General features: G+C 50.5%; 2 protein-coding genes across 2 annotated transcripts; both read left to right on the top strand.

Annotated features, from left to right (window-relative positions):
- The first annotated feature begins 509 nt into the window (after nucleotides 1-509).
- Nucleotides 510-35,856, top strand: LOC144730109 (EF-hand and coiled-coil domain-containing protein 1-like). The gene is made up of 9 exons (XM_078610674.1): nucleotides 510-1,737; nucleotides 4,010-4,226; nucleotides 6,266-6,490; nucleotides 20,222-20,322; nucleotides 20,918-21,029; nucleotides 21,462-21,603; nucleotides 28,436-28,702; nucleotides 29,296-29,365; nucleotides 31,325-35,856. The coding sequence occupies exons 1-9, from the start codon at nucleotides 666-668 to the stop codon at nucleotides 31,450-31,452; spliced, it is 2,334 nt and encodes a 777-aa protein (XP_078466800.1). The 5' UTR covers nucleotides 510-665; the 3' UTR covers nucleotides 31,453-35,856.
- A 2,807-nt stretch (nucleotides 35,857-38,663) lies between these two features.
- Nucleotides 38,664-46,483, top strand: LOC144730108 (platelet glycoprotein IX-like). The gene is made up of 4 exons (XM_078610673.1): nucleotides 38,664-38,901; nucleotides 41,341-41,514; nucleotides 44,439-44,621; nucleotides 45,980-46,483. Exons 2-4 carry the CDS (start codon nucleotides 41,350-41,352, stop codon nucleotides 46,277-46,279), a joined length of 648 nt encoding a protein of 215 aa, XP_078466799.1. The 5' UTR covers nucleotides 38,664-38,901; nucleotides 41,341-41,349; the 3' UTR covers nucleotides 46,280-46,483.
- The last annotated feature ends 14,465 nt before the right edge of the window (nucleotides 46,484-60,948 follow it).

Raw genomic sequence — 60,948 nt, 5'->3', positions numbered from 1 at the left:
GCTGTTCGATGCAATTACAGTTATGATTAAAATATCGTCAACATGCACCCACTTATCAGGACGCTATGCAGAAACGAATGGCGCATTTCTTTTAGAGAGGGAGATGCAGTCAGTGACAGGTCGAGCGAAAGCACGGTCTTGTGATGCCACGTGCGATGCGAGTGATGATAGAGGAAGTGGTGAGTTAGGTCGGTGGTGGATGCGTGGGTGTGATGGTGGTCTTGGGGATGGTGCGTGGTGGGGATGGTCGGTGTGGTGGTGGGGGTTGTGGGGATGGGGGATCGTGGATGTGGTGGGTGCGGTGGTGGGGATGGTGGGTGGTGGATGTGGGGGGTAGTGGTAGGGATGACCGGTGTGGTGGGGGTGACGGGGACGGTGGGTGTGGTGGTGGCAGCGGGGATGGTCGGTGTGGGTGTGGTGGTGGGGGTTGGTGGGTGTGGTAGTGGGGGTGGTGAGGGATGGTTGGTGGGTGGGCATGTTGGCGGGAGGCAGAGTTATTAATTCCGTCCCGTACGCACGCCGCTGTGCAAGACAGAGACCCGCACGGCAAAGTCAGCGATGCGCGACCCACGTCACGGCCACACTCAGTCACCGCGCGTCTCGTAGCCTCCGCCGCACACGGGCGGCGCCTCCACCAGCCGGGCCACCACCTCCGCCACGGGACGATGAGATCGCTGCCGGGCGCTGGGCCCATCGTGGCCAGCGACCCAGCGCGCCGGGAGGTCGCGGCGGGCCGGACTCAGTGGCTGGCGGGGGCTCTGGCGCTGCGCTTTGGCTTGGACCGAGGCGTGGAGAACGAGGTGGCCGTGCTCTCCACGGGACTGGACCAGTACCTGCAGGAGACCTTCCACCACCTGGACTACCGCGGCCGGGGCACGGTGGAGGCGCAGGACTTCAGGGCACTATGCGAGCTGCTCGGGGTCGGTGGATCGCGCGGGATGAAGGGCGAGAAACGGCAGCAGCAGCAGGAGCAGCACGAGATGCGTGATGGAGATGCCGAGGGGAAGGAGCGCGGGGAGCAGGATGGAGATGCCGAGGAGAAGACGAAAGAGGAAGAGGAGGAGGCGCGAGGGGTCTTGGAGGAGCTGCCCGATGAAGTGTCCTTCGAGGAGTTCCACGCGCGCCTCTGTGGCTTTTTTAGCGAGAAGGGGGGCACGGTGCGGGATTGGGGGTGCTTCACTCTTGCGCCCACAGGAGAGGAGCGCGTGCACGTGGAGGCGCGCGTGACCAGAACCGGACCGTTGCGACGTAGGATGACCAACACCACCGCCGGCATCACCAGCAGCAGCACCCCCACCTTGAGCATGAGCACCAGCGGGAGTAGCAGCAGCAGCAACAGGCGCATCAACGGTAGCAGCAGCAGCAGCAAGGTTGTGTCATTCGACCTCGAAAACAGCGGGAGATTCGCAAAAGCGCTCACCTTCCCTGCTCCGCACCGCGCCACGAACTCCTCCTTCGCCTCCTCCTCCGCGTTCTCCTCCTCCGCGTTCTCCTCGCCGTCCAATTGCGACGGAGGCCGCTGCTGCGAGCTCGTGGTGTCGTTGGAGGAGTTGGAGGACGAGGCAGAGGCGCTGCGCGACGAGAACGAGGCGCTCCGGGAGATCGCAGAGGGGATGCGCTGCGCCCTCCAGCGCTCGGACGCGCGCTGCCTGGCGCTGCACGTGGCGCTGGCGCGGAGCCACGGCGCGCACGACGGTTGCTTCCTAGCGCGGCGGCACGCCGAGGGCGAGAGCCTGGGTGAGACTCTGGGTGAGACCCAGGGTGAGACTCTGGGTGAGATTCTGGGTGAGACCCTGGGTGAGACGCTGGGTGAGACGCTGGGTGAGACTCCGACACCGAGGCGTGCCGTCTGCAGGGAGCGGAACGAGCGCGGGGGCAGGGGGCACCTCCCGCACTCACCACGTTACTGATAATGTAGTTACTACGCCACTGATAATGTAGTTACTACGCCACTGATAATGTAGTTACTACGCCACTGAAAATGTAGTTACTACGTCACTGTCTCTCTGTGGTCAGTCTTCTCCGTCATCATCATCGTCATCATCGTCACCGTCGTCATCGCCATTTCCATGGTCAGGGCTCGGCAACCTCGCGTTTTTAGAACCGCCTTTTGTGTTTCGTTTGTTGTACATCCCCCGCACCTCCGATTAGCACGGTTGGCTACGTACGGTGCGAAAGAAGTTCTAAGTGCGTACATATAACCTGCGACTCCGGAACCTCGTGCGGCTCTTTAAGGACTGCTTTGTGACGTCACTTATTAAGTATGTGCCACGTGCATTGCGGCTCTTGAAATATAGATTTTATTTTTTATTTGACCGAATTCTATACAAAAAAAAATCGCCCTTCTTGTTATGTTGGTTGCCGATCGCTGGTCATGGTCGTCGCAACTGGTATTGGACACAATCGTCACGGTCACTCTGATCGTTGTATAAGCAGTGCAGTGCCACCGTCATAACCTCGAGATCACTGCTCCGACATCGGCATCGTCAACACTGCTGTTGGCAGGCATTCACGCCTCACTCACGGTGCCGTTGATGCAATTCGACGTGAGGCAGCCTGCGTTGTTTGGTGATCACAACACTCGCACATTCGCTTCAGTCTCTCGCTCGCCGGAGTCCTTATCGCTTTGCTATCGCTACTACAATGGCTACTATACTCTTTGGTTCTTTCGGTAATGTCACGGAGGTAGAAAAATAACAAATTACGACATTTCGATCGCAACACAAGCGATCGTCATCAGGTGGGACAACCACAGCAAGAAAAATACTTGCTGTGGTTGCGATCGAAACGTCGTGATCTATTGTTTTTTTTTTACCTACGTGACTTTACCGAAAGAACCAAATAGTATGGATTCCTGCAGTCACGAAAGCTTCAAATCAAGACGCCATGGTCACTGTTTTCCGTGTTTTTCACTCAGTGGCTCAAAGGGGGCTCAGTAGCTTCCTCGTGGCTCTGCTATCGCTACTACCTTGGTCACTGTTTTTCACTCGCGGACTCACTCCGGTCACTCGCTATCAGGCGGGCCAGTCGCCTCCCTATCAGCGTCTTGAGATGCGGCCACATTGACGCACGTGCGGTATGCACATACCAGCTGTCATCGTCACTGGCATCGTCATCATCATCGTCGTTGTTGTTGTTGTCCTCGTCACGTGGTCGTCATCAATGTCCATCGGCATCCTGGTCACCGACTTCACCGTCGAGCGTCAAGCAAAGTTGCCGTGGTCACCACAATCGTCATTGTTACCAACATCACGGCCACTGTTACCATCGTCAGCAGCAGCAGCAGCGTCACCATCGTAATCCTAAGAAGATCAATTAATCGTCGCTGTCGGAATATTCACAACGACATCACGAGCACCAATATCATACTCGAGCGCACTCATTCAAGCCACAAATGGGCTCACCCGACTCACGACTCCTGCCCCCCCCCCCAACATCCCCAATCCAATTAAAATCCACCACCGACCCTGTCGTGTGAGCTGTGCAAGTCGGGGTGGGTGGGTGGGAGCTGCACCACACAATGTTCAACAAACTCTAAACAAATGATTCTCGCTAAACGGAATGAATAATGAATGACGCGGTCTGTTATTGTCAATCGTGCATTCTGCTCGCGCTCCCACCCCCCCAATGCATTTGAACACAGGCCGCAACGCTAACCGATTTCCACCTACCTGACTTTACCGAAAGAACCAAAGAGTATGGATTCCTGCAGTCACGAAAGCTTCAAATCAATGTTAGGGGCAGTGCCATGAACGAACGGCTGAGCGCGCGCGACGAAACTGATGACTCTGGGGGAAACATTTGGAGGAAACCAACGCGTTTGAAGGGACGACGCTCTACACTTTGTACAGATACGCTCAAGCAGTCGCTGCATTGCCACCTCTTGGTAAAAACCTTGACAGGCGACGTTGACGATGCAGGTGCTGTTCGATGCCGCCGCTGCTGTTGTTGTTGTTGACGGGGATTCTTTCTCACGCATCTCTCCCTCCTACTCCCGCGCGACCGTCAGCAGCCGGCAACGGGACGAGCGAGGAGGCTCCCATGGGTGCCACGGCGAGGTGGCCCGAGAGGAGCATGGTCCTGAGGGAGCTGGAGCTCTTGCGGGGCTCCAGGGACCGCCAAGTGGCCGAGGCAGCGAGATTCTGCCGGGCCCTGGAGTCGGAGCTGCGTGCCGCTCGCATTGCGATGAGCCACGTGCAGGAGAGGCACTGCGCTCAGCTGGCCAGGTCTGGGCTCTCGAAACCCACTCACTCACCTCTCTCTCAAACACACCAACAACAATCGCCGCCATTCACCACGAAGTGATGGTGACGTCACCACAGCGCCCGTGCCAGGCCAGGTGCACTTTGAGGACAAACCCACAGAACGCGTGCAGCTGACCCTTTTGCCAATCCACTGCTGGATGAGGGTCTCCCCACACTGTACGGGTCGTGCGGGTGGTTACTTGATCGCAGGTCATCGCGTTGATCGGTGTGTGCTTTGCTGAAGGTAATGGAGAGAAAAATGTTGGAGCACGGTACAGTACAACAACCGATTTTGCTGCACTGGATCAGAATCAGAATATTTATTTAGACTGCAGGAGGAATCCGATGAGCTGTGAAGCGCTTTTTCAAAGATGTCCAATTGGGTCAGAAAGTTACAAGAACAATCAATACAAAAAAACGATAGGTGTGCAAAATGTAGAAAAGGCAACCCCTTATCAGTGGCTACCTTATTACAGACCAATGCAGACCTTATTGGTCACCCCGTGCCCTTATACATCTCAACGTTCATCCCATTACAAGGGAGAAACACAAACAAATAGACACATTTCTTTTGCCCGTATAGAAACGGCTGTACACTGTATGGACCTGGAAACTCAATTTCCCTGTACAAGAATACAGGTAAACCGTATGGGTTGACAGATATGGGTAAAGGGAATAACGTAAAAAAACAACTATTTAAGGACAAATTACTTTAGTACATACATTCCTGCCGATTTGTCAACGTTAAATGCAAGCCAGGACAAGGCGGATACACAACAACAAAAACAGTCCCAGACCACACCAACACAACACAGTCCCTCCATTAAATTGCACATTTAGATCATTTTAAGACATTAGAATGTGCGGCAATGCCCTCTGCTGACAACGTAACAACATCATATGACGCCTGCTGTGCATGGTGGTTGCCCAAGCAATGCCTTCTTTTATTTGAAGTATTTATTTCAAATTCTGATATTGGTCTTGGAGGTCGTAACTCTCAGTTTGGGAAACTCAGAGTGTTTGACACTCAGTGTGTTTGACACGTTAATGTTGCTTCTGCTGCTGCTGAAAATGACCTTTGTCAATCGACTGCTGTACTGAACGAGGGCCTCCCACCCTGTCACGTGGGCCGTGCGGGATTGACCATACTTCACCACCCATGTCAGTGCAGGTTAGTGAAGGCAAGGAGCTAAAGATAGAAAAAGCCTCGCTGAGTCTCAAGACTCCTTTTTTCAAGAGGATCCTGCATTGGGGATGTTGGGATAGTTCCATTCATGAGTGGCTGTGTGTGGCATGAAACGGGTGAAACCGGTAAGCACGGTTGGCTGCGTACGGTACGAAAGAAGTTCAACATAGATGGAGGGAACCAACACGTGTGAAGGGATGATGCTCGACCCTCCGGACAGATACATTTAATCCGTTGCTCTACTGCCATCATTCGACCACCTTGATGGTGCTGGTGATGATGCTTTTGATGCTGCCAATGATGCAGTTGGCCTTGACCTCTGTTTAAACACGTGACTCCCTCACACTAAAATCATATTTTGCCAGGTCAGTGAGTTGGGTGCGTGCGAGGATGATGGCTATGAGAATGCGTTTGACAATAAAATGTCCACGTGCATTTACATGACACCCCCAGTGCCAACTGTCCCTGTGTGTGGTACAAGGAGGCATCAAGTACGTAATACTTATTTGTATTATTTGGCAAATGTGAACGATGATGCTGGTACACAATGGCCTACTCCTGTGATGGCCTACTCGTTAACGTCCACTGCCAGGCAGAAAGCACGTAGATAACATAAGGCCAACATTCCCGCGGTAAGAACCAGTGCGGCCTTATGGATCCCAAAACCACGAATCTCTAAAAACCAGCGACAGACGCTGGGCCACGTTACCGGCCCCACTGCCCTGGCATTTAAACCGCACGACGCCCCCCCAACGCTAAAATCGTCCGCAGGGTCCGCGAATTCCGCGGCGATGACGGTGACGTTCGCCGTTTGTCCGCCGGTGCGGATGCGCAGGTTGCAGCAGGAGGCGGCGGTGGCCCACGGCCGCTGGGCGCGCGAGCGGGCCGAGACGCTGCGGCGGGCCGAGGAGGCGCGCCGCCACCTACTAGCGGCGCTGGCGCTGCCCGGGGGCGAGCGAAGGGCACCCGTGGGCTCCGCGGGCTCCGCGGGCAGCAGCGAGTGGAGGAGCGGCAGTGGCGGTGGCGGGCAGCGGCGACGGGAGGGGGTCCTCGGTGCCAGGTGCTCGGTCGCTCACGATACGCACGCAAAGGCAAAGGTCCCCCGTGTTGGTGCGCGCACTGCTAGGCCAAGTACTCTTAGCGAACACTCTATGCATATAAGCAGGGAACGGTTATTGTTGTGGTTCGAATCCCGTGGGAATTGTTTTTTATTTACACCGACAACCCGAGTTTGTATCCGGGCCACTGCTAACACCAGTGGTGAGTCATATCGGAACGAGTCCTAAACTATTGAAACTGAACTATACATTTTTTTAATTATACCAGGTACAGCCCACTGAGCTATATACAGTAGCTCATTTTCAGAAGCGACCTGGCCACAAATGATATCTCAACGAAGTTTTCTTATCGCGTTGACATTTATAACAACCAGATACTCTAAACGCGTGTTTCTAAATGTGGAGGACCCAGAGAAAAATCCATGCTACCACGGGGAAAACATGAAAACTCCAAATATACAGGCGTCAAAGGTCAGGATCGTACCCACGACCTCCTCCTGCATACCAGGCGAGGTAGTTAACATCTCGTTTACCACGGCACCCCCAGTTCACCAGCCTACACTAATCAGCATGGTGAAGTATGGGGAAAACACTTGGTGGATCCAAGATGAGGGTGATGAAGGCAATTGCCTCCCCCAACTCCCTCACCCTCGAGACTACGAAACCTGCTATTTTTTTAATATTTACCAGAAAAAAATAGATGGAATGGGTATGTTTTAATGTAATGCCCCCCCACATTTTGCAAGTTTCTCAATCCGTCTCTGGTCAAACAATCCCATGACCAACACAGGGCGCCACAGTGGCTAAAATATGTTAACTACCTCGCCTCGTACGCAGGAGGGCATGGGTTCGATCCCGAACCTGACGCCTGTATATTTTAAGTCTGCATGTTCTCCCCGTGGTTTGCATGGATTGTTCTCCGGGTTTTCCCTCCGCGATCAGGAACGTGCCTTTCAAGTAGTTGTCTGCTGTGCATTTCCACACGATAAGACACTTTGTTGAAGCTGTCATTTGTGGCCAGGTCACTTCTGAAAAAGAGCTACATAGTTCAATGGGCCCTTACTTTGTAAAATAATAATAGTACAAAAAATAGCTTGGCAAGGCCTTCACCCAGCGCTGGATGGACAAAGGGCTATACATTGTTGCTATAATTCTTAATATTATTATACGCACGTACGTGTGATACATGTAACTCTCGATTCCCTCTTTGCTATTCACCCTCCTTGAGCCAGCGCTCGCTGTGGCACGCCGGCCACGCCGCGTAACGCCGCACGCGCGGCTATAGTGTTTAGACACCCCGTGCCAATCATTTGCAAGGGCTCCACCTGCCCCGGCCAAACCCTCGGCACCCGTGGGGTGTTGCTTCTTAGAGACTCCCAGATGGTCGCACTCGCGGGAACAATGGGGACATTAAAACGTGGGCAATGGTGGGCCAAGAGAAGGCCCTATCTCCCATCTGGCCTCTTTCGCTTTTTATGTTTTCCGGTCTTAGACTCTTCATTCGCTTCATTCTCTCGCTTCCCCCCCCCGCTACCACCCCCACCTCCCCTACCAGAAGCTCACGTGCGTGTGTGGAGTTTCCCCTTCTGTCTATCGTTTGCCTTTTACGCCTGGGACATCGACAGCTCTGATTTGAAACGAGCACAGATGCTGGGCGTGAGGGCACGCACAGACGAATTGCTTCGCTGGCTACAATCGACTCGTACGGTCTAGGCACTTGCGAGATGCAATGGTTTACACTTTTATTTAAATTTCGGATGGTGACATTGGATAACGGATGATAAACGTTGCTTCTCTGTGATAATGTACCCGCAGAAATTAATCTACGAGTTGCCTCCCGCCAGAGGTTATGCCGAATCTCGCTTGGGTGCGATTACTGTTGTTAGAGCGACGCAGGTGGGGCCTTGCCGTGGCCACGTTCAGAAGTCAACTGAATCACAGGGCCGTTAGCCAGGTAGGGTCTTGCCTTGAGCACATTGTGAAGATAACTGAATCACAGGGCCGTTAGCCAGGTAGGGTCTTGCCTTGACCACGCTGAGAAGTCAACTGAATCACAGGGCTGTTAGCCAGGCAGGGCCTTGCCTTGGCCACGCTAAGAAGTCAACTGAATCACAGGGCCGTTAGCCAGGCAGGGCCTTGCCTTGACCACGCTGAGAAGTCAACTGAATCACAGGGCTGTTAGCCAGGCAGGGCCTTGCCTTGGCCACGCTAAGAAGTCAACTGAATCACAGAGCCGTTAGCCAGGCAGGGCCTTGCCTTGACCACGCTGAGAAGTCAACTGAATCACAGGGCTGTTAGCCAGGCAGGGCCTTGCCTTGACCACGCTAAGAAGTCAACTGAATCACAGGGCTGTTAGCCAGGCAGGGCCTTGCCTTGACCACGCTGAGAAGTCAACTGAATCACAGAGCCGTTAGCCAGGCAGGGCCTTGCCTTGACCACGCTGAGAAGTCAACTGAATCACAGGGCTGTTAGCCAGGCAAGTAGTGCCAAGCAAGAGCGACAGAACACGATTTGCTGCAGGGTTACATCAACAAAGAATTATTCGGATAATTTTACAAATGTGTATCCCTTTCTTTTTTGTTTGCTCTTCGGATGGAATAGTTGAGGGATTATTTAGAGCTGGATTTTAGATTCAGGTTTCGATTTAAATTTTGCGTGAATCAGGTGAGAACTCGAGATGCGCAAGAGTTGCCAACTTGACGAAGGGAAATCGAAAAAAGTAGAGCTGTGATATAAACAGAAGAACAAAAATAAACCGTGTCACATGCGAAAGTGGAAATATCGCGATGAATGAAATAGTTATGCAGATGTGTATGCTAATGCTACATGTGGTCACTGGAAACAGTGACCACAAAGAGCACCTGGCCTGTGCAGGTGCTACGAACCTGGCGACCCGGGTTCGAGTCCTGCTCAGGGGCCAACACCATTGACGATTATTTGAACCGGCCCTGGGCCTCCCCTAGGTCGACTCAGCCTCAAATGAGTACCTGGTGCAGTGTGTAAACATCGCCACTGGGGAGACAAAGGCGGCCGGGCGTGGTGCTGGCCCACCCATCCCCTCGTGTGCCGTGCTGGCCTTCATAGGTGCTTGCTAACAGCACTTGCCCCAACAGTCTGTTGTTAAGGCTATACGGGGGATTTTGTCTGGTGGTCAGGGCAAGTGCAATGATCTTTTCAGAAGCAGCAGCAGCAGCTGTCCTCTCTGGCCTTACAGAGACAACACCACCGGACTCGGATGGGTCCCTTGTGCTCACAAAGAACACAATGAGGAGCAAGTGTTCTATTGTTTATTAATGACGGGTTCGTCACACTGGGACATTGGTTCACATGGTTGGTTGTGTCCGTACGGCTCTCCGATGTGTATTTGCCGAGTCGCGCCGCGTGCCGTTCGGCAACGACGTCCGACGTTTCGCGCCTCCGTCTTTGAGGAACTGAATTTCAAATCCTGAAGAAGCTGCCCAGCACGTGGGGCGCGAAACGTCGGACAATATCCGAAACAACGCGCGGTACGATCTGGAAGCATATCGGAGGGTTCGTCACTGTGTGAAGGTGAGGGTTGAGATATTTACATCCCCGTTTGTAAATATGTTTTAGTTTAATTTCATTTGTAATGCATTTGTGCTCTTGATTTAACTTCATCATGAGATGAAGGAATGTCCGCAAGTCTCACGGTTGTGAGCAGTGCACCACCTACTGCCCGATAATTACCCTGGAAAAAGATGTTACAGAACCACTTCTGACGTGACTTCAAGAGACCACTAGACACCTGTGAAAAAGAGCTTCATAGCTCATCGGATTCCTCCAGTATAAATACATCTTCTGATTCTGATTGGATGTCATCTGCGATCAAGAGTGTTTTCCCGCAAGTTTATTAAAAGTAATCATACTTAGTTCTCACAACTGCAACTTTGAGCGCATTTAGAGAACGATCGATTTGAACGTGACTGGCATTTGTTGTTGTTGCGTGCGCAGACATCGGTGAGTAAAACTGAGACCATCGACTGACACTACACGCGAGACTGTGACCTGGTGATGTGGTCGGCATGGGCTCTGGGACAAGGAATGAAACGGGCCCCCCCCCACCACCACCGCTTTCTATCCGATCCCCCCCCGCCCCCCCCCCCCTCTTCATAGCCCGGCACCCGCTCCGCGCAGTGTACATGGCGCAGTTGCACAGCCTGCACGCCCAACAGCTGTTTACGCCGCTGGGTTGGGAACCCGACGGCTAAAACTCGAGGTTCAAATCCCGTTTTTTTGTTATTCGAACGGATTTTTACGCGTCCCGGGGATGGAGTTTAGCCGGATCTAAGTTAATAACTGATTCATCGCGATGGATTATGCGTGCGAACATCAGGGAGTGGGCCGAGACCGTCGACTTACCCACGCTCGGAAGGCCACGTTAATAATCACATGTGGTTGTGAATAAAACCCAGGATCTCAGCGCTAGCAACTGGCATTAAGTTCGCAAAATATTTGGTGATGTTGCTGCTGTGTTGGCAGTGGTGCACACTGCACAATTAACAAAAACACTCAACGCGTTCCTCAACAACGTTTGTGGCCTTATAAGAAAAAAACATATTTAATTGTTGACGTTTCAGACAATGGGCCGTCTTCATAGGACAAACTGCGAAAAACCTCCACGTGCCACGAGGAAGGGCCATGCCCAAAACGTCGCATACTATATTATACATGTGCTTTATTTTAAGGCTACACACAGTGTTACTGCAGAACGGACGTGTTGAATGTTTTTTTTCATTGAGCCAGCAGCTATTTAAAATAAGCAACTCTCCAGTGTGCGACTGTGATCATCCAGAACAGACCGTGCAACGTAGAACGACGCAACTCCCGATTCACAAATACGATACTTCTTTCGCACCGTACGTAGCCGACCGTGCTAATCTCAGCGCTACACTCCCGCTGCTACCTGGCGCTTTTGTCCGGCTTGACCTCCCGAATGTCGTCGCTTTGCATCTACATCATCAGCCATACAACAAGAATAAGAAAAATCAGCAGCAGCTCGCTTTGCGTGCGACCCATGGGCCACCCAGCACCACCCAACCCCCCCTCCCCGCTCCCTGGCCTGCCTGCCTGCCTTGCTACCCTCCCTCCCCACCTCGAATTCCAAAACAATCCCTGCGCCGCCGACAGAGAGAGAGACAGAGAGTCGAGAGCGCGCGCGCGTAAAGAGGCCGAGACACCGGTGGCGTCACATTGAGCATCAGCAGTAGCAGCAGCAGCCGCTGTGGCGGGTGCGGCGGAAGCCGGCGTCGCGCGAATGGCGTGGCCGTGTCGGTCGCGTGCGATCGCTATCGTCAACTCCGTCGGCACAAAGGGGCTTTTGTCGCCAGGAGCCACGCGGGGCTGGTGGGGGGGGGCGCCGATGATGCGCCGTGGCTCTCAATGCAAAAGGGGGGGAGAGTTGCAACTCGCGTGGATTTAGGCGGGGTGGGTAACGTGAGCGCGACTTGTTTACCAAAATTGCCCATTGATGGACACGGCACAATGGGACCTCGTAAAACATTCAGAAGCCTCGAGCAAAGACAACATTATTGGCAGCGGCGCTCTTGAAAGGGCGGAGCGTTGACGCACGTTCGTGTGTGTTTGGACGGCCCTTTTGTCAATCCGCTGCCCGAATGAAGGCCTCCATCCTTACGTCAGGGTCGCTTTGACCATACTTCACCAATGCCGCTCTTGCGCGGATTCGGTGGGTTGCGGTCTCTCGCCGCCGATGTAAGTCGTGGCGGGTGCGAATTAACTCAGGCTGCCGGATTCGTAGCGCGGTGCGGCTTGCTCAGCGAGCCTACGGGGTCGTTGCTTGATCGACACTGCCGAGTACCTCATTGGAAGGACTGTCGGTGTATTATTGTCATCGTCGGTAGTGAGGAGCGGTGGTGCCGCCGTTAGCGCGCCGCGCTACGGGCCCGTCGACCCGAGTTCGATTCCCGCTCATGGCCAACACCCAGTGATGATTTATTTTAACCGGTCCTAGGCCCTCCCCTAGGTCGACTCAGCCTCAAATGAGTATACATTGTCACTGGAGATACAAAGGCGGCCGGGTGTGGTGCTGGCCACCCACCCCCTCGTGTGCAGCTCTGGGCTTCCAAGATGTTCATTAACAGCCTCAAAAGGTATGTCCAGGAGTCTCAAACACGAGGTTTTGCTTCGTCTCAAAATTATTCGGTAATTTACCCAGGACTTGTGCCGGTTGGGGTTTTTGTTGTTGTCTCTTTCACGTGCCAAGTTTTTTTTTCTTTCCGGATGAAGAATGTATTTTGTCACAACAGCTCCGAGATGGAAATGAAAAAAATAGGCGCGGCGTTCAAAATAGTTGCGTGACTTCTGAGCCTAAACGTGCATTACAACCGATAATTTGTAAGCACCGTCACAGTAAACATGCCGGCGTTGGCCCAACATCGCGCCCGACGTTTCCATGTTTACTTGGGGGATGTTGTTTTAGTTTTCGCGGTCGGAATTGTACACTGACGGGCGAACGATAGGGCCGTCTATTTTCACTCCCAGGATGTGCGGCGACGCTTCCTCTTTCTGCCCCCTTAAGGCACGGCGGACAGCGAGGGAGCAATCCCACACAATAGCGCGCTTGTTGCTGGCAGATTTGAAAGCTTTTTAGTGGGCGATACCAAGACGCAGACGTGATGCAGTGCAGGGGGGAGGGATTCAAAAGGAAAACACTCCCGTAACAAGTAGACCGTTCCATATCAGATATCCGCATGTCTGCGCTACCAGTAGGACTGCGGGTGCCGTGGCTGTCCACTTCGTATCATTGAGTGGGGAGGAGTGGGGGGCAGACGTCTTGACCTCCCGTGCTAAGAATCGCCGTGGGCAGGGAAGAAGTAAGAGTCACTGTTACTCAATGTTAGACTTCAAAATGTACTTGAAGGTGGCCCAGGAGATGGCAGTACTGTTAGTGGATTCACGAATCGATCTGTGCAGATTTTTTTGAGTGATTCCACGGGGTGATCCAGTTTTCTCCCACTTGTCAAACACTCTTCTTGTAGAACATCTTACGCGGCTCCCCCAAGCTCCCAAAAGCCTCCCTCCATACCCCCACTCCCACCCACCCGTAAGCCTCAAACAAATGAAGCCCTGCATCCTGAACAAGTCTTGATGTTCAGTGAGATTTTCCTGGGTGAATAAAATACTTAATTATTATTATTGCTGCTGCTGATTTCAAGAGCCTCCCCTCCATCCTGGCCATTTTATCGCTCCCAACGTTATGCTTTTGCAACGCTTCCAAAATCCCCACGTGGATTTATCGCTCCTACGCCACGAATATCCCCCCGTGGACGAGGAGTGCACACGGTGGGTTCACTTAATCCCGACGACCTTTACGAGCAGGAAGTTTCTTTTTCTAATCTCTCTCTCTCCCGTCTTCAATTCGAGCACGCGGCTTCACGTGTTGATACACTAACCTTAATCACCGACTACAATACGATCGCTACTCACAATTACAATACAAAGCCGCGCGTTGTAGGGGAAGTCACGCGTGGGCAAACTTTCCTTCTCGCGAGGACAAAGGCCGCGCGCAGTTGCAAGGATCACGCTCCATCCCTGGGAGTGGGCAATCACGGGGGGAAGCCCAGTGACTAAAGCTGCTAAGGGGCATTGGCGATACACTCGAGGAACAGCGACGATTTGCCGATGGCAAAGAGGGCTGGGGAAGTGAAACGTTGACACGGGCGGTGCTGGCGCACGTCTGGGATCCAGCATGGTGGAGGCGGGGGTTAGTGGATCGGTTTTTTTATGTTGTCTTTACCAAACGTCGCGAAACTTCATTCCTTTGGGTATCGATGTACGATACCCTAGCTTGACAGCAGAACATACACAGAGAGATAGACGCGGTGTAGCATAGACAAACGGGCGGCCGAAACAGATACAAATACACATAGGCAAAGAAACATAGACTCAGATAGCCAGACCGACATAAACTAACAGACACAGAAAGACCAGCACCGCCTTGCTCGTTACCTCTGTGGCAACGATAATTTGTGTCTGTGCAAGGTTCCACGTGTGTGTGTGTGGTGCAGCCTTGGCCACGATAAAATGATACAGCTGTCTGTGGCTGCGCGCAAGTAGACCGGAGATCAATCCTGTTCCAGAGCGTCTGGCCAACTTCGTCGAGACACACTTCCCCGATCCGACAACCGGCAGCGCTGCTTCGTGTCATCGCGCCTGGACGAGGCTGTCAGACAGCGTGAGCTGCAGGGTGGGCAGAGCCGCCGAGACAGGCTCAGACAAGATCAAGAGTTGGAGGGGTGGGGTAGAGAGAGAGAGAGAGCTGAGAGTCGGGCTGCTGCGTGGACGATGAGCGGTGATGCACACACGGGGTGATTTTTTTGTTCACTCTCCGGGTCTCCGTTGAAAAATTAAAGCTCAGAGGTCAGAGCGCTGAGTTGGCATTGCCGAGAACCTGCTTTGAATTTGTGGTAGCCTCCTGCAATCAAACCGGGGGCTTCATCTGTCATGAGTTGATGGTCTCAGTGTGGTCACCAATGACTGCACGTAAAATGTAAGATTTAATTTACAATATGTACTAATTTAATTAAATTCCAGCTCTGAGAAGTAGAGTTAATTTGTGGTTTAATGCAATTAGACGAACATCTTTACCACGCTGGGTTTGGTGCAGGTTTGGTGCAAAGGTGTGTGTGTAACACGTGGAGGGATATCTCTGCTGTCATAGAGCCATCATCTCAACGTGTCCTCGTCTACTTTCGGCTTTCCTCACCAACCCGCACTGGACAAGCGTGGTGCAGTACGAGTCAGAAGGCTCACAGGAGCGACACCAACGGAGGGGGCATCCAGCAGTGGATTGAAAAAAGCACTGCAAGTCACGACAAGCCGCTTGTCCAGATATCGTACACACTCTACGGAACGTCTGGCAAAAACATTTAAAAACATTACCATGCTGCGGGGTGGACAAAAATGATCTGGCACGTGTCGTGACGGGGGTACTGCAAGATCCGACCGTGTCCGTTCAGTGGCTCGCTGAGCTGCATTGGCATCCGGTTGCCGAACGAGTACATTGCAAAGTCGCGCTCATTACACACTCACAACGTGCTAGCCGCAAATGAACCACACTACCTTGCTGATCTCGTCAAGGGCTATAAACAATCACGCGATCTCCGGTCATCCTCGCAGCGGCTTTTGGCTAGCCATGGGACAAAGAGGGTCAGCCCTTCTGCGGGCGTCTCGAACGCTCTTCCTCCCGATCTCAGGAAGCCACTGGAGCTATGGCACTTTTACATCTAGATTGAAAACTCACTTCTCGATAGCTGCTTTTTTTCGTGTTCAGTTTGTCGTCCGTCGCCCAGCACGGTCTGCGACGTACGGCGCGAAAGAAGTTCAACACACAGTCCATGCACACCAGCCATCCCACGGCCCGCGCGCCGACGGACGACGCGCACGACACGACGCGCACGATCGTCGCCCACACGGGCATCGCTTGACCTCCCTAAGACACGGTAGGCTGAGTTTGCGCCCTGCTCCTTGATCAGCGATGACGTGAGCCCCATCTCTCTCTCTGTCGTCTGGCCCCCAGCTCTCGGTGGGTGGCGCGCGCGCCTGGGGTAAACATTGACGGGCGTTCGGTAAATAAAGCCCCCCCCACCACCCCATACGGGGCCTGACCAGACACGCGGCAATTGCTGTTGTCTGGAGAACGTAATCGTCAATACGCGTCAAGGTGAAAGGTCTGGAAGCCACGAGGCATCGTGAGGGACTAGCCCCCCCCCCCTTTCTTTCTCCACCAGCAATACTTTTCAAGCAACGTCAGAATGCATAAACACCAGCTTGTACTGGTAGGAACCTCCTGGTTACACCAGCCCACAGGGGATTATTGTGTCCGTCTGTCCGTCGTGCACCCAAAAATGGGAGGATTGGGGCTGGGTGGAGAGGGGAGGGTGGGGAGGGGCTGGGTGGGGAGGGTGGGGAGGGGCTGGGTGGGGAGGGTGGGGCTGGGTGGGGGGTGGGAGGGGTTGGGCTGGGTGGGGAGGGGCTGGTCACCCCATGGTGCCCTTATAAAACTCAACGTTTAACCTACTCACGCCGGCTTGGGCCCGCCCTCACAGTCGGCCATATTTGCGGAATACACCACGCCGCCGTTGACCCTGGCCATTGACCGAGCAACCCAACGTTCCTACCAGCTCCCTCTGCAGGAATGTGTTAAATGTGCAAGTGTACACATCCTCCCCCCCACCACTTCCGTTTGCCAATCCACTGCTGGATGACGGCCACCCCACGCCGTCGCGGCTCGTGCTGAGTAATCATACTTCACCACACTGGGCAGTGCGGGTTGATAAACCCCGTGCAGCATGGGCGTGGGTGCATAGAAGTATAGTACAACCGTGGATTTGTTGTGTCGCCATCTGCCGGCTACGGCGCAGCTCCCACAGCTCAACGCGTGGTGGCCACCAACCTTCACGCTATGCAGGCTCGAGGCTGCTTAGCTTAGCGTCCGAGATCTGATGACACCGGGCTAGTTCATTCATAATCGCGTTATTTATAAATGTGTCGTAACCCTCCACCACCCGACACGGCCAATCAGCAAAAAAGTGTCACGTTGACAAAAGACAAATAGTTCACTGCTTTAGCCCACCGGTGTGTTGAAGCGTGAAACCACAACATTTACAATTTTTGAGTACGACGTTTCGCTGGTAATTGCATCCAGCATCATCGGGCAATTCGCATAACCCAAAAACGTTGATTATGAATAATATTGGTCGCGAAAGCCTACGTGTTAAACGGGCTATTTCAGTATGAATTGGCCGTATTTGGCCGCCGTACGTTTTCACGTGGCAAGCCACTTCGTTGAGATCTCATTTGTGGCCTGGTCTCTTCTGAAAAAGAGCTAAATGGCTCGCGGGGCCTGACCTGGTGTAAAAAAATATATAAACAGTTTAGTTTTTAGAATGCTGCATGCTGTACTCTTGGACGTACACACGCCTGACACGGTTCAGACGCCTGGAAACAGCGAGGGGAAACACAGTGCACGAGCATGGCCATGCCTCTCAACAGCTTTCGGCGCGCCTATTGTTGCAGGGCGCAGCGATGGCTTTTTTAAAATATATAAGGCGCCGTGAGGAGCGGTGGGACGGCGAGGGGGTCTTAAACTCACCCCCCCCCCCTCACCTCGTCTCTCTCTCTCTGTGTGCGACGACGCGAAGCCACGAGCGGGGGTGCTGCCAAAGAGATGGGAGGGGGCCAGTGGGGAAGGTGGTGGAAACCGTTACCGGCGGGGCCCCACATCGCTCGCCATCAGTGTGGTTGGTGGTCGGTCAAATAATGCGGTGGCCATGGAAATATCTTCCTGCAGATGGACATGGCTGCAATTGTGGAGGGGAGGGGGGGGGGCACCTTGTCCTGGTATTTTTCTCTCTCCTAAGATCGTCCTCTTGTTTGTTGAGGTCAGTGCCGGATTATCCTAGCAGCTAAAGTAGCTACAAATGCTACGGGCCCCGCACTTTCAAGGGCCCCGTGCTAAATGCTTTCAAGCTTGCAATTCCGGTTCAGTGATTCTGCACTTGCTCTATTTCTATAGCACTATACTGCTTTCAACTTTTATGAACGACTGCGTGGTTAAGGTTAACGATTTGTCGCATTATCTGACTGTATAGCAAATTCAAAAATACAATAACTTTACTATGCAAGTAAAAAATGTGTGTTTAAATATTTACGTGTTTTTTTTTTACGTAGGGTCCCGTTATAACATGTGCTACAGGCCTCGCACTAGCTTAATCCAGCACTGGTGGAGGTAGCTGCTGTCCTGGGGCATCTTCAAAGTATTCCTAGGACATTGCATCCTGAGCTTTGTTTTCAGTTGGATAGTAATGATAATGATGGTGATTATACACCAGCCAAGAGAATGTATTTACATGCCGTTTTCCACTCTTATGGTTCAGTGAGATAGTATTTTTTTTGCTAGATATGTCCCGTTTTTTTTTGTGTGTGCCTTAAGAGGTGGCAACCCGATCTGGCAGCTACACCAAATTCTCGTGACACTGATGGGCAATTGTAAGGTAAATATTTTCCAACGATTAACACTGGCAGTGGTTTCGACTAGGGGCTGTTACGATGAATCGACGTATCGATTGGTATCGATTAAGCTCGCAACACCCGACATCATAAGTGCAATGAGTAAGAACCCAAGTTTGCTTTGCTTCGTTGTTGTATGCAATGGGTTTATGGGCAATACGGTGCAACATGAGTTCGAGTTGCGTCTAAATACAACGACATCTTAAGAAGATGTCATGTAACCCCATAAAAAAGTGTTAACAAAACGTTCTATACAAACGGCCCTCTGGGAGTGTGTAACCTAAGCACTTCAATCAATCAATCAAAGTGTATTGGTCACATACACAGTTAAGCTGATGTTATAGCGGTTTCAGAAACATATTATTGAGTATTCAACGCCATAACATTGCAATAGAATGTCTAATAAATCAACAACAACACCAATTAGAAAGGCAAATAAAAAAAATCACGAAATATCAACACACGGGAATCTCTGGACCGTTCAGAATTGCGCCGTGAACGTGACACCCCTACCCAGTAAACATGGAACGTTGGAGAAACGTTGTGCCAATGTTGTTTCAACGGTTCCAACCACAAGCCAACGTTAGCCCAACGTTGCGTGTTGACTGCGTGGTTGAATTTGATGGTGATGATGATGGCTTGCTAGGGACACCTATTGGACTGATGCTTGAAGTACAATATATATTTTAAAAAAATAATCTTCACAATCAAAATACGTTTGGTGTACGCCTATTGAAAACACGTTCGCCGGTTTATTCTGATTTCACCTTGAGAACCAAACAGTGAAACAAGGATGAGCGCCTGCCAACATTTGCACGCTAGCGAGACGGTGCAGTGGCTGAGCCATCGATTACTACCGCGCAGGCGGTGCAACTGCACAGGCACCTAAGGAGCCAGGCTGAGGGTGAGGGAGGCATGCGGTGGACTACGGAGAGGAAGGGGAATTTTGGAGAGGGGTCCTCATTGAATTCCTCGCACCGGGGCCCCATGCCAACCAGGCAACGGTACTGAGGACCATCAAAGAGAAGCGTAATTAAACTTCAATAGCAATGTCCCACGGGGGGCTCACCGCTCTGTGTGCCAGTGTATTACACACTCCGATGCACCCAATGTTATTCGGTTGTCCTGGAAACTTCGTGCGATCCGAAGTCCGTGTGCCCGCTACCTATGCGCAGTTCTCCGCTCAGTCCGTTGGGCGCTTCGGGACTCGTTTTTTTTGTATACTCCTGTGAGGCGCGATATCGAGTACTGGACTGCAATGCAATTGTTTTATGGTTGTTATTTTGTTCTTTTGCCTAGGAGAGCGTCACAGAGTCTCGTGACTTGTTTTCACGGGGGGTCCTGCCAAGTTTTCGCAGTAGGAGGGGAATGATTGCCATGAATAATCCAAATTAATTACAAAATATATATATATTTAGTTTTGTTGAATATGCAAAATGTGAATCATGACGCCGGCACACAATGACCTACTCTTATGAATGACGTAGGGGGATTTGTAACGTCCACTCTGAAGCAGATGGCACGTACCATCATTACGGTTATTACACACACTGCGGTATTAATCGGGGCGGCCGCTGGATTCGAACCTCTGCAACAACAACGAGCAGCAAACGCGCCGCTGCTGGGCCGTGTCACCGCCCACACGATGACGACGACGATGATGATGAGTCCTGATTATTTTGCAGGCCCACGAGCGGGAGCAGCAGCGAGGTGGACGTGGACGGGAGGACGGACGATGATGTCACATCGTCCGAGTGCTCGTTAAGCTGCCCGTCCTCAGTGGGAGGTAGGGGCACACATCCGTCTCGCGGGGGCGGCGCACGCCGGCCTGTCATGAACACCTGGGTACAGGGGAAGCAGACATGGGTGACAGAGAACTTAGCACGTCTGTTTTTTTGCTGCAGATACGAGGAGTCGTAATTTAATCTTGGGGTGAGGCATACTTAATTACGATCGGGCAAAATGCATATTGCGAAAGCCTTCGCCTCGATGAAATAAGATGCTCGCATAAAAGGTCTCATAAGATTCTCTTCACGGCACAGATTAATTAAATTGTCACGGGGAAGCGGAAGCGTTTTAACTACACGCTAATTATTGCCGTTTCCGCTCACCGGTAAGTTTAAGAACAATTCTCACAGCCAGATATAGAAATATTGGATAACGCGACATTGCCCTTGTAACGGTGTCATGCGCCTTCAGGTGAGACGCCAGAAATTCTAAACAATGATGAATCTATTCCTACTATTATTTTTGTTGTACCAGGCGAGGTATTGAACATCTCACCACCGCGGTGCCAAATCATGGCTGCAGAACTCTCACCCTGTGTTTGTCCCTTTCCGTGCCTCTCTCGGTCTCAATCCATCTCACCGCGGACGCGGCAGTTGGAGAGGACAGGATGTCTCGTGCGGTGGAAGGGAGAGCATCCTCCGACGAGGAGGAAGGGGACCCTGGCTCTGGTGCCCGGAGAAAACCCCTGTGCTGCTGCGGGAAGGGGTAGGTGCTAGGGGTGAGGAGGGAAACACGCAGGTAAACGTGCAACGTTGTGCCAACGTTCGCATGCGGTTGGAAGTTTTTGGACCGTTGGCCCAACGTTGGCGCGATGTTCCATATTGCTGGGTCGTGAGCACGTATGCATGTGTGCGTGAGATGGGCTATTTTCAGGATTCCATTGCGTCTGCGTTAATATCATTTCTTTGCCATGATCATCATCATGCATAATTCACGAAGCTGTTTTCATCGAGTAACGTCCAAAAACGCATTTGCGTTTGCATATGTTAGGTGAAACGCGTAATAACACTGACAGTTAAGAGTGTAAAAAAAAAAAACGCAACAGGCGTTTAACGGTCAAACCGTGCAATAAAAAAAATCAACAATCCGAAACTGTGTCGATGCTTACGAGCGTCTCAACCTCGCCGCGTGTGGCAGGTGCGACGGTGCGATGCTCCGGCTCACCGGAATGGAGGACGGCTCGGCAGCGGGGTCGGCACAGGGCTCGTCACGGTCCGAACTCCGGGAAAGATTGGGGAAGCTCCGCAACGATTTGGCGGACAAAGAGAGCGAATTAAAGGTAATGTGGAGGCACGTGGAGGCAGCGTCTGTGCTGAGCGTTTCAGCGAATATCTACGGGCCGCACACACTCGCACACACCCACACCCATAATTTTTAATGTCAGTCATTAATTGTGAAATGTGAGGTTCATTGGAACTTTTCGATCAGTGAGAGGTCGATCATTCTCCCCGGCCGACCTCTCCCCTCTCATCTCAGTCTACTCCCCTCCACGTTTCCCCTACCTCTCATCTCGCTCTACTCCCCTCCACACACTCCCCTACCTCCCCCCGCTCATCTCACTCTACTCTCCTCCACGCACCCCCCGCCGTTCCAGCAGCCAACACCTCAGTGAGAAGTTGCTCTTTCTCCTCTGCTGCTCCCACTGTCTGGAAATCTCTTCCCCCGGCCATCTGTGCTGTTGGCTCCCTGCACCCGTGAACGTCCAAGCACAAGACCTTTCTCCATTTTTGCCTCTGCCCGTGACCGACTGCATCTGTCGACAAAAAAAAAATGTCCGCTCGTTGCATATAGTTCCAAGGTGGTTAAATATATATGCTATATATGTATCTAGCCTTATAATGTATTGAACGAATGCAAAAAGTGTGGGTGTCATTGTGTTATGATTCTATGGGTCAAATGTTTGTTGAAACAGTGACCCGTGTTCAAAAAAATGTTGTAGTCTGCGAATCAAATGCCAGCGTTTGCAGCTTTGTTTTCCCACATGCAGCTTGTAGCAAAATTGTACTGGCAAGAACGTGACGAAGGACTTAATGGGTCCAGCTCAAAACGAGCTTTAATAATAATGCCATTCAAGCGCTTAATGATTACTCTCTGCGCAATTACCTTTGTAATAACGCAATTAACAATAGCACATGCTTACCCAGTAAACATGCAACGTTGGGCCAGCGTTTGGCATGCGCTTGAAACCATTGGACCAAACGTTGGGCTATTGCTAAAGGAAGGGGGGGGGGAGACTAGTTGATTGTACAACTTTCAAAACGATGGCAACGGCTTTGGAGTTGTGACACGATTGATGTGGGCCTCTGTTAGGCTTTTGCCCTGAGCATCCAGAAGGTGGCAATGCAGCCTCATATCTGAGCGAACGGATGGGGGGCTGATAAAATACCCTCAGAGACGGACACAGGCAATTTGAGACGTGAAGAGAGAAGCAGGCGCGGAGAGAGAAATACTGAGAGACTCGGCAAGAGAGACACGCGTGAAGAAAGACAGAGAGACACGGAAGCGGACGCAGAATGAGGGACACGGAAGGGAACACGACAGACGTGGATACATTGATGGAGACACGGTGGCCAGACAGAGAGAGGAACAGGCACGTGGTGGAAGGCATTGAGACGGACCCACACGCACACAGAGAGACAACGCGACAGACGCAGAGGGCTACATAGACGGAGATGTACAAAATAATGCCATGGAAAGAGACAGATACCGAGAGAGACACGGACGGAGTGATACAGGGGAAATTGACCTTGATATGGAGAGAGGCACAGAGACGTACACAGACAGAGCCAAAGAGAGAGAGGAACACAGAGCCTGATACGTCGACTGACACAGAGAAGGAAATAGAGACAGGCATAGATGCTTTTTAAATCCTTTATATTAAGTTCGCTTGCTTGCTTAGGACCGTGCCAATCTTTCAGTCGTTTTTTAACTCACTTCCCGTGATCCAATCGAGCTGACATTTTCCACACAGACTCGTTGTGCGTGACAATTAATGTTCGTGAATTTTTTTTCCAAAATGTCACACTTTTTAGGACAAAAATATTATATTTAATTACCAATTGCTTAATGGTCGCAGGCAATCATCTGACCCATAGGTGGCAGCCATCTCAAGCCAGAGGACGAGAGGACTCTAGCCGCCACGCATATAAAGGATTTATAGTGAAAAACTTTGTTTTTACGGGTTATACTTATTTAGTGCTGTGTTCAGAAACAGATGTTGCATTGCAGCCACCACCACAGATAAAGCAGCGTGAGTCACGCACGCGGCGTAATGGGAGCAATTTGCTTCATCCCACTTAGGGGCCGTCCATAAATGACGTCACGCACCTAGAGGGGGGTGGGGGGGGTCAGACATTTGTGACGATGTGTGACGAGGGGGGGGGAGGTTGAGAAATGTGACGTCACATCAACATGCGCGACTTTAAATAAATATAGAATTGTTATAACAACACTAATTGTTATAACAACACTCCTACAACATCAGAGTGCAGCGCCACATTAAATACGCACTACAAGGACGATAGTTTAAAGCTATTTGAAGCACGTTTTATTTTCAAAATGGAAATATGGTTTTGGGGGGAGAGGGCAGAGATTTGTGACGTCATATTTGAGGGGGGAGTCTGACTTTTTGTGACGCCGTGTGACGAGGGGGAGGGGTCACAAATCGTCAAAAATCGCGTGACGTCATTTATGGACAGCCCCTTATGCGTACAACTCGGTAAACGTGGGACGTTTGGCCAACGTCGAGCCAACGTTGGTCCAACGGTTCCACTTGGGTGCAAATAGGCATGCGCAACAGCTGTGCGGCGCTTCATTAACGCCTCGACACAAGCGGCGTTACTTTTGCACGTGTACATGTTACAGCCCTTCTTGGCAATCCACGGCTGGATGAGGGCCCTCTCCAACAACATGCGGTGCCTATGTGACCATACTTCACCGCGCTGGTCAGTGCGTGTTGAAGGTGGGGGGGGGGGGGTGGTGTGCACAGATGGGATGTGCCAGGAAATAGCAGTCCCAGTTTAACAGTGGATTTTGATGCACTGCTCTCTGCTGCCCGCAAGGAATCCCCAAAGCCCCACGACAACCAGTTTGTGGTGCATGCTGATTGGCCATCCCAGCACCGTCAGTGCTCAGCCCCAGCTTAGCTTAGCTTCCCAGGTCTGATGAGATCCGGCAAGATTTATTCCACGCGATTGGGTCATAACCTCGGGCACCTTAATCTATCGAGATGTTGCTTTGCGTTGTAGAATTTAGTGACAGACAAAGCGACGTTGTGGTTTAGTGTCCAGTATTTAATACTCGACTTGGCGTCTTGTTTGAACGGTTCGGGACAACTCCTCGGTGATGAGGTCGTTTCGATTTCCAGGCCGGTGGTTTTTTTAAGCGGCGATGCGGAAGACATTTTTTTTTACGGCGTCGCGATATTTAAACATCGTTATCTTTAGTTATGCTGTCAGATGCAGGATAGTACGCGTTGCATAATGCCAACGTTTCAATCACTTCTAAAACTTTTGTGAGAATTTTTTTTTATGTTTTATTTTAATTTTATTATTTCCCTTCTACGTGACTTTACCGAAAGAACCAAGAAGACACTTCTATAACGTTTCATAATAAAAAAATATATCAACGTGCACTCTTGCCAATTCAAATTATCGAAGTGCCTGAATCTTAAGCCAACAATTTATGTAACTGTCGTCAGTAAGTGTTGATAATTGAACATATTCAATTACTCCACTTTAATACCTTGTTAAAAATATATATTTCTTCCCGCTTCTCATTTACTGCATTCTCTAATGAATTACACATCAAGCAAATGCAATATGTGTCTGATCTTGAGTGAGATAAGTGTAATTTATTCTACTATCTTAAGTAATGTTTTCCAATTATTTTTTTTTAGTACGCGAAAAAGCCACAGTGATTTTTGCAGCAGTTAAAGCAACTCGGAAACCCACCATGATATAAAGGTTTCCCTTTCGACAAGTCCCTTCATTTTCAACAGAATTCGTAACCGCGTGGACGTTGAATATATCGCCTGTGTCCATGTTGTCGTACGTGCGAAAATATATTGACCGGCTTAAACTAAACTTAAAAGTAGGTTTTATTTTCGCAGGTAAGGCTCACTGAGCTATGTACTGTAGCTCTTTTTCAGAAGTGATCTCGCCACAAATGATCGCTCGACGTAGTGGCTTATCACGTGGAAATGTAAAGCAGCCAAATACTCTAAACACGTGATGTTGATTCTAAGTGTGGAGGAAAAAAACCAGAGGACTTGGAGAAAACTCCACGCGACCACGGGGAGAACACGCAAATTCTAAATATACAGGTGTCAGGGTCGGGATTGAACCCATGTCTTCCTGTGTACCAGGCGAAGTAGTTAACACATTGCCACCGTGGCAGAGGGCAATTTGCCTTCCCAGCTATTTGAGCAGTGGGGGTGAAGTGATTTCGTGTGCTCCCTCGCTAATCTTCACAGCTCCCTCCCTTGGTAACTCGACGTGTACCCCGATGACGACTTGTCTCGCCATCTTCACATTTCTTCCCACATGCTTACGTGGCAATGTTCGTAGTTGCAGACCTCTTTGCTGAAAAGAAGGAAAAACATAATCTTTGGTTCTTTCAGTTGTTAGAAATAAAATAAAATAAAACAAATCACGACGTTTCGACCGCAACACAAGCGGTCGTCATCAGGTTCCTGCAGTCACGAAAGCTTTAAATCAAGATAGAAGGAAAAAAAATCTACAACATTTAATGATTAGTTTCAAACAGCGTCGTCATTTATCTGAGTAGGAGCCACAGACGAAGCTGGAAGGCTGCCAGGCAGTAAGCCGGCGCCAACAGTTGCTCTGCAGTTCTCTACATATAAAGATGTTTTCTGACAAACCGTGAGCGTTCATTATACATGTCGGTGGAAACCAGAGCATCCATAGAAAACCCCACGCACGTGAGGGGCCCACATCGTATCCCCCACAGAAGGGACAGATGATATTAGTCTACACCTTGCCGTACAGCACCAAAGCAACGTCGAATGATCACGCACATATCGGCAGTTGTGGAACGTGCCTGCCAACCAAGGACATTCGCTGGGAGTTTGATACCGTTGATGTTCTATGCAAAACAATGACTATTATCAAGACTCATGAGAGAAGCTATTGAAATTGTACGACGTGCAAAATTATTTCAACCCAGCTGACAGCTTTAGGCCTGGCTAGGCTTGGAAACGCATCCTTAATCACATCACAGCCCCAAATAGAGGTGGCTATTTACATGTATGAATACTATCACAGTATTATTATAACATTACTAACCATTAAGTACAATTATGGGTAACCCGTATCATCACGTAAGTATGTATACTTTCATATCAACATATCTAACCCAATTTATTGTAATCGCACATAATGTGTCATCATTTTATGTAAACATATTTACCTCTAGGTATCACATCCTGTTCACATGTGGGGGCATGTTGATGACACCATGCCGCCTATTTAAGGCTCGATATTTGAGATTTTCGCAAAAATTAGCGATCGCCTGACGATGGTGTTCGTTGTAACTGCGAGCAATGTGTGTGGATCGTTCTACAGCAACACACTGATGCGCTGCCGAATCGGTATTTATTTGTATGTACGTTGAACTTCTTTCGCACCGTACGTAGGCAACCGGGCTAATCGGAGGTGCGGGGCAAGGAGACATACACACCGACAGCGACACACACAGACACGCACACTGAGAGGGACACACAGACACGCACAGCGACACACACAGACACACAAACCGATAGGGACACGCACAGACACGCACATTGACAGGGACACACACAGACACGCACATTGACATGCACAGACACACACAGACAGACACACACACAGACATGCACACTGACAGGGACACACAGACACGCACAGCGACACACACAGACACACACACCGACAGGGACACACGCAGACACGCACACCGACAGAGACATACACACAGACACAAACACACCGACAGGGACACACAGGCACGTGGTCACCGGCCCCTAATTTAACAACACACTGGTGATGAGTCATTGTGTCGTATGCATGCGTCTTGTGCAGGGGTCGGAAACCTGCGGCTCCGGAGCCGCGTGCGGCTCTGTGATGACTACTTCGTGATGTGATTCACATGCATTGAGGCTCTTGAATTCTAATAAAAATGGCCCTTCTTGTTATTATGGTTGCCGACCAGTGCCGGATGAAGCAAGTGCGGGGCCTGTAGCATATGTTATAAAGGGGCCCTAAAAAAAAACATACATGATAAAACAATTTTAGAATTGCATAGTAAAGTAATTGTATTTTTTCATTTGCTATACAACCGGATAATACGACACATCGCTAACCTTGAACACCCAGTCGTTCATAAAAGTTGAAGGCCATATAGTACTATAGTATTAGAGCAAGTGATCCTTATGGTGGTACTCCGGGGTACCAAATAATACTAAATGGCCGAGGCAATTAACTATTTTATTTCTGGGACACAATTCTTTTTTCCAGGGGTGAACTTAACTCCGTGACTGGGGTACCAATCAATCCGACATCAGTGCTACTCTGCGATGTCAAAAACGCCGAAATTTTGCATTAAAAAATCCGTTATTGAAAAAATTTACTTTGAATAGTGCATCGTGCACAGCTCGTCGAGATGAGTCGATTGCCGCATCGCCGACCATCAACAGACTAAAAGTGACTGCATCGCGGACATTATGCGAGAGCCGGGCTACTATGGCACCCCGGGGTACCGCCATAAGGTTCAAGTGCAGAATCACTTCACCAGAATTGATAGCATGAAAGCATTTAGCGCGGGGCCCTTGAAAGTGCGGGGCCCGTAGCTACAGATGTAGCTACCTTTGCCACTAGGATCATCCGGCACTGCGGCCGACCCCTGGGTCTTGTGACTAGGGATGCCACCTCTGACATCAAGTCTTTTTACGCCACTGATAACAACAACAAATTCAGGACTTATAATGTCCCAGGAAGCCCTCGAGATTTCCCAGGACGTCTTATTTTAACCAGATGGCGACCCTGGGAAAGCCAGGACAGGTGGCAACCGCCCCCTGTTGACTGTGCTCGCGTTCTCCCCTCCGTCCCTCTCAGGATCTGGCTCGAGAGGCGAGCGATCGCGAGGGGACGAGCGTGGCCCAGGAGTCTCCCGCGTGGCACGGGGACGAGAGCCGCGCGTCGGCGGCACCGGCGGCACCAGCGGCACCGGCGGCACCGGCGGCACCGGCGTCGTCGTCCCGCGAGAGCGCCGAGAGGCTGCTCGCCGAGCTGCAGCTGGTGGAGGCGGAGAGGGTGCGGCTCTCGCTGGTGGAGGAGACGCTCGTCGACGTCGTGACGCTGCTGCGCCAGCTGCGATCTCGGGTGAGGCGGGGGCTGGGGTTGGGGGGGGCGGGCGACCGCACGGCTGGTGCTTCTCTTTTTCATGGTTTTTTTTTGCGAACGGGCGGGGGGGGGGGGAGGTCGGTATGTGGCCGTTATTGCGACTTTAGTCGCGAAGACGGATCGCCGGACTCAGAAGATATTCGCCGCTGGGCCCTCGACGCGACCTCAAAACGAGAACGTCGCGAAAGAGAGAAGGGCGATCCGCAGTCGCCTCCGCTCTTGTCGAGGACAAATCTCCATTTTTCGCATCCCACGTGCTTTATTTTGTCGCCTTGCTTAAATCTGAAGGACGGCTTTGTTAACATATCCCGAAAGGTTTGCAGCGTGCAATTATAATGTTGCCTACGGGTGACTTGGGCAAATTTCGAAGTGAGGGTTGACCAGAAAAACTTCTGGGGAAATTATGGCTTTTGCACGGCCCGATAAGTTACAACAAAATGCTGCTGCTACTGCGGTTGATGTGAGAGATACACGCTCCTGCAAAGCAAAACATGCAAACGCCTAACTTGTCCAGAGGAAGATGTCTATTTTGGTTGGAAATCATTTGCTTCGTTTCTTTTTGCCGTGCACAGAATATTTCAAACCGAGTGCTCGGGCGGACCCTGCTGGATTGTCTGGACTCCTGCAAAGACTCGCAGCAAGGTGGGGTAACCTCTGACCCCATGACCTATCCACGTTATACTCACCTTAACCCCTGCCTTGTGGTTGTAGTGATCCTGTAACTTTCTGCTGCTCGGCAAAGGCCTTGCACACTTTCTCCCTTTTCCTCCTTTCATTCACTGACTTGCGTTGAACGCGACTTGCGTTCAACTCCTGGCCATGCTAACATCAGTGGTGAGTGGCACGTGAACCGACCCTGCCCCCGCAACTTCATCAACCCGCACTGCCCAGCGTGGTGAAGTATGGTCAAACCGTCCCCCTTAACAGACGTGGTGTGAGGAGGACTTCATCCACCGGTACATTGGCAAAGAGCTGTCTTAATAACGACTCAACTAGTTGTGCTTATATGCGTGAAGGTGCCTTTGCCCTTGCTCACTTCAATGTTCTTCATGAATTAAGCTCTCAGACGATTGCCCTGTTTTACCAGGGCACACTTGGACGTGGCTCTGCTCTAAAAGTCTGAAGTTTTGACTTTTGGTGAATCAGCCCAAAAACACGTTGACAGCTGCACGGTATAAAAAAAAGACGAAAAAAAGTCGCACTCGGCAAAACGCCGAGCCTATTTTGAAGGCTCACGACAGCCCGCGCGTCTACCTGGCATTATATATTACGCGGCGAAGCGTCATTAATGAGTCTTACATTTATTTGAAAATGAAGAACTCTGCAAAGCTCAGCTGTGCAAACTTCTTCAGCTCAGCTGTCAATTTTTTTATTTTTTCAGCGCTCATCGTTGCATACGATGATGAGCGCTCGCTCGCTGTGTGGAGGAGTCGTTTTGGTGCCGCGAGGCAGAGCAGAGCAACGCAGGCTTCTCGTCAACGTTGCCCATTTCTCGGTCGCAACCAAATGCTGTTTTGAGCAGAAGTTAATGTATTCACAGGGTGTTTACCACTTCCTGAAGAAATAAAGCCAAATGCGGTGAGGAAGTACGTTTGGTGGAAAGTCAGCCCATGAAAATATTTGACGGACAAATTGCCAAATCAACGCTAACTACTTTATAGGGATCTGGTCATCTCACCAGAAATGTAGCGTACAATCAGTTTGAATAAGAAAATGGATTAATAGCTCTTTCTGATGCGTTTTATGATGTCCGACGCTTTGCTGAAAACGCTTCTTCAGGAACAGATTTCTGAGTTCAGTTGATTACAGGCGACAACGTGATACGCTGGGAGCGTCTTCCGGAACTGAAATGAATCTGTCGGCACGCGAGGCGATTATGTCGGACATCGTGTCCAACGACACGCATGGCACGGCCACTTGAACCTACACCGTGGCGTTACATGAATTACCCCCGCAGCCTCTCAAAGATACTTTCTATGAGTCGGTCGTGCTCATGCGTTGATGTACATTTTAAAGGAGGAGTGACACTGCAGGTGAAATAATTCGTTTCCCCATTGCAAACGTGAAAACAAGCTCGGAAAACCTTCTGCGTTACGGCGCATTCCATTTTGCTCCTGGGTCTGGTCACTGTTCCACCGGGTCTAGCTGATCTGTCATGGCAAAAAAAGAAATATGTAACCCCACTTTCATTCTATATCTCTACAAACAGTGGCATCAATATCAATGCATCGTCCTATTGGTATTCTTTGTTAATCGTCAGCATTTGTTTAAGCAAACAAACACTGGATGGGTTTCGACCATCTGGGATTCAACACCTGAGTCGGTCTCGTTAACCAATGACAATTTTACTGCTGGTTTGCCAGATATTATAGGTGAGTGCACTCCCTGTAACCAATGGGGCCCTATCCAAGTAAAAAATATTCTTAGAACCACCACTCTGGAGATGGAACAATGACTTGGCTTGTGTGCAGGAACTAGAGCATGAGAGATAGAAATAGAGGAGGCCTTCATCCAGCAGTGTGTAAATTAATTGCTGATTATGACGATGATGATTCCCTTGAATTACGTATCCCATTTACGTGGTTGGTTTTTCTTTCCCAGGTCCCAATCAGGCACTGGAAATTCTGAACCGGTTCGGGCTCGAGCTGCAGTCACGTGACCTGCTCACGGGCATGCCGATCGACGTCCACTGCCAACCCTCGTCCACAGCCATCGCTAGATCGTGCTGAGACTGGTGGTGTCACTTGCGGGTGTGCAGGCTTTGCAATTGCACCCGGCTCCGCTGGCCGGAGGGGTCAAATCCACCAAGGCTACGAAGAAGGGTGGGACGAATTGGATGACAGGGCAAGGCCCCCAATTTTCATTTCTCACACCGCAGGGCCCATGCCAACCATTGCTGCGCCACTGGCTGAGACTCGTACCTATCAACGTGGCAAGGACCCTTTGTCACCGCTGAGGGAGAGAGGCCGGTTCGTTTCCTGAAGCGTGCGTCGTCAGAGGCATGCCGAGTGGCTCAGGGTTGAGAGCGATGGGTCCAAAGCCAGGTATCAGATGCCTGTGAATAAACCGGGTTCTTAAGTGTAGTAAGTTGATGGTCTCAGCTCGGCCACCAGTAATTGCACTTTTTATTTACATTAATATTGGTTCTGTGCATAAATTGGCGAAATTCTAGTTCTGCAATAAAAAAAAAATGGTTGAACTGTCATATCACAGGCTTTACTGTCAAGGGCAGAGCAGGTGGGAAAGTTCTGCTCCCTTCTGTGCTGGCCAGAGGCCACTTAATAGGACCTCAGAGGTAGCTCTGTGATATCCGCTTCCGTGGGCCATTCTCCAACGGGGAGGGCTGAGTTGCTCTGCTACAAATCTGAACAAATGCTCCGTGGATTAGAGGTAATCTTTGGGCACCTCAAAGGTGGCTCTGTGATATCCGAGCACGGCGACCGTTGCACTGCTCTTGCCAGAGATCCGATCACATCAGCAATGGGGTAAAACAACTATTGCGACAACGGCAACAAAAAGTCACCCCGTAAAAAAAAACCGCACGCCCCTTCCGTAAACAACGCGCCTCAACTCCGGCACCGCTCCGCCCCGAATCCTCCGCGCAAGCGGCCGCGATGCCCCGCATGAATAAAACATCGCGTCTGCATTTCAATTTCACCGAGTGCCTAATTTTCCCCGTGGCAGTAGTTGCCGGCGGCGGCGCCGTGATCAATATTTGATAGAAACTCTTTGTCCTTGCAGCTGCAGGCGCAGCCGCTGGCGCTGCCACTGCCGCCCTGCTCCGTGGCAAACGTGCGCCACGTGAATAATTCACTCGCGGAAGCTCTTTGGGGGCTTGTGGAAGAATCCCGTGTCCCGCAGTCGGTTTTCGTAGTTTTTCGTGGTCGCGCCGTGTGGGCCCTCCGCTGCGTCTTCGGGTCGCGCCGCGCGTCTGTTGTTTGGCAACGCAACGCACGTCACAGAGCGACGACCTCTTGAGATGTCTTCAAGTGGCTTAGGTGCCGGTACTTTTCGGGCCACGCTACCGCCGGGACTAATGCTCATCGTGCGCCAGTCAGACCGATACTTTTACATTCTGGAGAGTCGTAGCCGAATTAAGTGGACAACCGATTTGAATGCGTTTTCTGTTGTTGTCATTAGAAACCAGACAAAGATCATCAATTGTATTTATAATTATATTGTGACGTACAGTATACATATATTTATTATATAGTATTAACTATACAAGGGTTCGTTTGAGGGTTTGTTCGTTGGTTCAAGGGTCGGCCAGAGATACGTTCAGTGAGCGTGAGAGACGGATTGAAGGTCAGCCACAGTCTTTGTTGGTGGGTTCATGGGTCAGACCAAATGTATGTAGGTTCAAGGTTAAGCTTGAGGGCCGGTTTCAGGGTAACTTTGAGAACCCGATTTAATCACAGGCAGGTGCCTAGAATTGTATGCAGGATCACTGCGGTTCCAGCTCACAACTCTCACCTGTCGGCCATCCGGTCACATCGAAAGTTATACGTTTTTTAAACGTGTGACCGGGTCGGTGTGGCTCACTGTTTGAAGACATTCGACAGATTTTCTCGAGGTCAATTGGTCAATTAAGCCTTTTATTTAAACCGGCAGAGAGAGAGAGAGAGAAAGTTCATTGGGGTGCAACGTGGGCGAATGATCCCTTTGGGCTCCGCTGGAAGTCTTGACATGCGCTCAAGTATTTCACCGTTTGGGATCGTCCCATGGGATCGTTAAAATGTTACAATGAAGCTACAGATGCGCTGCCCAAGGAATCGCCCGACCGAGAAGGAGAAACTGTATATATGTTGAACTTCTTTCACACCGTACGTAGCCAATCATGCTAATCGGAGGTGCGGGGGAAGGACAACAAACTAAACACAAACAGCAGTTCTAAAGAAACAATCCTGACCTGAACCACATACAGATGATGGTGACTTCTCGTGATTCTGATTGAAAGGCTCAAACACATCACGGGATTAGCCCGGGTGAGTGAATGAGTGGCTTAGAAACGCCCTGATGTACGCCACCATTAAATCATACATCTTCCGAAAAAATAATCTAAACGTACACACGTGTTAAAATGTAAACACGAAGATCGTTATCAGTCCGTGTCTATCCACTGCTGAATCAACGTAGTTCGATGTCGTCACCCCTGTGATGCCGACATCCATTTCACTCCTGCAGCAGCTTCTGATCACTCGTCACTCCATCTACGTGTCGGTGGCCCTCTTGGGTGCGTCTTCTTAGACATTGGACGCAGTTCCGTCTCCAGTCTCATCCATTGTCTCGTCCAAGCAAACTTACTTTCCTCCACAGTCAATAATACGATGTCTCGAATTCCCATTTGCTCCTCGACGCGTCAGCGTTCCGTCTCGTCTCTCGGCGAAATTCCACGCGTTCACCTCGCCGTGCCGTCTCTCTGCGCACTCTTCAGCTCTTGTTCCAGTTTTCTTTGCCATCGTCCGTTGTTTTTTCTGGGAACCGCGTGTCATATCTGGCATGGTGCACTGATTGCAAACGATAGTTTTCGGACATAACGGCACGCTCCTTTTCATTACTGTGATTAAACCCAGCAAACGTGCACATTTGATGTGATTAAGCTATTTTTATAATGCACGAACGTTTAAAAAATGACTACACCCCCCACCCACGATCGCATTCAATGTAGTTGTTTGCTTAATTGGCTAAACTCCAGCAAAAAAAAGAACTATACAGGATGTATATATAGATCAGTTTGAATGCCGTGTGTTGCAGATTTCTCTGGAGCTGAACGTGTTGGAACAGGTGGCTTAAGCAAATAACTCGAAGGGATCGCAAAAGCATTTATATGATATCTGCTCGTGCGGGCCATTCTTTAATAATACGAGTAAATATATATTTATTTATAAGGCGCACGTTTTCACGAGAAGAAAGGTCAATTTCCAGTCGCGACTCATCGAGGCTCCACAGAGCTCGGCTCTCACAGGGTTCCTTATGGGCCCGACATAAACACGGCACTGGATTGGAGGCTGCTGCTGCTGCGTACGTTGTAGAGGGGGTGCGATGGAGCAGCCAGGGAGAGACGGCGCTTCTGCCAGGAGCGTCTGGGAGTCGTGGGACAGCGAGCGAGCTGAGGGGCAACATCTGTGTTGAGGAGGACGGCGAGATAATGTGGACGGCCATGGATTAGAATCCGAATATTTATTTATACTGGAGAAATCCGATGAGCCGTAAAGCTCTTTTTCACAGCTGTCCAGTAGGGCGGGTAAGAACGTTCCAACACCCAACAACACAAAGGTAGGATAGGAGTGCAAAGTACAAGAAAGGTAAACAAATTTCCCAAACACAAACAAATACAACACTGAACCACCCCCATCCTACTAGACAAAGCCCATGCAGGTCTTGACTTATTTTTGAAAAGCGGCCTGGCCACAATTGGTAGCCCAACAAAGTGGCTTACCATTTGGACGTTTAAAGCGGCGCAATAATTTAAATAGTCTAAACGAATGTTTCAAAACGTGGAGCGAAAACCGGAGGACCCGGTCGGAAACCAAACATAACCAGAAGGGTAATTTTTGTCCAATTCGTAAAAAGAAAACCTAAATATTTCACTGTGTGGTGAATACGAGACGTCCCTGAATAAATAACGAGTCACGAAGCAGTCGTCAAAGAGCCGCATGCGGCTCCGGAGCCGTAGGTTGCACACTCCCTGGATTAGTGTTTTACTAAGTGATTAGTATTTTACTAAGTGATTAGTGTTTTACTAAGTGATTAGTGTTTCGCGAAGGCAAACACGAAGTGAAACACCGCCCTGGTAAGTGCTCTGATTCTACATTCCGTCTCGTGACCATGGCATTTGACAGCACAATTGGAATTAAATTAGGGGGATAAGACAAAAGGTAAAAGTGTTCAAAAAATAACAACAAATCTACGGGCAGAGAGATGAAGCCGCAGAGATGGGTTCGATGCTGGATTTACGCGGATGGGGGTGCGCGTGGCTGTCAGTCGACAATGGGTTGCCCCGCATGCCGTCAGCGTGTCCCGACGCAATATGCCCGCAGCACTCCACGGCTCTCCTGGCACTTGTTGCTCTGCGTTTTGCCCGTGGTCATTGCTTCACTCACGAGGCACGACAACAACGGAAACAACAGCAGCAGCAGCAACAACAGCGGAAACAACTACGAAAACACCATTGACAGCAGCTGTCACGTGCCACGAATTGGCGGTCACATCAACCCGAGTGATTGTGTCTGGCTAGGTGCACGGTGAGGCCACGTGAAGTGTCGAAGGCTCGCTGGTGGGAGGTGTGGAGGGGGTTTAACCGAGATGACTGGCAGAGAATTGCACCACATGAGGAGCCCAACGTGCAGTGCCGGATGATCCTAGCAGCAAAAGTAGCTACACATTCTACGGGCCCCGCACTATCAAAGACCCCGCGCTAAATGCTTTCAAGCTATCAATTCCGGTCCAGTGATTCCGCACTTGCTCTATTACTATAGTACCACACTGCCTTCAATTTTTACGAACGACTGGGTGTTTAAGGTTAGCGATTTGTCGTATTATCTGGCTGTATAGCAAATGAAAAAATACAATTACTTTACTATGCAAGTAAAACAATTGTGTTTCAATATTTATGTTTTTTTTTTATTTCGGGCCTCTTTATGACATATCAGTTCAGTTCATATGCTACAGGCCCCGCACTAGCTTAGTCCGGCACTGCCACCGTGGCGATTTGCTGCGTGTTTTGGCCGGCCTTTGCTGCCACTCGCCGTTGCGAGTGTCGCTCCTCCGCCCTCGGCTAATGGAGAAGCGAGCGACTGACTGCCTTAAACCCTCACTTACCCCTTCATGGGCAAATCCGTTCAGCTCCACGCGAAGTTTGCCCGTCTCTCTCGAGTCCGTGCCCTACCCGTTTAGACCCCACTTTTGGGTTAGCATGAAAAATGTCTTAATTTATGAATATGGAGTAAAGAGGCATATACCAGTGACGCTATATATATGTGGAACAAATATGAATGTAATTGCTTTATTGTAACGGTCGTTGTTTTACCTTGCATATGCTATCCTTGAGCTATTTGTGTAATACCATGTAACGACGATTGATAATGTTTATCTCTTGCAATAATTCTATTCTATGAAAATATATTGCTTTCATTTGAGTAATTAATATAAACACATACACAGGTATGATACACAAACACACAAAGGACCACACAGATATGTTTATAACAGAGATACACATTTAAATATGCACTGAATGTGCATATGTGCACAGAGACAAATATCCCCCGTATAGCCTTAACAGACCGTTTGGGCAAGTGCTGTCAGCGAGGACCTATTAAGGCACACATGGCACGTGCAGTGGTGGCATGGTCAGCAACACGCCTGGCAATCTTTGTCTTCCCACTGCTGATCTTTACAAATCGCCCCAAGGTGAAGAGGCCCGGCACCGCTTCAGCTGTCACTCACCACAAGCGTCAGTCGTGGCCGGGAATCGAACCCAGGTGGCCAGTGCGTTCAACGTTACAAAGACAAAGACCCCCCGTATAGCCTTAACACCCTTGGAACAATTGCGGTTAGCGAGTAGCACCTATGAATGCCGGAACGGCACACGAGCGGGTGGGTGACACAGCACCACGCCCGATCGCGTTTGTCTCCCCAGTGGCGATGTTTACGCACAGCCCCAGGTACACATTTAAGGCTGAGTTGACCTAGGGGAGGCCTGGGACCGATTCAGATAATTGTCACTGGTGTTGGCCGTGAGCGAGAATCGAACTCGGGTCGCCGAGTTCTTAGTGCAGCGCGCTAACCGCGATGCTACCGCTCTCCACTCACCACGCGCACACACGCAGGCACGCACAGATGCATACACAATCACGTACACAGACACACACCCGAAGGTACAGATGCGGCAATTCTGGTGGCAGCCATTTATTCACTGGCAATGTGATCTGCATTGCCCCATTATTCTGAATATATGTATGCGTATAAAATGTGTACATCAGTAGCAGCACATGCGAATTACGAAATAAAATATAATTTAAACATTTTTTTTTTCGAAAAAAGCCTCGCTGACTCTTTCGCCCCCTCCCTATGAAGAATCTTCTTGAAATATTGGGGCCATTTCCTTGAAAATAGATATCTATATTAAGCAAGTCAATTAACGGCATTCAAAACTCAGACCGGTATATTAATTCAAGTTATTTTCCACTGACGATTCAGGCAAAGGTCAAGAACCACGCAAGCAGTGGTCTGGGTTAATACCTCGGTGGGCTTTGTCTGGTAGGATTGGGATGGTTCAGTGTTGAATTTGTTTGTGTTTGACATCTGTGAAAAATAGCTTTACAGATTATCGGATTTTCCCTCCAGTATGAATAAATATGATTCTGGTGAGCATGGGAGTAGGCGGGTATATCGATGGAGTGGGTGTGGCTGTGTAAAAGTGGGCGGGGCGTGACGGAGGGGCAGAGGAGCAACGTTCACAACAACGAGCGGAGCGCCGGGCGAATAAAGCACAGCAAGTTGGCACAGTAGGGGGCCACAGGTGGTGCATCGGACAGTCATCTCAGTCAGTCAACCCATGGCAACCTGCTGGGTCTGTCTCGTGACCTCCTGCCAGCGGGCGTTCGACACTTCACGTGGCCTGAACGTGCACATGGCCTGGCACAAGCACCGTGGGGACGTCACCGACACTTATTGGCGAATGGCGGTTGTTGTTATTGTAGTTTTTGGGGTCGACGGAGGGGAGGGATCGGCCAGCCAGCAATGGGTCTCACAACCCCCCCTCCCAGTTTAGCGTTGAGCCCTCCTGAAATGTGGTGGCTTTCAGGCTAACGGAATCCGCTATCAGTGCACACACATCCATCACGGGTCACGCATGGCTTAAGCGGCAGCTTGGTCTACGTGGGAGCGAGTAACCCCCCCACCCACCCACAGGGCCAGCAGTTCCCCTTTCCGAGTGCCCAATCAAGAGACATTTGTGGGCGCACTCTGCGCAAAAAATAAATGCCACTCGTTTGCAGAAATTTGCGCCGGACATTTATTTTTTCATGCGTTAGTCATCGAGCCGAGCCGAGCGAGCGAGCACGCGCGCGCGCGTCTCGTTTTATTCCATTTCCATTTCTCATTTTGTTTCCATCGCTGCAAGGTCTGCGCGCGAAATCTCGCGAGTAAAACACTCAAGGGGATTCCGGAAAGAGGTAGGTCGGTTTTGCGGTGTGTGTGAGAAATGACAGAGACCCGCGGTTCCTCTGCACATCACTGCTGTGTGTACACGTACAGCCAGCCTCGTGGCAATCCACTGCTGGATGACGGCCTCCCCACGCCGTGCGGGTTGTGTGGGATATTTGTCCTTCCTGTCACCACGCTGGTCATTTCGGATTGGCGAGTACGAAGAGCATCTCGGCGCGGGAGCCTAGAATTTCAGTACAATATTTGATTTTACTGCAACTGCCCTCTGTTGCACACACAGCGTCGAGCTCCCGTCCTGTGACAGCCCGTTTGTGCAGGGTGATCGCCCATCTCAGCACAATCCAGGTTCAACCCCGCTTAGCTTCCGAGATATGACGAGATCAGGCGTAGTGACAGGGTGAGTTATCTTGTCTCCGCAGGGTATTTAATATAGATGTTCAACAGCATCAGCAGTCTGCCGTCTATCCACTGCTGGACAAAGTCCTCCCCGTGCTGCGATGCCACAATCCATTGCACTGCTGCGCTCCAAGTTATTATCAACGCTCCATTTCCACGGTAGTCATCCTCGTGTTTGGGTCCTCGCCTTCAGCTGCCATTCCATCATCAGTCTTCTCCCACGGCCATCGTCCCAATTCTAGCCATGACACGTCCTGCCCGAGCCCACTTGGTTTTCTGGACAACCCAGCTGGTGTCTGTATTTCTGCGTGTGCTTTCCCATTCCATGGAGTTCCTCTTTCTCTCGGTGCAATTCAATGCGTCGTGCATCTCACCACCGCTTCACCGTGCACTTGGTCAGCGTTTTGTTGCACGTTGCTTGCCACAAATGAACCACAATATCGCGGCTGATCTCTTAATCACGCGAACTCCACGCATCCTCGCAGCAGCAGCTTTTGACTGGCCATCGAATAAAGACGGTCGTTGCATCGTGTGCTTTCAGACGCGCTTCTGTAGCCGTCTGGAACGCTCTCCCTTCAGATATTAGGATCTTCGCACTTTAACATCATCTCGATTTAATTTTTTATTTATTTAGAACTGCCTTTCGTGAGAATAGGTTTTCCCCTTTTTTCTGGCAACAAAACTGGTGTTAAGATGTTAAAACACCAAACTGAAATCTTTTGCAAGGAATCATGTCTGCATTGACCACAGTTTTTTTTCTCCAGCATACCACACACCCACCCCAAAAGGTTTCAGTTTGGTGTTTTAACATCTTAACACCTGTTTTGTTGCCAGAAAAAAAGGGAAAACCTATTCTCATATTTTGATACTGGCAAAGGAGGTCCCATGAAACTGCCTTTCGTGTTCAGTTTGTTGTCCCTTCCCCTCAACTCGCATCAGCGCGGTTGGCTACGTACGGTGCGAAAAGAAGTTCAACACACATACTCACATGTATTGTCAGTGTGCGCGTTTTCCCGATCCGTGTCGTAGCAGATAACGCACTCTCACCGACGGTGCCGCCTTCACGCACAGTTGCATCTAGCTTTGATGATCAATTTCGGTTTCACAAGAGCACTCCGCGAACCAACCTTCGTCACTTCTCTTCCCTTCCCAAACACTCTCTTATATAACCTCGTTCAATTCAAAAGATGCGTTGCTTAACTCGTAACGATTACAACTCAGAGAGTGACGTTTGATGCTGGCCGCTTGATGTTTTGGGCCTTCGGACCCGTGCTCAGGAACTGTGTAATAAGCCGGGAGGTGGCGGTTGTGAGCGTTGGTGGATCTCACAAATGTCGCAAAACTCCCTTCCCATGGGCGTCAAGGTATCACAACACTTGCTCTGCCAAGAGACGGCCGCACAGCAAAGTATGAACTCATCTCATCTCTCCTTCCTGTATGGGATAGAGTGTTTCCCCCTCACGCGCGTGGGTTGTCTCCGGGTGCTCCAGTTTCCTCCCACGAGTAAAAACACTCATTGATTAGCTAAAAAAACATCTTAATATGCGGAGGACGGCAGAGAAAGGGAAATCGTTGGTAGCGCCGGCTCACCGCACGGCTGACGTCTTCCTGCTCGCCTGCGGTTCCTCAGCGACCGCGAGAGAAGCGCTCGGCACGGACGGCGACGCGACACCACCATACGAATGTCGCCGTCGGGGCCTTTTTAAAATCCTTTATATTAAGTTCGCTTGCTTGCTTACGACCGTGCAAATCTTTCGGTCGTTTTTTAACCCACTTCTCGTGATTTAATCGAGCTGACATTTTCCACACAGACTCGTTGTGCGTGACAATTAATGTTCGTGAAATTTTTTTCCCTAAATTTTACACTTTTTAGGACAAAAATATTATATTTAATTACCAATTGCTCAATGGTGCAATGCAATCATCTGACCCATAGGTGGCAGCCATCTCAAGCCAGAGGACGAGAGGACTCTAGCCGCCACGCATATTATGGATTTATAGTGAAAAACTTTGTTTTTACGGGTTATACTTATTCTTCGCGCTCCCCACAGCCAGGCACGATGCTGGCGCTGGCGCTGTGGTGCGCGTTCGCCCTGCTTCACGGCGCGGCCGCCTGCCCCGCCGGCTGCATTTGCTACAGAGACTCGACGGTCAACTGCTCCAGAAAGGGGCTGACGGACTTCCCCAGGGACGTGCCCAGCAACACCAAGAGGCTGCTGCTCCAGGTGCCGAGCGCCGGGTCGGGGTAGGGGCACGCCAGTGGGTAGTGAAGTCACCCGCAGGTCCTGGATCTCCAGGGGAATGTGCTCCGTTTGAGGCAGACATCCATCCTGGGGAAATATGTGAGTCTTCCCAGGACATTGTACGGTACCGCTGCTAGGTGAAGACTTCCCCAAGCCATCCTCATCATCATCGTCATCACTTTGGTTCTTTCGGTAAAGTCACGTAGATAGAAATAAAATAAAATAGATCACGACGTTTCGAATGCAACACAAGCGCCCGTCTTCAGGTGAAAATCGCGATAGCTGCGATGTCTGCTGCGAGCAGCACGATGTCTGCTGCCTTGTGAAGTGAAGCTTTTGGTCGTGGCATCTTTGTGAAGAGATGCCGCGACCACAAGCTCGCAGCAGACATCGCGGCTATCGCGATTTTCACCTGAAGACGGGCGCTTGTGTTGCGTTCGAAACGTCGCGATTTATTTTGCTTTATTTCTACTTACGTGACTTTACCCAAAGAACCAAAGAGTATGGACTCCTGCAGTCACGAAAGCTTCAAATCAAGATTATCATCGTCATCGTCGTCGATCATTGTTTAGCCACTGATGGATGAAGGGCGTCGCCAACCTTGGTGGTTCTGCGAGTCCGCACAATCCGTCTCATGTATTTGCATGGAGTGATCTCTCTGCTCCATCTCCGTTGTAGTCATCCTATTGGGTGCGTCCTCTCCTTAAGCTGCCATTCCATTGCCCGTCTTGTCCATCGGCTGTCACCAATTCTAGCCATTATATCTCTTGCTAGCCAGAGCGGGGGTTCATCTGAATAAACTGACAAACACAATGTAAAGCGTTTTTTTTCGTGCAGTGATTCATGACCGAATTTAGAACATCGAGTTACTGCTACTCTTGAGAACCTGGTGGCTGAAACTTGAATTCGAACCCAGATCTCAGCGGTGCTGGTTCAGTGCTTTGATCCACGTGTCCACCCTGATGTTAATGTCTCTTAAACGCACTAAACATAATGGGCGCGATTGATGAACAATATCATCGGCACATTGTATTCCTCTTGCAATTTGTGTACAGCGTCTCACCGGTAATTACAACCAGCTTCAATCGGGCGATTTAACGATCAATAATATTGTTCGCGAAAGCCTACATGTTAATCTGGCATCAATTTAGCAAATTCGGATACCTCTCTTAGATTTCTCCTATCCGCAGTTAGACCACCATCGCAAACCGCCGCCATCACCACCACCACCACAAACACTGCCACTAACAAAACCACCATTGTCACAACCATCACCACCACTACCGCCGTCGTCACGATCGTCACCACCACCATCATCATCGCCACCGGCATCTCATTTTATAACCATCTCAGTCTGATGCGAGCAACAAGCGCCGCGGATGGCGTCAAAAGTGGTTCGAGCGACGCGAACTCCCCCGACTTAAAGCGGCGCCGATCGCGCAGAGCGAGAGTCGCGCGGCGGCTGCGAAGGCGGGGACGGGTGGCGCCTCCTCCGCGTCTTCGCGTGAACGGAATTGTCACCCATCTCGGATAAGCGGGGAGATTTAAACAAAAAATAATCGGCCTTGAAACTTGATAAGGTCGGGCATGCCACCGGGTCCCGCGTGACACGCGATTCGCAAACTGCGCTTTTGACAGCTGCGAATCCGCGAGCGTAATATTCGTCCTCGCTTTCTGTGCGATTTGTATTGTGCCGTTGCATCATTCGAGTTTCACGTAACATTTGAGTTTAAGTACGATTCTTTGATTGATCTCTCCGTGTAACTTCCTCCAATTTCCCACCATTGCCGACCCCCAGCTGGGGCTGCACAGCTACGACAAAGGGCTGCACGGGTCATCGGGTTCTTTCTTCTCAGCTGAATTCAAATATCTGCGTCTACGCGAGAGGCCCTTGGTCAATCCGCTGCTGGATGAGGGTCTCCTCCACGCCGTGCGGGTCATGAGGGTTATCCAAGCACCCTTCGCAATGTTCGTCAGCGCCGGTTGGTGACGGCAGGCAGCATCTTGACGGGAGCACAGAAGCACAGTACAACTATGGGTTTTGCCGCACTGCCCTCTGCTACACGTGTTTGTGTGTGATAGTCGTCCTTCGAAGCGATAGCCAGGCTCAACGTCTGCTTATCTCCCAAGCTCGGATGAGATCGGGCGCATTCCAGGTGACTTTTTTTATGGCCATTTGTTATAACCCACTGCTCCCTCTTAACGTGCCATGTCCTCAATGACGGCGGCGATCGTGGCCTTTCATTGAGATCTGTCCGTGTTATGGCCCACTACTGTAGATCTGTAGATAGAAAATCAACTCACAGATGTGGAAGCATGGAAGTAGAGCACGACAAATGGACGTGTGTCCGCAGTGCATGCGTCGCGTAGAATACTCCGCTGACGTGGAGCGTTCCAACCGTCTCGGATGTGAGCGGTGACACGGCCGGATGGTAGCGCATTCGCCACTCATAGCTAGCAGAGGTTCACGGTTCGTTTCCAGCGGCCGCCCTGATTATCACCGCATTCAGCGCAGTCAAATGCTCCGCCGCCGTCTGCTTCGCGGTGGACGTCAAAGATCCCGCGAGGGCATTCGCAAGAGCGGTGGCGCCAAACCGCGCGCCACTCGGCGTGACCGTCAAAATTTGACAAGTAATAAAAGCAAATTATCCCACGGCAAATTGCTCGGTGGGGATTATACACGGCCAACATTCCCCCCTCCTCCCCCCTACTGCGAACACAAAGCAGGACCTTCCTGAGAAGAAAGAAAATATATCACGAGATTATGCGAGGCTTTCCTGGGCAAACAAGCGTAATCATATTATTAATAATAAGGTTAACCCCCCATCTCTGCACCCCGCCCCCACCCCCCCCCGCCCACCCCGCCCCCCCCCATCTCAAATCCCCACCCCTGACGTCATGCGCAGGGGAACCAGCTGCAGACGGTGCCTCCGGGCGCGCTCGACCACCTCCATCGGCTGATGAAGCTCACGCTCGAGGACAACCCCTGGCACTGCGACTGCTCCATCCGCTACCTCGTGCTGTGGCTGCACGACGCGGCCCAGCTGGAGCGCGTCAACGCGACGTGCGGCAAGCCCAAGTTCCTCATGGTGCGATCGGCGTCGAGGTTAAGTCGGACAAGAGTCCCGTTGCCTGGGATTTGCAGCGTTTAAATTTCAGCCGCACCAGGAATAAAGATCAAGGACAAAAACGAAATTACGATGAAAAAATAAAAATTGCAAATTGGGTTAGATCGCGTAAAAAAGTGCCATCAAAACAAGCCAAAAACAACATTGGTTGCGGAAGCTTACACGTTAAAAGTCTAAGATGGATGCGGCATGTCAACATAATTCGTGTTATATCTACGATACCTTTTTGCCAGTATCAAAATGATGAAAAAAAGAACAGGCTTCATCCCTTCTCGCAATGAAACTGGTGTTTTATTGCCTTGTGACATTCTCTGGTCTAACACTGTTGAGAAGAGGCCATAAAGAAGGCTGTCTCTGGTGCAGGCCAACCAGTTTAAAAGGCAATGCATATATTATCAGAGCGTGTTTGTTTTCATGTTTTGCCACAAGTATCTGTGGTTAATGCGGTACACGATGCCTTGTAATTGGTATCTATTCGGTGTTTGAACATCTTACCACCTCCTGTTTTATTGTCAGAAAGCGTAAAGCCCATTTTTATCTTCCTCTCTCATAATATTGACATTGGCAAAAGGGTCCCATAGGTATGCCACGGATTATGTTGACGTTGCCACGTCCATCTTAGCCTATTGACGCGAAGGCTTTCGCCACCAATGTTGTGTTTGGCATGTTTTGTTGGCACGTTTATTTACGCGATCTAAACAAAATAAATTCATCATGAGCATCTTAGCCATGGTGTGGCTTCGTGATACTGATTTTTGACCTCAAATGTAATGCAAATGCGGGGTGCAATCATACAGGAATTTCATAGAGAGGTACGTTGTACTCTAGTGGTAGTGCCTTATGCCGACAATCTCTATACCCTACTACGGCACTGCGTTTCCAACGGTATAAAGCTGTCTATATATTTTTGTTAGAGACCCTTGAAATATCGACAGCTCCCAACCTGTAAGCCCCTAAAGCCATGGCGCTCAGCCAGCTTTGGCTGTCAATGCTCACCTGGCGTGGGCCCTCAGGCCACAGCGATCCCATGCCCTGCCCACCTACCCCGCCTGCCCTCCCTTGCCCACCAGCTATCGTAGCCACTGAGTGTGCAGGCGGTGCAACTGCAGCAAGCCAAGCTGCCGGGCTTTCAAGTCGTGGGACATTTTTAACTATGGTCCGAAGATGATGGCTACGGTGATGATAGCGATGATGATGATGATGGAGCTGCGAATACAACATGATGATGATGGTGATGATGCTATTGGTGGTGGTGATGACAACGACGATAATGATGACGACAATGCTTCTCCTAACTACCGCGCCCGTGGTGTGCGCAGCGCACACTGATCAGCACCCTGAGCGGTCTCGAGCTGGGCACGGAGTGCGCGAGGCCCCATTCGATCTCTTGCTGGGAGGTGGCGCAGCGCGACATCGGCCTGCACATCATCTACGCGACGCTGCTGCTGCCGCTTGGCTACTGCTACCTGTGGTACCGCGGCGGCGGCGAAGACGGGGCGCGCGCCAGGGCGGCCAGCACGCTCCGCCGCTCGCAGAGGGCATCGCGGCTCGCGGCCATCACCGCCGAGGATATATACGAGGACATCGACGGGAGAATCATGGCCACGGGGGTTTTGTAAGCTACCGGGCGGTGAGGTGGCGTGGGGTTGAGGGGGGAGGGCATGCTTTGGGGTGGATTGAGAGACCCACGCAGATGTCTCGCCTACACGTGCGTACGCGCGCGTGGCTGCCGTTTGTCTTTGTGTGATATATACTGGTAAGACCGCCTCAGCTGTACTTAACTCAGCTCACTTGATATCTTCAATTAAAGACATCTCACTATCTCCAGGTAATATGCTTGTCAGTTTCTACGTGGTATCTTTATTTACCAAAGTTCCTGTGCCTGACACCATTGCAATCATTGAAGATTTGGTCCAACAAGGACTGAATGCTGATGTACCGGCCCTGGTTAGACACTGCCTCACTAACACTTACTTCATCTGGAATGGAACATTCTACAAACAAGTTGAAGGTACCCCAATGGGTTCTCCCTTATCTCCAGTTATAGCCAATGTTTTCATGGAGAAATTTGAGACATATGCCATCCAGGCATCCACCCTACGTCCTTCCTTGTGGAAGAGATACGTAGATGACACGTTCGTCATCTGGCCACATGGCCTACCAGCTCTGGACCAATTCTTCAACCACATCAATTCCATACACCCAGCCATCAAATTCACCATGGAAGTGGAAAAGATGGCAAGTTGTCATTCTTGGATGTTTTAATCTAAAAGAGACCTGATGGCTCAATGGGACACTCTGTCTACAGGAAAGCCACCCATACGGATGCCTACCTAAAACCTGACTCCCACCACCATCCATCCCAGAAGAATTTCCTCATCAAAACTCTATACCGTAAAGCTCGTATTTCTGACCATCACCACATAACCAGTGAACTGGAGCACGTACACCAAGCCCTCAAAAAGAATGGGTATTCAGACTACACATCTGAGGACCCAATCAAAACCATCACCTTGCCATACATAGCAGGTGTCATCAAAAATATTTTCAAAATCATGAGCAAACACAAGATCCAGGTACGATTCAACACAGTACATACAATTCGTGATTTGATCCCATCTGTAAAGGATGTGATCCCTGACATGCAATACTCCGGTGTCTACAAACTAAGCTATGTCTGCAGCAGCTGTTACAATGGGGAAACTAAGCGACATGTCTCGGACCGTGTTCGTGAACATAAGGCAGATCTGAAACACAGTAGGACTAATACCTCAGCCGTGGCTGATCATTATTTTAATGCTGTGGGCACACAGGAAATAGATTTTTCCAAGACGGAGGTACTCTGCAAGCCCACTGGCTATCAGCAAAGATTCGTTCAGGAAGCCATCCATATATATAAACACAGACATAATTTCAACCGAGAAGATGGGTACAAACTGAGCAATCATTGGCAGGACGTTATTAACCAGTTTAGGTCATAACTGGCTGTGATGTTCCCTCCCTACCTACCTATGTTATCAGTTATTTTCGACTCTCTTGAGTTACATTCACTAACACAGCCACCGTTGTGTTAGTAAATGGCGGCCTGCCATCCTTTCCCACCTCCATATGGTGATGCTCTTGCGGCCCTCTCTCCGAGCTTACATTTACAAGCAAATTTCGTACATTGATACGCTAATCGCTCACAATACAATGGCCACCCCCACAGTTTCGTTTGTCAAGATTTACCCGATCTTACATTTACATGCAAATTTCATCTCTAGCCCCTCCCATTGACCCCTGGGCTACACCCATCCCAAACCTTTATAACTCCCTGCCTTAGCAGCGCTCCTACCATATATTAGCAGCTCTCCCGCGATATTTCTCACCTGATAACGATTGCTTATGTTGCGATCGAAACGCCGTGATATTGTTATTTTTTTTATTATTTCTACGTGGCTTTACCGAAAGACCCAAGAATATGTGTGATATATCTCGGGGGTGGGAGGGGGGGTTGCAGATTGGGAATTCACAGGCAGATGTTAGACCGCGTGTAGTGCTTTTTCGCGACCGATGTTGTGATTGGAACTATTTTGGGCGAATCGCGCAGGCGACGTCGCACCCAGCAAAGCAGAAGACCGGCGACGTTTGCTGCTGCTGAAGCCGTAACAAATTGGCACGTCTGTCCACGTGACGACTTACTTATTGGCTGTGTCGGGTGGCGGAGCGTGCGCGACACACATTTTACTTACGCTGTGTTCCAAAAAATCAATTACGAATCGGATGTTGTGCCGCTTCCGTAGGTTTTCGCGGGTGTGCTGGTTAGGTCCCCGGCGTGTCCTCGGGTTGTTCTGTGCTGTTGCTCAGCATGACGTCCGACGCTTCATTCCACCTGCTGGGAGCCCCTTCATGTCGAGCAACACGCGGTTAAATCCAACAATCGATTCACAGAGAGCTACACAAATATATCTCATACATACACACACACACACGGGTAACACAGCACGGGCTGCGTGTGCGCGTGTGAGATATAGGGGCGGTAGTCGAGTGGTTTTTGGCACACTACGCTTACGAACCCGGCGACCCGAGTTGGATTCACACTCACGGCCAACGTCAGTGACGAATATCTGAAGCGATTATGGGCTTCCCGCTAGGTCGACTCAGCCTTAAATGAGATTACGTTACGTGTCAACATCAGCACTGGGGAGACAAAGGCGGCCGGGCGTGGTTCCTGGCCATCCACCGTCTCGTGCGCTGTGTTGGCCTTAGTAAGTGCTCGCTAACGGCACTTGCCCCAACAGCCTGTTCAAGGCTATCCTGACAATCTTTGTCTTTGATATAGGAGCGGGTTGAGAATTCACAAACCAATGACTCACACGCACGCCTTGCACACAGACCTGGGGTCAATTATTATTGCAAACACAGCGGCATTGTTAGGTGAAATTGCAATTACACCGTGGTTGCAATTCATTATGAATGACAGAATTACAATTGTAATTGACCCCCAGGTCTACTTACACAGACACACATGGGTAGAAATAGCACCGTGTGTGTGTGTGATAGAGGGCAGATTGAGAAATTACACATATTCTACTGCAATCCAATCTGTGAATGAGACAAACCGATCATTACAGATATGTAGTGCAAGTTGGAAAACCCAAACAGTTGGATAATTTGCTAAACAACCTTTCAATGGCAAGAGGACCACAATGCAGTTCTTCAGGAACTGCTGATGGTTTTTGCTTAATGCGTGCTTCTTGTGCACGTGTTTGCATATTCATTGGCCGTTAAGATTTTACTGCATGCGATTTATTTTGCTTTTGGGAAATTACGTTTCTCTACGATGTGCTTTTGGCCTGTCTGTGATTATTTGACGTTTTCACTCGAATTGTCGGCAGATTCTTCAGGAACTGAAACAATGTAACCTAAAATCAATCAGTTCCCGACGAAGCTGCCGGCACTTGGAGCAAAACGTCAGACATCACTAATGACAGGTGGTCGTGCGACGTGAGAGCTACACAAACCAACGTCTCTCTCACATACACTCGAGTATAAAAGGTAACAGTTGTGTGTGCGTACGGGATATCTGGCCAGATTGCGCTCTTTAGACGTGTGCAGCAATGTTCATGTGTGCAGGGGGGCTTCCCTTTTTTAGGGGTCCCCAAGACCAAATATTGTTTGTCTATTTATCTATGTGCCTCTCTGTATCACTCTCCGTGTCTCTGCGTCTACCATTCTCCATATCTCACTGCATATTATTATTATCTATATCTGTCTGTGTCTATAGATTTGTGGCTATATCTCTGAGTGTGTCAATAAATAACTGTCTCTCTCTCTCTCCGTGTCAGTCTGCGTGTCTGTTTATCTCTGCGTCAATCCGTTTCCTCGTCTCTCCGTGTCAATCTGCCTTCCTGTTTATCTCTGCCGTCTGCCACTCTCCCAAGTCTCTTCTGTATTGTCGCATCCGCGCCTGTTCTGAGGACAGTGTTCAACGAGCCGCATCTTGCATCAGTCAACAAAACAAACAAACTTAACAATGGCATAAGAACCCCGTAACAGTCTTAAACAGTGGTAAAAAGGGGGGTAGCAGTGAAGGAAATTGGCGGATTTAACTGGCGACTGAGATGCACACTGCTTTGGGTAACAAATTCACTGAGCTTCCTAGAAGGGCAACTTGCAAAAATAAATTCATGCTGGAGATAAGGCGGGAAGTTATGAGACACTTTGTTGGCAGCGGTGAATAAACAAGCAGCGAACCGTCAGCAGCTTCATCAACGCATGCCGTCTTGGAACAGAAGCACAAAGGAAGCACAAGTGTGTGGGCCGCAGTCCTGAATATTCGCCATTTTATGATAGTTTTGTCCGTAAGAAAATGCTCTTGTTGTTGGTTACGATGATGTTTTGATACCGACGACGATGATGTTGATGATCATGGATGTTCTGAATTGCCATGTAGTTTTGGTGATATGTACCTAGCGCCTGACACTGTATGCTGTGTGTAACGCTGGATAGGCTGCGTGGATTTTCATGCAATTTTAGATTTTTGTTTTGTTTTTCATAAAAGACAATGTACGGCAAATGCGATATATCGAAAATTTTGTGGTTAAATAAATTCAATACAATCTTTACATTTGAGTCTTTTTCATTAAATAAAATGTGTATTAACCCGTCACGTGACGGGCAATTACACCAGTTTCAAATAAATCAAATGCCAAGAAAAACGCCGTGGCTTTGCAAATGCTGCCGGTTGACTCGGCTTTCAAAAATCTCTCTCTCAAAAAAAGAAGACCCCCCCTCCAAAACTCTGGCGGTGTTGGCCGAAGTGTATAGAGACAAATATTTGTCCTCGAGTGGAATAAAAAAAACGATTGCCTGCACAGTGTACACACTCTGAGCCAGTACGAGCGTACGTATACAGCTCTCAACTGTCGCTACACTTGGCCTGGCACAAACTCTGCCACTTTTTTATACTTGACCGCGACGACAATTTGACCAAAAACTGCAACAAATCGGGGGGGGGGGTGGGGGGCGCTGACTGGAGCACCTCGCCTGGGTCGCTCCAACCAAGTAGTGCCAGGGAGTCCATGGGACTTGCCCGGCCCTTGTTGCCGGTTTCGTGGGCGGTGGCTCCGTCTTCCGAGGCTCCTGCGGCGGTCTCCTTCCCCACTCCAGAGGCTCCTCCTGTCCTCCGGCATCCGCTGACTGGGGAACAAACTCAGGGGCAGAGGGGTTTAGGTGCCATTGCGTCGCCTCCTTGCCGGTGGGAACTGGGGCCCAGTGGGGCCCATATACGGTGTGAAGCCATCGGGTATGGGGGGCATGGGGGGTGCGGGGATTCCGGGGTTTCAGGGCACCCGAGGGGCGGGTGCCTCCCCCGCCGGGGCCGCCCTCCACGGTATTAGTCGGCGGAGATTGAGCACTGTCTCTCGGCCCCTCTCCCCGCCCTGGATCAGTTCCGTCCAGGGAGAGATCTGCCACACCACGGTCCAGGGTCCTCGTCAGTAGGTGGCCAGCTTCCCCACCTGTCCGGCCCCTACGCGTGGGGTATGCCGCCATACCTCAGAGCCCGTCAAGTAGAAGGGGGGCTCCACATGGGGGCGGGTGCCCCGCTCTTGCCGCTGATGTGCGGCCTCCCCCTGTTGGTTGGCCCGGCCACGGGCCCCCCGTAGGGTCCCCATCAGGTGCTCTACGGGCTGGCTCCTTTCTTCTGGTTGTGGTGGGGGTACGCCGAACAACAGATCTGCCGGTAGGCGAGACTCCCGACCAAACATCATTAGGAAGGGGGTCTGCCCAGTGGAGGTGTGCACCGTGGTGTAGGCGAACAACGCGTAGGGGAGGTGTTCATCCCAATCCTGCTGATTGGCGGCCGCCATACGTTTGAGCTTCCCAGCTAAGGTCTGGTTCATGCGCTCCACCATACCATTTGCTTGGGGGTGGTATGCCATGGTTCGGTCCTTCTGGATTCCGAACTCCTGGCACAGCACCTGAAATAGCTCTGCCTCGAACTCACTACCCTGGTCAGTAATGACTCGTTCGGGGATCCCATGTTTAATCACGTAATGCTCCACAAATGCCCAGGCGACCACAAGGGCCGTCTTATCGGGAATGGCCACTGCCACTGGATAGCGCGTGAAATACTCTACCACTATGAGAATGTACCAGTTGCCTCGGTGGGATCACGGGAATGGCTCCTGTAGGTCGACCCCAACTAGCTGGTTCGCCCGGCTGACGCGGAACAGCCTCAGGGGCACTTGATACCGCGCCGGTTTCTGCCCACACTGTTGACAGGCGCGGCAGCCCTGTACCCAGGCGGCCACGTCTTGCATCAGTTTGCGCCAGAGATACCGGTGATGCAGGGTCTCCCGAGTGCGCCATTCCCCATCATGGCCCCCGAGTGGGTGGTCATGCACCAGCCGTAGCAGCTGGGGCCGCACCTGGGCGGGAACACAGATGCACCCCGGCTGCCCGGCTTCGGTTAGTTCACGCACCACCCCGTTCTTTACACACAAACCACTCCAGGGTCCCTGTATGGTGACTTTTTCCTCCCGCAGGGTTGCCTCCACCGCCGCCAGGTCCGGGTCCCACTGCTGGGCCTGTCGCAGCTGCTCATTGTCCAGGCCCGGGAAGGCACAGCCGATGTCCTCTTGGATCTGACCGGGCGGGGACGAGCGGCCCGTCGGGCTCCTGGGCGCGGGCTCCGTGCCCACCGGGCGGCCCACCGGGCCCCTGGCTTCTTCCGCAGGAACCTCTGTGGCACACATGGCACTCTCTCTCAAGGGAGGGGGGTTAGTCTCAGGGCGTTCCAGGGGGCTGTTGCCTGTCGGCAGTGTCCCCCCGTGAAGCATGGGCAGGCCTCCTCAGCCCGTGTCTCAGAGCACACTGCGGGTCGCCTTGACAATGCGTCCGCGTTTGCGTGCGTCCGTCCAGCCCTGTACTCGATCTGCAAGTCTCTAGCCGAAAAAATGTCCTGATCTCCATCAGGTTCCTCGGCTGTGGCCATTCCACTACGGTGCTTACCTTTTCCGGGTCGGTGCACACAACTGCCTCGCTGACTGGGTGTCTGAGGTACCCAACTTCGCACTGCGCAATATGACACGCGGCTTGAGCTTGAGATGGGCTGCTCGCAGTTGTTGGAACACCTCCCGTAACCTGGATTAGTGCTCAGACAGGGACCTACTGAACACTATCACATCATCCAGGTAAATTAGGCACTGTTCCGATTGCAGGCCCCGCATCACCAACTCCATCAACCATTGGAACGTCGCAAACGCGTTAGTGAGTCCGAATGGAAGCACTCGGAACTCGAACAGTCCCATCGGGGTAGTAAATGCGGTCTTAGGCCGATCATCCTTCGCCCTCTCCACCTGCCAGTACCCGGACGCTAGATCGAGGGTGGAAAAATACCATTCCCCCGCGAGGCTGTCAAAGGTGTCATCGATGTGGGGATGGGGAAGGCGTCGCCGAGGGTAACCGCGTTCAGCTTTCGATAATCAACGCAAAATCGGGTCGACCCATCCTTCATCACCAGCACAACCGGGGCAGACCAGGGGCTCGCTGAGGGCTGGATTATGTTATCGGGGAGCATATCTGTGACCGCCCTTTTAATCTGGGCCCGTTCGGGTGCTCCCACTCGGTATGCGGGGAGTTTAATGGGTTGGGCAGCACCTGTGTCAATTTGGTGCTTAACGAGGTCTGTCCGGCCCACATCCGAATCGTGCTCACTAAACACATCAGCGTACTCCTGCAATAACCCTCGCAGCTGATCAGCCTCCCCCTTGGGCAAATCTGCCCAGGGTACCTGCAGTTCATCAAGCAGGGGAACGACCTCTGCTCTGGGAGTCGGACCGACTCGCCAGGCCAGGTCCCGGTTGTCCTTGGGGCAGCAGGGGTCCTCAGCTCAGAGGGCAAATACCGAGCTGTTAGAGTGGTGTGCATGCAGGGGGCGTACTGTGGCTACCGTGGTGCGCCGTCGCAGCGTTACTGGGGTACGGTGGGGGTTAAATACCCACATAAACAGTCGGCCCCCGTCAGCGTTTACTAAAGTGGCCGGCGCACATCCCCGTACCGTGCCGCCAACTCCAGGTGAGGAGTCAACATTACCTCACCTGATGGTCGGTGAAAGGGGTCCATGGGGGGCATTGCCACCAGCAACAGCATTTCCGCGAGGGGGCCGATGGTGACGGCCGATGCCAGGATAGCGGCCACAGGCTCGAAGTGGGGGCCACCCGGCTCCTGTCCCAAGAACGGAATCCGCTCCCTGCTGCCCGCCATGATGGCGCATCGCTGGTGGGGCTGTATGTTGAGCCCCAACTTTTCCAGGAGGTCGGTACCTACAATACCCTCGTGGCATAACATGCTCGACACATAGAATTCCTGCGTACACACCTGGTGTCCGAGACGGACCTCAAGGGTGACCCTCCCCAGCAGTCCCATGCCAGCTCCGCTTGCAGTGTGCAGTGCGCGATCCGGGACCTATAGGCGGCTCACGTCAACCCTGACCATGCTGCAGTGTGTTGTGCTCACAAGTGAGGCTAGCGCCCCCGTGTCCAACAGAATCCAGGTACGCTGCCCGTTCACCTGCCCTTCCACCAGTGACGTGGCCCCCGTGATTCCTGCCACCAGCTCCCACAACCAGTCGCCAGAAGTCGCCGCGTTCTTGGGTATTGTTGCCGGTTTTGGGTTAGATCGCGTAAGTATAAATGTGTCATAATCCTCTACCACCCGACACAGCCAATTTTTCACGTAAATAAAACGCCAATTAGTTACTACTTCAGCCCACTGGTGTGTTGGAGAGTAGATCCACAACATTTACAATTTTGTCACCACATCTGCGTGCATGGTTCTTGATGTTTGTTCGCCGCAATGGTAAACTCTGTTGAAAAACTGCCACTCGTCTTAAATGTTATACCAACACTTGTAAAGTTTTAAGTGGGGGGAGGCTGGGGGGGTGTTCTACCTCGTCAGGCTCCCACCATCCTCACCGAAGCTAAGGGTCGTGAGAGGTGGCCACCGTGGCTTGCGGAGGCCTTCGTCTAGCAGTGGATTGACCACGACCGATGGGGATGGCGATGATGATGTATCAATCGGTGCACATGTGACTGCCAATTGGTGGCTCTCTCGCTGCTTGTTGGTGATCCACACACCGCGATCAAACCAGGAGTGGCAGGGTTACGGTATCAGTAGCGTGGCATCGTGGCGGGTTAACGGAGGCCAGCCCCTTCTGCGTTTGGGGGTTTTCGCCTCCATTTGGCTAAATTCCAGCAACTCGAGCATTAAACACTCACAAAGCTGGAATTTACATTTCAGCCGTCGTGCAGGGCATGGTGCGGAAATGAGTTGCGCGAGCGTTGCGAATTACATAACATCGCGCCGCAGAAGCACAAAATCTGCGTCCCTCCACGTGAATAAAAAAAGGTCACTCTGTAACATCACCTTCCACGGCGCATTCTCGAACATGGTGGGGGTTGGGGGGGTGGTGGTGGACACGCCGCTCTGCGCCGGAAGTTTTCGCGTCGACTGCTCCTGCAGTTGCTGACCTGCGGCCGCAGGTCGGCAACCGCACGAATTTCGAGGGGGAAAATAATTTGGGAGAGAGGACAAAAGACGTAGACGGGAAAAAGAGAGAGCGAGAAAGACAGGAGGGAGAGAGAGGGCAGCAATCCTGCGGTTCGCGTTGAATTAGACCCCTGTCGCCCATCACCGCGCGACGCTCCTGCTCGTGTACGCCCACTGGCATGGTCCACTTGGACTCCGCCGAGAGTCGCATCGGGCAAACTCGCCAAGAGCTCAGCAGTACCAGTGGCGTAATGAGCGTGGGGGCAGGGGGTGCTTTCCCCACCCGGCCCTGGTGGCCAAAGCTACGAGTTAGGTCCCACTTGACAATCACCATGAGATATGTTTTCAACAGTGGAAAAGCGCAAACACTTATTTAAAACGTGTTTTAGATGGAGATTTTTTTATTTGTGAAAATAGCTTTCACATAGAACTGCATTTCTGGGATGTTAATTTCATTAGATACGCTCCAATTATATTGCAAAGAGGTAATTACTACGGAGCGGGAGCGGCTGCATTAAGCGAAGACGCAGCACTCCTACAACGTTAAATGTTCGAGACCGTGAGCGTGACGGTAATGTGATTAGGGCAAGGGGAGCCGCGATATATAGATAGCCTCTAGGGTGCGACCGTGCGAGACAAATCAAATATTGGGGCCCCACCTGACCGATTGCCGCACCCCCTGAAGCTGATAATGTAGTTACTACGCCACTGATAATGTAGTTACTACGCCACTGATAATGTAGTTACTGCACCACTGATAATGTAGTTACTACGCCACTGATAATGTAGTTACTACGTCACTGATAATGTAGTTACTACGTCACTGATAATGTAGTTACTGCGCTACTGATAATGTAGTCACTACACCACTGATAATGTAATTACTACACCACTGATAATGTAGTCACTACGCCACTGATAATGTAGTTACTATGCCACTGAAAATGTAGTTACTACGTCACTGATAATGTAGTTACTACGCCACTAACAATGTAGTTACTACGCCACTGATAATGTAGTTACTACGCGACTGATAATGTAGTCACTACGCCACTGATAATGTAGTTACTACGCCACTAACAATGTAGTTACTACGCCACTGATAATGTAGTCACTACGCCACTGATAATGTAGTTACTATGCCACTGAAAATGTAGTTACTACGTCACTGATAATGTAGTTACTACGCCACTAACAATGTAGTTACTACGCCACTGATAATGTAGTTACTACACTACTGATAATGTAGTCACTACACCACTGATAATGTAGTTACTACACTACTGATAATGTAGTTAATACGCCACTGATAATGTATTTACTACACCACTGATAATGTAGTTACTACACTACATTATTAAGTAGTTTTACCAATTTTCCCTGCTATATTTGCCTTTGGGACAGCAGGGACACAAAGGCGCACTACCACATGCAGGGCTGGCCACAGCAGACCGAGTTCTCTGTGGGGAGGAACCACTTCAAGTGGGAGCCACTGGTGGATCCCTGGAAGGTGCTGATGCCACCACTGCACATCAAATTGGGCCTTATGAAACAACTTGTCAGAGCTGTAGATAAGGAGTTGGCAGCCTTCAAGTACCTTCAAGACGTATTCCCTAAGCTGTCTGAGGCAAAGGTCAAAGCCGGTGTCTTCATCGGACCAAAGATAAAGAAGATCCTGGAGTGCAATGAATTCCCCAAGAAGCTCACTAGTAAGGAGAAAGTGGCTTGAAACAGCTTTGTCGCAGTGGTTCATGGCTTCCTGAGCAATCACAAGGTCGAAAACTATGTGGAACTGATTGAGACTCTGGTGAAGAACTGCGGCACAATGGGATGTAGGATGTGCCTCAAAGACCATATCCTTGATGCTCATCTTGATAAATTCAAGGAGAACATGGGAACATACTCGGAGGAGCAAGGCGAGCGCTTCCACCAGGATATACTGGACTTTGAACGCCGCTACCAAGGACAGTATAACGAGAACATGATGGGAGACTACACTTGTGGGCTGATGCGTGAAAGTGATTTACAGTATAATTGTAAATATCGAAAAACTGCTCACTTCTAAATCTTTTGTAGTAATTATTTTTTTTATTACTTCAGTATAAATACATGTTAATTTTTATTCATATGTTTTTATCTGACTTTATGTGAACAAAAAGACAACATTAGCCCGTTTTCTCATCGCAAATAGGTACATTTCAAAACATCACTGTCCTGGTCACAAAAGCAAAGTTTCTGGGGAATAATAGCAATTTTCTATACTTTTTAGGCATAAGCAAGTAGGAAATGACACTTACTACCCAGCAACAAAATTGAGTTACATAGTGTAATGTAGTCACTCCGCCACTGCTCAGCACGTCTGCGTCGGTGGGCGCATAATCTTGCGCGTTCAGTATTCCGGATTTGCTTTCGCGGAACACGTGCTTGCGATTGTAAGCTGCTGCATGCGGAGGTGGCAGGGTGGCTCAGAGGTCAGAGCAGTGAGCGGGCACCGCAGGCAGCCCGGGTTCAAATTCAGGCTGTTGCCTCATTGATCGAAAACGTGTTCTCGACGGTCGTGAGTTGGTGGTGTTGTCGGCCCCTTTCGCCATGCGGTGACCTAATTTGTATCAATTCCAGCTCTGAACATCGTCGCACAGTATCGGTTTCACTGTCGCGCAGTGAACATTGCTCTCCTATTCAGAGTGGGTTGTACAATGCTGCCGTATACAGGGCCGCCCATTGCGGGGTGCGGGGCCCGGGGAAAATCACGCCGTGTGGCGCCCTGACACCTTCAAACTAAACCAGAATTAGTACATCTGACACCATGACGTCGAAGTGAGGCTCCCCCCCCAAGTGCGGTGCCCGGGGCGGTCGCCCGAATTTGACGTACCCTAAAAACTGCTCTGGCGATATACTGTGTGCATCAGAGGCCAATTAAAACTAACTTTCCAATTTTTGACATTTTGCCAGGTAAGGCCCACAGAGCTATGTATTTTTCAGAAGTTACGTGGCCACAAATGATAGTTCAACAAAGTGGCTTATCATGTGGAAATGTATAGCAGCTAAAAACCAGAGGATTGGAGAAAAACCCACGCGATCACGGGGAGAGAGACTCCAAATTTACAGCAGGCGTCAAGGTCGGGATGGAACCCACGACCTCCTGTATCCCAGGCGAAGTAGTTAATACCTCGCTACTGTGTGAACTCAGACATAGCTCTGTGATATCCGTTTCCGTGGGCTGTTTTCTAACTTGAAAGGTTGGACTGCATGCTCTACGAGATATTTAGCATTCATACTTTGTCTTGTGACGTGACGCTGATGGCACAATCTGGATACACATTGGGGGTAATGACAAAACAAAAGCGAAAGCTACATCTTACTTTGCAAAGCCAAGAGAGGTTGTTAAGTTATGCAAAGCCATGTTGCGCTTAATGCACCGTGTCTGAAACATCTTAAATAAAAAATCGTTAATGTATTGGGAACATATTCCCCCGTAGAGCGCACGGTGGCAAGCGTGAGAACTCATCACAGCAGGCCACACTGACAATCAATTCTCCATCAGCATCATCGTAAACAAGCTCTATCCACTGCCGGATGATGGCTTCCACACGCTGCTACTGTCCCACACGGTCCTGGATTTCCACAGGCCACATTGTTCCAGCAAATGAACTAATTTCGCCTCTCAACGTCGATTAATCGACAAACGAAATTTAATGGACCTTAAAAAAAGGTGGCCGCTCCCACATCACGAAGGTCGGAAACCCCTGTACAGGACACACCCAGAGTGACGAGGCTAATGATGCTGATGACGTTAGCAAACCCCGCCTGCCTCCTGCCCAGTGGCACACGTGGGGACAGAGGTGACGCTTTTTTCCAAAATATTTTCCCGACTGAGTATTTTTGTAAAAAAAAATCATCCCAACACCGGTTATGGATTTATACTATGGATTTGAAATAGGGACACTGGTAGTAGAAAATGGAATAAAATCTGAAGGGTGCATGAAGAAGCATGAAGAGGCTCCACTGATTCATCAAGGAATCGATGCGATGATCGGTAGAGTAACCGATTACTTGGATAATTGGATATCCCCAGGTCTACGGTGTGTGGAGAAACAGGACGGTGCAGCACGTGATGGTGGATAAAAAAAAAACAAAAGCATCAAGTAGCAAAATAAAATTACGGCCACCATAACTATTGCTCGCACAAATGATATCGCAATAACGGAGCGTTTACATAAATATGACAAAATCGAACACTTAAAACGGAATACACTTAGAATGGGTAGATGCACCCCAGTCTGCAGCTAAGTGTGCTCGATAGTGCTCGCTCCGCGATGTAACGCCCACGCAATGTAAATCACGATGCGCGCCTCTCCACTAATGCTTGGAGGCGGGAAAGCGTGTCGCGAATGTATTGGCGCGCACCCCACCCTCTAATGCACGAAGGTCGACTGCATAAACAACGTACGTGGCTCAGAGGTTTAGAGACAGTGAGCCGTCACCCGCTGACAATCCTGGGTTCGAATCCAGGATTGTCAGCGGGCTCTCCAGTGTGTTGAGTTAATAGTCTCGGCACGGTCACCAATGACTGCACAAACACAAGAATCCAATGGAATTAAATGTTCTTGTCATGTAAATTTGAGAATTTTGTTTGATTGAAATTCGATGGAATTTTGTTTTCCCTGTGGCACGAGCATGTGGGATAAAGCAGTGCCCCTAGCGTGGATAAGGGATCGCTCGCAGGGATCTCAGAAGCAGTTCTGTGATATCCCGTTCCGTGGGCTGTTCTCTAGAATACGGTGACGCACCACTCTGCGAGAGTTGTAGATAGATTGTTCATCTCGTGACATAACGGCATCAGTACTCACGGTGGTGAAGAATAAAGTGTGAAAGACTTGAAAATAAATGTGGCAAGCCTCCTATCTGGCATGCCATTGTCTTCAGTGTCATAACGTCGGTGCTCCTTTTTATGCATTGGGTCAGAGGTTAGGGTACGCCTACCGGGGCTGGGTTAGCAACAGAGTATGGGTTAGCGCTTGTGGGAAATTACTTTAATCAGACGACGAATTGAAGATGCGTGCCCTGAAATGGTTCCATTAGGCAGATGCGCCCCGCTGTGCTGCACGGGCCAACTCGGGCGCTTGTGGATTGGTGATGTGTATTGAGACACAATTTGAGAGATCGATGAGCGGCCATGAACCTGGAATTAAAACTCTCTTCTCTGTGAGCAAAAGCCCGGGGAATGACTTGGAACTGCCCTCGTAGATTAGGC

This window comes from Lampetra planeri, chromosome 34, assembly GCF_965212315.1.
Source record: "Lampetra planeri chromosome 34, kcLamPlan1.2.h2, whole genome shotgun sequence".
Classification (NCBI taxonomy): Eukaryota; Metazoa; Chordata; class Hyperoartia; order Petromyzontiformes; family Petromyzontidae; genus Lampetra; species Lampetra planeri.
This window is presented reverse-complemented; position numbering and strand designations above follow the sequence as displayed.

Bases quoted from the DNA above. Each gene is read 5' to 3' on its own strand.
- LOC144730109 (XM_078610674.1), top strand. From the start codon at position 666: ATGAGATCGCTGCCGGGCGCTGGGCCCATCGTGGCCAGCGACCCAGCG. The intron at 1,738-4,009 runs GTGAGACTCTGG...CGCGACCGTCAG, and splicing joins CGCCGAGGGCGAGAGCCTGG to CAGCCGGCAACGGGACGAGC. The intron at 21,030-21,461 runs GTAGGTGCTAGG...CGCGTGTGGCAG, and splicing joins CTGTGCTGCTGCGGGAAGGG to GTGCGACGGTGCGATGCTCC.
- LOC144730108 (XM_078610673.1), top strand. From the start codon at position 41,350: ATGCTGGCGCTGGCGCTGTGGTGCGCGTTCGCCCTGCTTCACGGCGCG. The intron at 41,515-44,438 runs GTGCCGAGCGCC...CGTCATGCGCAG, and splicing joins CCAAGAGGCTGCTGCTCCAG to GGGAACCAGCTGCAGACGGT. The intron at 44,622-45,979 runs GTGCGATCGGCG...TGGTGTGCGCAG, and splicing joins GCAAGCCCAAGTTCCTCATG to CGCACACTGATCAGCACCCT.